We start from the raw sequence: 72089 nt of genomic DNA, 5'->3' as shown, positions 1-72089 counted from the left end.
GATTTAGAATGGTTGGGCCTTGATATAAATAAACTAGGAATATTACATGTGCATTCTAGAAGGGGCAGAAGGGCAAAAATGGAAAGTGGCTAGAAAGTCAGTTAGAGAGAGAGAGAGAGAGAGAGAGAGAGAGAAAGAGAGAGAGAGAGAGAGAGAGAGAGAGAGAGAGAGAGAGTAGAATAAAGAGGGAAGAGTAATTTCATTTTGGGGCTGTCGATTAGTATTGTTCAATGTTCTTGGCTCTTAGCATTTAGCTAGTGAGAGAGGGAGATTCCCTGGGATTGTTTGAGGTTCTTGCTTCATTCAATATAGTTTGTAATTCATTTCATTAGATTTAATGATATCATATTCTTCTTCTCTGATTCTTCCTGTTTCTTTTTAGTTTCATTATCTATTAATTTCTATTTCTCATCAACCATAAACCGGGTTGACCCGTGAACCGGTCATCACATCGGGTCAACTGAAAACCCGAGTTTTAAAACATTGCTTAATAGTCCCACCATGTTCTAGCTTTTTAGGGTTGGACAAAAAATTACAATTATTGTGATGACATGAGTTTCAGTTGGAGTATAGAATATGGCGTCTAACGGTTTTTGTGTGAAACTTGTAGCATTATGGGATCCAACCACTAGTGGTGGTGTCCCTCAAGTGAAAGGAGCAAAAGCTTTCTCTTTTGAGGAACTTGGCAAATGCACAAACAATTTCTCGGAAACCAACAACATAGGAATTGGTGGATATGGAATGGTAAGCATGTGCGACATGCGTGTGTGTATATATGTGTGTGTGCATGCATATATATACATATCTAAAGAGCAAAGAAGATTAAAAATGGGATTATTGTGTGTAGGTATATAGAGGAAGTCTACCAAATGGGCAGCTGATTGCCATTAAACGGGCTAAACAGGATTCAACACAGGGGGCACTAGAGTTCAAAACTGAGATTGAGCTTCTTTCGAGAGTTCATCACAAGAATCTTGTGAGTCTTGTAGGTTTTTGTTTCGATCAAGGTGAACAGATGTTGGTCTATGAGTATATCGTCAATGGCACAGTCAAGGATAGTCTTTCAGGTACTTTCTTCTCCATTCTAACAAGCATCGCTTTTCTGGTTTGCGTTAATTAGGCTGTTATTGTATTTGTATATAGTCTATGGACTACTACAGCTCTTATGTTAGGTATATACTGTTTTTCCGTCTTTATTAACGTAATGTAAATACACTATATATTAATAATATATCAAAATCGCTCTGTTACTTATTACTTCACATTTTTTAAGTCACCTGTGAGTTGATAGACTTCAATTCTTAATTATTGCTTCACGTTGCTTAGGCTTTGTTAAACCTGAACTTGTTTTTTATATGCCTTGTCAATTTGAAACAACTCTAATACCATGTTAGGATTGAATTGAAGTCGAGTTTGATATATATATATATATTATCATTAGTATCTTTACATACCCGAGAATGAGAAAGATCAAAAAACAATATTAATTGGTATAAGCACTCACACAACCGAAAAAAAATCCCTTCAAAATAAAAACCAAATGCCATGCATGAATGGATTTTTATTTTCATATAGGGATTTAATTATTTTATCTGTTAACGACGAGAAATATTTATCATTTTTTTATGTTCTAAATAATGGTATTACTCATAGCTAGCAATGGATATTAATCCTACCGTTCTCTTGAGAATTATCTTTCTTATTTTGAACATGCTTGTAATGTTAACAATCTAAATTGCAAAAGTGATTATCAATGGACATTAACCATGCAGGAAGATCTGGAATGAGGTTAGATTGGACGAGAAGACTTCGAATAGCACTAGGAGCAGCAAAAGGGTTACAATACATGCATGATCTTGCCGATCCTCCAATTATACATAGAGATGTTAAAACAAACAATATCTTATTAGATGAACGCCTTGTCGCAAAAGTTGCTGATTTTGGCCTTTCCAAATCACTGGGCGATGCTAATAGAACTCATGTTACCACTCAAGTCAAAGGCACAATGGTCAGTAATTTTGATATTTCTAACTTTTACTTATGGACCCTATGTGTGCACTCGACCCTATGCCATTAAGTAGTGGACTAGGTCTACCTATTTTACATCTCACATATTCTCTTGGGGAGTGTTGCTTGATCTTTACAAAAGAGATCTAGTAATCCATGCAATTACTTCGTAGTCTAAACGTCTATTTTTTTGTTTGATGCAGGGTTACATGGATCCTGAGTATTACATGACACAACAGTTGACAGAAAAGAGCGATGTTTATAGCTTTGGAATCGTGTTGTTGGAACTGATAACTGCAAGGAATCCAATCGAGAGAGGGAAGCACATCGTGAGAGAAGTGAGACAAGCCATGGACAAAAGCAAAGAGTTATACAATCTTAACGAGGTCCTTGACCCGACTATTGGTTTGAGTAGTCAACTCAAAGGTATGGAAAGATTTGTTGATTTGGCATTGAGTTGTGTGGGGGAAATAGGAAGTGAAAGACCAACAATGAGTGATATTGTGAAAGAAATCGAGGGGATTATGGAACTCATGGGTCTTAACCCGCATGCTGAGTCAGCAGCAAATTCAGCAGGCTATAATGATAGAAGTCGTGGAAGTGAGCATCCCTATACTAATGATAATCTTTTTGCTTATAGTGGTCACCATTTCTCAATCAAGTTTGACCCCAAGTAGAAATGATAACCGGTTTCAGCTATTTGATGATAAAACAATTTCTTTTGTCTAAATTAACATTGTTTTGTATAACTACACGGATTTTCGAATGAAGCGTGTGAGGATTTATCCATTTATTTAAATTTGGAGTAAATTACACGAATGGTCCCTATGGTTTAGTGTAATTTACGTGTTTGGTCCCTAACTTATTTTTTTAACTTGGAAGATCCCTACTGTTTGTTTTTGTTACGCTCTTGGTCCCTGTCTTACCTAAAAAGATTATTTTGCTTTTGATTTTTTTAATTTATTTAAATAAACACCCCCCAACCCCACCCCATTCACCATATCTTACCTCCCCGACCAATTTTTTCTATTTAAATAATAGTATTTTTAGGTAAGACAGGGATCAAACGCGTTATAAAAATGAACAGTAAGGACCAAACGCGTAACAAAAGCAAATAGTAGGAACCTTCCGAAATAAAAAAATAAGTTAGGGACCAAACGTGTAAATTACCCCAAATCATAGGGACCATTTGTGTAATTTACACTTAAATTTGTTTATATTGTTATGTATATCTCGACCTTATGGAATTTTAAGCTATTGATTTTTTTTTTCTTATTGTCGAACGCATTTGTTACACTTACACCTGATATGATTAGAAGTGGCCATGCGGGTTGACTCGTTCAGATTGTTTTTTTTAATTTATAAACAACTAGTTTTATAAAAATTGTTATTCAATTAATAAGTTTGACAGTTGGGTCGTACACATAGAGAGCGGGTTGGAGCCTGCTATAGCAATCAAGTTTTTTATAGTTTATTTTTTCTAACACTATCAAGATCTCTAAAAGCAAATTTTATTACAACCTGAGATTTTTAAGTTTCTATTTTATTTTATTCAAAAATTAATTTTTATTATTTTTTTAACAGCCAAGACTTATTTATTATTAATTTTTAATTATTAATAATGATGGTTCTTTATTTTGAAATTATGCCTCAAATACCAGCAAAATAGTATTTTTAGGTAAGACAGGGACCAAACGCGTAACAAAAACAAACAGTAGAAACCTTCCGAGTTAAAAAAGTAAATTAGGAATCAAACGTGCAAATTACCCCAAACCATAGGACCGTGTAATTTACTCTTACCTTTTATGGCCGGTCAATCTTCAACTGATTGGAGGGAATGAAAAGGCTGAGTAGGAGCTGACGTATATCAGCATTGCTGCCTTTACATGAAAATTTGAAATTTTGAATTTAACTGAGAGCACGAAGATTGGAACCCAGGCCTCCCAAGCTGGCATACTTCAACAACCAATCTAAAAGGATTCTTACGTTTTATTTCCTAACTTAATATACATAACGTCTAGTCTTGGAACAATTATTATTATTATTATTATTATTATTATTATTATTATTATTAATTTTGTTGTTGTTTTGTTATTATTATTATTATTACAATTTTTCGAGCGTATTTATATATTGAAAACCGTATTTTTTATTTTTGAAAACAAATAAATCACATAAAAACGTATTTTAATGTATTTATTAGGTAAATATGTATTTATTTTTTTATAAAAACATATTGATGTATTTTATATGTATGAGAAACATTTTTATACATCTAAATATGTATACCATCGTTATTTAGATGTAAAATGTTATTTATATGTATAAAAACATTTTTTAAACATATATAAACATATAGAGATATTTTTGAATGTATTTATATGGTATTTTCATATATGTATCTATATAATATGTTTTATAAGAAATAAATATATACACACATTCTAAATACGCTATTTATACATCATTATACATAATGTATACATATAACTATGCAAAAAAAACATCTTTATACATAATGTGTTTATATATATATATATATATATATATATATATATATATATATATATATATATATATATATATATATATATATATGAAAAAAAAACATATTTATACATAATATATACATATAAAAACAGATTAATATGCTTTTTAATTTGTAAAAAACATATTTATATGTTTATATATGTATTAAGATGTTATTTATACCTATAAAAACATTTTTATATGTATAAAAAAATTTATACATATAAAATGTAGATATTTTTAAACGTCTTTTATATGGTATTTTTATATTTTATATCTATAAATACCTATATATAGTTATTTATATTTAAAAAAGTAATCATACATATTAATATAGATATTTATATTGAAAATAATAAATGCATGTATTTAACTATCTATATTGAAAAAAAAAGAAAAAAAAAAAAAGAAAAACTTATGTTGATGATACAAAAAATATATGAATTTATATTGAAAATACCAAGAAAAAAATATATATTTATAGTGATAATTCAAAAAAAATACCTATTTATAATGAAAATACGAAATAATAATAATAATAATAATCAAAATCAAAATCAAAATATATTTAACTTGTTTCCGTCATATACATTATATTTATATCTTCAAGTAATAAAACAAAAGAACCAATGTAGCTCAGTTGTAACGTTCGAGTCATGTTCACTTCATTTCTCTTCTGTAGAGATTTTTTGTGAAGCCTTCCATATAAAAACACAGTCAGTAAATACATGGTTTACACGTCAGCAAAAATATCATAATCAGCGCGTACATGGTTGCCACCTTTAGAAGTAACCAGTTTAATAAAAAGAGCAAAACTAGAAAAATAAGGATTTGCCGTAAAAACGAACATAAAATTCAACTTTGGGCAAAATTGAAAAAAAAAACATGAAAACTTAAGAATTTTTATGACATTAACCCATTAAGTTATCAACATTATTGAGTACTTGATAGAATAATAATAATTCATAAAAAACACCACCATTAAAGATGATCTAATTTATGAAAATGATTATTTTATTTTCTTAATATTTATCAAAAACGTTTATGAGCTATTTATTATAAATGTTTTAAAGTAAGTTTTTTAATTAGTTAACCATAACAATAGTAAAAAATAATACTCAATCAAATAAATAATTTTTAAATTCGTTAATCATACAGTGGTTAAAAAATATCATTAAATCAAGAATTGTATTGCAAAATTTGATTACCATACATTCTTGTCTTATCATATTGTTCAAAAAACTTATAATTTTATATATCAACATAATGTAAGAATTATTATTTCGTAGTTAATGTGAATAACTATATAATATTAATATGTGCAGTGTGTAGGAATTCTCCTAGTGTCTACTATTACAAACATGCATGGGAAAATGACTCACAATTGGAGTAGGATTCAATAGTACATGATTTCATTAAGGCACGATTTCAACAAGTACCTCGATTTTAAGTCACGATGTTGGCACGGTAACCCGAATTTACTTGTAAACACGAGGATCAAATGAAACAGAAATACCCATATTTTTTTCCTAACCCTTGAGGACCCACTCGGAATGCCAATTTTGGGACGAAATTTCTTCTAACAAGAGGATGATGCGATAACTGTCAATTTTGGGTCAAACCAGGTCAAATTAACTTGTATTAGAATTTTAAAGTACCTCTCTTATTCAAAATTATTGAATAAACCCCAACTTGGGTTGGTAAAGCAAAAACTCGATAATTTAATCACATATTATTTGAGTATAAATAATCATCATAACTCCATGTGTAACAACCCAAAATTTCAATAAAAATTTTTACTTTTAAATAACAAAATCATTTCCAATGAACATGAATTACCGATCACAATTGTTTTCAAAATCCATAGCATCAAACGTTTAAGTTATAATATCAGAGTGTCCTAAATAAATCAATGGAAAGTGCATGTCGTGCCATCAAGTCGTGTCCTTGCCCTTAGGCTCTAAAGTATCTGAAACAACCAATAAACTGTAAGCTAACGCTTAGTGAGTTCCCCAGAACATATCACACACAATCCACATCATCATATAATCCATATTAGCTAGATAAGCTACATAAACCACATAAGTCATGCATACAAACATATAAGGATGCTATGGAAACCCTCCAAGGTCTTATTCCGGGATGTTGTAGGCTCCCCCTAGGGTCTTTGTAATGCTTCGTTTCTGGTATGTAATTTAATCAAATTTTTTCTTTCTTGAGGGGTACTCGACGAGTCTGTAGCCCGACTCGTCGAGTAGAAGACGGGTTGATCACGTGAGTTAAGTTGGCAACTCGGCGAGTCCATACGCTGTACTTGGCGAGTCCGCCTGTCTGGGTGAAGCCCTAATTTAAGGGTTTGCACCCTATTTAAACACACTTATACGCCCCGACCTCCCCTCCATCACTCTCAAAGCATCTCTTAACAAACCCTAGCCCCCTTTTTGAGTGTGTGAGTGATTGTTGCTTTGTGAAGGAATTATTGGAGCAAGTAGAAGAAGGAGAAGATTGAAGAGTTCAAGGAAGAGGAAGTAGATCCAGAGCACACTTAGTTGTGGTCATCTTTTTTGATAATAAATCCTCTATCTTGTTTATTGATCTAGTAGATCTTGGATGTCCCCAAAATGTTGTTTTAAACCCCAAAAACCCCAAATCCTTTATGATTAAGCCTTATGTTTGGGTCATACTTCAGATCTGGACCCTCATTGCGTTCTAGTAGTGTAAAGTTTGAGATTTGGTCGTGATTGAGGTCCCTCTTGAGCTTAGAACCCCATTAAAATCTTAGTTTTGGCATTTGAAACCTTTAAAGCCATGCATGCACATAAAGTTTGCAACTTTACATGATAAGCATACTCTAGAAGCATGGATTTGTGACTTAAAGCCGCTGCATGGCTCAAATCAGGCCTGTATGGAAAAGGGACTGAATGGACTCGGCAAGTCACAAGCTTGAATCGGCAAGTCATATGAAGATAGCCTTCGACTCGACGAGTTGGATGAGCAACTTGGCGAGTCCGATGAAGATTGCCTTAGACTCGACGAGTTGTTCTACAACTCGGCGAGTCGGATGAGTTTTTCCTAAGAAAAGTAGTGTTTGAGTGAAATGGCTTCATTCCTTCGTGGTTACACGTAAAGTCAGAAACTTTACGGGTTCAGATGGTCCCAAGGGCTCAGATCTACGAGTTAGAAGCCCTGGAATGGATTAGAATTCAATTGTATGGAATCTGCGATAGGACTCGGCGAGTTGTTCTTCGGACTCGACGAGTCGAGCTACGATTCCCCGTTTTTGTTGGATTAGTGTCTAAGTCCATAACTATTTTGATATATACTTGACCCGATGGTGCATGGTCCTTTTGGGTTGCCTTCACCAAAGCAACTTGATAGGATGAATTATGGAGAGAAATGTTTAAATATCATTTATTAATATATTGTGAGAATAATATATTAAAGGAGAAATCATATTGTTTAATTAATATTAGTCAATAAGTAATTGGTAATTAGTTTTGTGACTAAAAGAGATTAATTAAACTTAAGGGACTGGAATTATAATTATAAGATAATTGCAATTTGGGCCATGGATTGCCTTATATTATAAGGTGGACGAATTCTATGGGGAAGCCCATATGAAATCGTCTAAGGCCTTGAGGAAAGGACTCCATGGGTTGCTTAGGGCTTAAGCATCCAATTTAGGGTTTCCTTGTTAGATAACCCTAATAGCCTTACTATATAAAGACCCTTTATGACCCAAAAACGTGGCTAAGACTTCTCTAGGGTTTGTAGACAGTTTTGGACAACCTCCATCCTCTCTCCTCTTCATCCTCTTGCTTACGGTGTTTGTGAACCATTAGAGGAGTGACATTTGTGACTCTAAGATTTCTAAAGTCAATACAAGGAGGAATTGGATTGTTATTGCTACATAACAATCAAGGTATGATCTTAAACCTATTCTCATGTTAATATGATTATTTGAATGCTAGAATTAGGGTTTATAGTCTTGGATAACTTACATGTACAATAGAGAAACCTAGATCCAAGCATTAGGGTTTGTATGAGCACATAGGATGTTCTTAGGACCAAAACCCAACAGTGGTATCAGAGCCTTGATTGGTTTCTATTGTATTGATGCTTGATGTAACTGAAAACATTCAATTTCTGTGTTTCTGGAGGCTGGACTCGCTGAGTCCATAGATGAACTCGCCGAGTCCATGGTGACTGGACGAGTCCATTCCTGACTCGGCGAGTTGGCTCGTCAGAAGGAGGGAAAACCGGGATTTCTTGTTGTTTTTGCTTAAGGATAGTTGCCTTATCATATTAGATCAATATTAATCTAACAGTTTTCCCTTCGAGTTGTGAGTTTAGAGTGAATGAGTGAGTGGGAAAAGGGCTCGGTGAGTTAAATTCAGAGTTAGTAAAGGAGGGACTCGGCGAGTCTGCGCCCTGACTCGGCGAGTCCGGTCAACTGGAAGTTGACTTTGACCAGGGAATTGACTTTGACCAGGGAGTTGACTTTGACTAGGGGTAAAATTGTCATTTGACCCCGAGAGCATTTACCAGTAACTGATCTAGTGTTTTTGGAAAGTGTAGCCGGATAGTTCCGGAGCAACAGTCAGCCACTTTTAGAGTTAGCATCTCAGCAGCCAACACTATGAGGTGAGTTTTCCTTCCAGTAGGAACGGGTCTACAGCCACAATGTCAGCCTGTCTAGTTAGCAGTAGTTCCAGACTTTGGTCCGATGCAGTAATTCAGTGTGCTTGATGTCTTTGTGATTTAAGCATGTCTTTATGTTATGTGTTCCGAACTTTGGTCTGATGCAGTATGCAGTATATGTGTATATGCTAGTTGATATATTTATGTTATGCTATGTTATGCTCAGTCAGTTTCTGGACTTCGATCCGATGCAGCGGACAAGGTCCCAATCAGTTTCGGATTTCGAGCCGATGTAGTTAGTTTCGGACTTTGGTTCGACGCAGGGGACAAGGTCCCAGTCAGTTCTGGACTTCAGTCTGATACAGTTTTCGGACTTTGGTCCGATGCAGTAGTTCAGTGTGCTTGATGTCTTTGTGATTTAAGCATGTCTTTATGTTATGTGTTCCGGACTTTGGTCTGATGCAGTATGCAGTATATGTGTATATGCTAGTTGATATATTTATGCTATGCTATGTTATGCTCAGTTAGTTTCCGGACTTCGATCCGATGCAGCGGACAAGGTCCCAATCAGTTTCGGATTTCGATCCGATGTAGTTAGTTTCGGACTTTGGTTCGACGCAGGGGACAAGGTCCCAGTCAGTTCTGGACTTCAGTCTGATACAGTTTTCGGACTTCGGTTCGATGCAGAGGCCAAGGCCCTAGTTAGTTCCGGACTTCGGTCCGATGCAGTTTCCAGACTTCGATTCGATGCAGTGGGCAAGGCCAAATATGTGTTTTTATGATTGTATGGTATGTGGTAGTCTGGGGCAGCTCACTAAGCTTTGTTCTTACAGTTTCAGTTTTGGTTTCAGGTACTTTCACAAGCAAAGGGAAGGGCTCGAGTTGATGGCATTGCACACACCACATCTTCAGCTTTTGTCCTGGGAGTTTATTTCATACACTATGATATGTTGTTACAGTTCTTTTGTTATGACACCTCTATTATAACTTTTTAGGGTTTATGATGTACGATTTTATGATATATTATAGACCGTTGATAATCTTAGTATTATTTAAACGAAAAATTTTGGGTCGTATTTTGGGACGTTACAAGTTGGTATCAAAGCCTTGCTTTGAGGGATTCAGGCACACTTGTGGGTATGACTGAACTCAAACTAAGGGAATAGTAAAAGATTTTTGAAAGAAAAATGTTTTCAAAAGAATTTTTGAAAAAGAGACTTAAAAAGAAAAGGATTTGGAAAATGAGAAAAGGGTGTGGTGCATGCAATCAGTCAAGCTCAAGTAAGTACTCCCAGATTACCTACACAAGTCTACATTATGATTATCTGCGTCAGTTACAGTAGAACAGCATGCTAGAATAGGACTAAGGATTTAGGGAGATGCCTTATGTGCCTGCTATATGTGTTTCAGCCTTATGAGAATTGCATGCTAGTATGAGTAGACATCAGTAGGATAGCCTGATTAGGTTATGCCTGATATTGTGAGCCTAGCATTGTAAGCTAGTACAATTTCTTGTTATAAGAATAGAGTTGTTTGAATTGTTCCTATATCCGAATGTTGCTTGCTTTGTGCTTTGTGGGACTCCAAGTGATGGGAGTTATCCATTAGGTGAATACATCACATCACATGTGATCAGGGTTGGATAATCTCAGAGTGTTGGATTTGGCCCTACTGCACAGCTCTTGTTTGAGTCCAACCGTTGTAGGAACGAGTCTTCTACTTGAAGGATTATCTGAGCCTCGTCACATGTGGTGGTATTCAGATGATGACTAATTGGCATTATAAGGGGGCCTTCAGCAGCTGAGGGCTGGTTTTGGTTGAGTCAAAGATTTCCTTAGGGCAAGCCTAGGATGAGAGTAGTAGAGATCAGTAGCAGTAGTAGTGGCTTGGTGAAGTCGAGGCAGTTCTTGAGGAAGGTACGGATATATATGGAAGGTAGTAGGGGCCCATACTACTGGAAGCCAAGGATCCGTACTTGAATCAAGGAAGCCTGAGATGAGATGGAAAACCTGTAGTAGTAATGATCCCTCGAGATATATCAGTGTTTCTAACGTTTATCGTAATGTGTTTTCAGAATGGTGGTTTTAAGCCCTAGACCAACAGGTGGCAGTTTAGGTGTCGGGGAGGGATCAAGATCAAGCTCGGGGGCCGAGCAGTTGGATGAGCAGACTAGGGAGTTTTTCACTTCAGAGGTTACCCACATCATACTTGAGCAGACTCCTGTGATCTTTGGCTCGATCAAGGAGGGTATTTTAGAGTTAATGGATGAGAAGTTGAGCACGTTCCGTGCTGAGAAGGCAGCCATGATGGGGTCGCGCACACTCACCTTCAGGGAGTTCCGGGCTTGTGGAGCTCTAGACTACCATGTGGCGCAGGACCCCATTACGAGTACTAGGTGGTTGGAAGATGTTGCCAATGCGTTCGGCACCAGCAGATGTCCCGAGGGGGGCAAGGTCACATTAGCATCCTACCTTCTAAAGGACAGGGCATGAGATTGGTGGGAGGAGATTGGGCATGTCATCGGGGATGATGCAGCACTTGATGCTATGACTTGGGCTGCTTTTACTACCAGGTTCAGAGCCGAGTTTGCACCGATCATTGAGGTGCAACAGTTGGCTAGGGAGTTTCAGGATCTTACTCAAACTATAGAGATGGTGGCGGAGATTACCACCAAGCTCAGGGAGAGGGCTCTTCTCGTTCCTCAGTATGCAGCTGATGAGGAAATGAAGAAGGCCCGATATCATGAGATGTTGCGAAGTGATATTTGCCAGTTTGTGAGACGGTCCAGCTGTAAAACGCTGGATGACGTGATTGCTAGGGCTCGTGAGAAAGAAAGAGAGAGAGAGAGAGAGAGAGAGAGAGAGAGAGAGAGAGATTGACCTTGAGATGGAGAGAAAGAGGAAGCCGGAGGTGGCTTTGGGTACAGGGAGTTCGGGCAAGAAGCCCAAGGTATCAGATCACAGATCTAGAGGACAGTAGAGCCACCATCGGTGTGGCAAGTGTGGGAGATTGCATGATGGGGGCATGCAAGGCAGGGAGTCCTGATTGCTACAAGTGCGGCTGGACTGGGCATATGATCATAGATTGTACAGCTACTCCCACCAATACCACAACATCTGATCTGATTTTCTTCCATTGCAATAAGAGGGGACACAAAAAGTCCCAGTGTTTGAGTTTAACAACAGTAGCAGGGAAGGTGGTAGCACTTACCCCTACAACATTAAGGGTTACAGACGACCGTCAGGGCCGAAGCGAGTGACTCCTGATGTGGTGATGGGTATGTATTTTCCTTTCATCTCTTTATTATTGTTGATTGTTGATTGTTCTTATAGTTATGTGTTTCTATATATAGGGTCGTTCTTAGTGAACGACATATAAGCTACAGTCTTGTTTGATTCGGGGGCTACCTGATCGTTTGTTTCACTTGCACTTAGCAAGAGGTTTAGCAGAGCTCCGGGGTAGCTGGATTGTCCACTTGAGGTTGAGATAGCCGATGATAGGACCATCAGGGTCGCAAGAGTGCATAAGGCGTGTTCGCTTCAATTATTCGATGAGCAGTTTTCAGTAGACCTGGTTCCTATTCCTCTGCGAGGGAATAAGGTTATAGTGGGTATGGATTGGCTGAGACCCAATGGGGTGATGATTGATTGTGAGCTACAGCTAGTGAGGTTCCGCACCCCAAGTAGGGGATACTTAGTGATTCAGGGCGAGAGGCCACAACGCGGACCGATTCTTTGCTCAGCAGCGAGAGCGGGGCGCTACTTTCATCAGGGTTGCGTAGGGTTCGTCGCCTACGTTCTAGATGCCCGGGAGAAGGGAAAGGCAACAGTCGACGATGTACCGGTAGTGCGAGACTACCCGGACGTATTCCCGGAGGATTTTCCTAGGATACCTACGCAGAGACATGTTGAGTTCAAGATTGACCTAGTCCCTGTTGTGACTCCGATAGCCAAGGCACCGTATCGGTTGGCTCCTCCAGAGATGCAGGAGTTATCCACGCAGCTGTAGGAGCTGCTAAACAAGGGTTTCATTAGACCGAGTAGTTCACCATGGGGTGCCTCGATCCTGTTTGTGAAGAAGAAGGATGGGTCGCACCATATGTGCATAGATTACCGGGAGTTGAATAAGGTAACGGTGAAGAACCGTTACCCACTCCCGATGATAGATGACTTGTTCGATCATCTTCAGGGAGCATCTTGGTTTTCCAAGATCGATCTACGCTCCAGTTATCATCAGATGCGGGTCAGGGATGAAGATGTTCAGAAGATGGCTTTTAGGACCCGTTATGGTTATTATGAGTTTGGGGTGATGCCTTTTGGGCTTACCAATGCTCCAGCCGTGTTTATGGATCTCATGAACCACATATGCAGACCGATGCTGGATCGGTCTGTGATAGTATTCATTGATGACATCTTGGTTTACTCCAAGACTCAGGAGCAATATGAGGAGCATCTGAGAGAGGTTCTAGAGACACTAAGGAGGGAGAGACTTTTTGCGAAGTTCTCAAAGTGTGAGTTCTAGTTGCGTGAGGTGCAATTCCTTGGTCACCTCGTCAACTAGAAGGGTATTCTAGTGGATCCGGCCAAGATCGAGGCTGTGATGCAGTGGGAGGTCCCGAGGTCTCCATCTAAGATTCGGAGCTTCCTAGGTTTGGTAGGGTACTACAAGAGATTTATCTAGGATTTCTCCAAGATAGCAGTACCACTCACCCGACTGACCAAGAAGTCGGTGGTGTTTCGTTGGGGGCCTGAGCAGCAGGCGGCGTTTGAGCCCCTCAGACAGCGATTATGCGAGGCACTGATTCTTACCCTGCCAGAGGAAGTGGATGATTTTGTAGTCTACTGTGATTCCTCGATCACAGGTTTGGGAGCAGTGTTGATGCAGTGGGGGCATGTGATAGCTTACGCCCTAGACAGTTGAAGACTCACGAGGCTAACTATCTGATGCATGATTTGGAGTTGGGGGCAGTGGTGTTCGCCCTCCATATTTGGAGACACTACCTCTATGGGGTCCTTTATACCATCTACACGGATCGCAAGAGTCTGAGATACCTCATGGACCAGCCAAACCTTAACATGAGGCAGCGTCGGTGGTTAGATGTGGTGAAGGATTACGATTGTGAGATCCTTTATCACCTGGGGAAGGCCAACATAGTGGCCGATGCCTTGAGCCACAAGACGACAGTGGCCCCGATCAGGGATATATGCTTGAGGATGACAATGATTACTCCGCTATTGGAGCGGATCTGGGAGGCATAGGTTGGGGCCTCAAGGAGGAGAGGTAGAAGTGTGAGAGGATCGTGGGTCGAGTAGCTTCTTTTGATTATGATAGCCGGGGATTGTTGACCCTTCATAAGAGAATTTGGGTACCGTACTGGGGTGGAGTACGGCAAGTGTTGATGGACAAGGCCCATAAGTCTCGATTTTCCATCCACCCAAAGGCGACGAAGATGTACAGGGATCTTCGACCCGACTATTGGTGGCCCTGCATGAAGCGGGATGCCGCATGGTATGTAGAGAAATCCCTGACCTGCAGGAAGGTCAAGGCAGAGCACCAGAGACCCCATGGCAAGATGCAGCCGTTAGACATTCCCGTATGGAAATGGGAGGCATATACCCATGGATTTTATCACTAAGCTTCCTAGGACCGCGCGGGGAGTGGATTCGATTTGGGTCATAGTGGATCGGCTGACCAAGAGCGCACACTTTATACCGATACAGGAGAGCATATCGGCTGAGAAGCAATCCGAAATCTATGTGCGTGAGGTAGTAGCATGGAACGGAGTGCCTCTTTCGGTAGTGTCAGACCGAGACGTCCGTTTTACTTCCAGATTTTGGAAGTGGTTTCACAAAGAGATGGGGACTCATCTTCATTTTAGCACCGCTTTCCACCCTCACACGGACATGCGGAGCGAGAGGACGATTCAGACTCTCGAGGACATGCTCCGGGCATGTGTTTTAGACTTTGGTGGTAGTTGGGATACATATCTTCCACTAGCGGAATTTTCGTATAACAACAGTTACCACTCTAGCATTGACTGTCCTCCTTTCGAGATGTTATCCGGAAGGAAGTGCAGGACCCCGATTTGTTGGGGCGAGGTCGGACAGTGAGTCATCGGGATCACCGAGGTGGTGCTCAAGACCACATAGCTGGTTCAACAGGTTCGTAGCAGACTGCAGACTGCGTAGAGTAGGCAGAAGAGTTACACCGACAGGAGGCGTTCGGACCTAGAGTTTCAGGTGGGCGACATGGTCCTTCTAAAGGTATCACCCTGGAAGGGTGTTATTAGGTTTCGGAAGAGGGGCAAGTTGGGCCCCAGGTTCATTGGTCCTTTTAGGGTTATGGCACGGGTGGGTCGGGTGGCTTATTGGTTGGATCTTCCGGCAGAGCTTAGCCAGATCCATAACACTTTCCATGTTTCTCAGTTGAGAAAGTGTTTAGTGGATGAGGTGGCAGTTGTACCCTTGGAGGACATTCAGGTTGATAGCAACCTGAGCTATATTGAGAGACCAGTTTCAATCGTAGATCGAAAAACGAAGACCTTGAGGAACAAGGTGGTTTAGTTGGTGAAGGTGTAGTGGCAGCACTGAAGGGGTTCAGAGTGGACGTGGGAGTCCGAGGGGGAGATGAGGGAGCATTATCCATAGCTATTTTCAGATTCAGCCGCAACAGCATACTTCGAGGATGAAGTCTAAGATAAGTGGGGGAGAGTTGTAACGCACGGTTTTCGGTATGTGATTTAATTAAAGTTTTTCTTTCTTGCGGGGTACTCTATGAGTCTGTAGCCCGACTCATCGAGTAGAAGAGGGGTTGATCACGCGAGTTAAGCTGGCAACTCGGCAAGTCCATACGCTGGACTCGACGAGTTCGCCTGTCTGGGTGAAGCTCTAATTTAAGGGTTTGCACCCTATTTAAACACACTTATATGCCCCAACCTCGCCTCCATCACTCTCAGAGCATCTCTTAACAAACCTTAGCCCCTTTTTGAGTGTGTGAGTGATTGTTGCTTTGTGGAGGAATTGTTGGAGCAAGTAGAAGAAGGAGAAGATTGAAGAGTTCAAGGAAGAAGAAGTAGATCCAGAGCACACTCAGTTGTGGTCATCTTTTCTGATAATAAATCCTCCATCTTGTTTATTGATCTAGTAGATCTTGGTTGTCCCCAAATTGTTGCTTTAAACCCCAAAAACCCCAAATCCTTTATGATTAAGCCTTATGTTTGGGTCATACTTCAGATCTGGACCCTTATTGCCTTCTAGTAGTGTAAAGTTTGAGATTTGGTCGTGATTGAGGTCCCTTTTGAGCTTAAAACCCCATTAAGAGCTTAGTTTTGGCATTTGAAACCTTTAAAGCCATGCATGCACATAAATCTTGCAACTTTACGTGATAAGCATGCCCTAGAAGCATGGATTTGTGACTTAAAGCCGTTGCATGGCCCAAATCAGGCCTGTATGGAAAAGGGACTGAATGGAATCGGCGAGTCACAAGCTTGAATCGGCGATTCATATGAAGACAGCCTTCGACTCGACGAGTTGGATGAGCAACTCGGCGAGTCCGATGAAGATTGACTTAGACTCGACGAGTTGTTCTATAACTCAGCGAGTCGGATGAGTTTTTCCCTAGAAAAGTAGTGTTTGAGTGAAATGCGTTCATTCCTTCATAGTTACACGTAAAGTCAGCAGCTTTATGTGTTCAGATGGTCCTAAGGGCTCAGATCGACGAGTTAGAAGCCCTGGAATGGATTAGAATTCGATTGTATGGAATCTGCGGTAAGACTTAGCGAGTTGTTCTTCGGACTCGACAAGTCAAGTCGCGAGTCCTCGTTTTCCCTTCAAGTTGTGAGTTGAAAGTAAATCAGTGAGTGGGAAAGGGGCTCGGTGAGTTAAATTCAGAGTTAGTAAAGGAGGGACTCGGCGAGTTTGCACCCTGACTCGACGAGTCCAGTCAACTGGAAGTTGACTTTGACTAGGGAGTTGGATTTGACTAAGGGTAAAATAGTCATTTTACCTCGAGAGAATTTACCAGTAACGGATCTAGTGTTTTTGGAAATTGTAGCCGGACAATTCCGGAGCAGCAGTCAGCCACTTTTAGAGTTAGCATCTCAGCAGCCAGCACTACGAGGTGAGTTTTCCTTCCAGTAGGAACGGGTCTACGGCCACAATGCCGACCCGTCTAGTTAGTAGTAGTTCCGGAATTTGGTCCGATGCAGTAGTTCAGTGTGCTTGATGTCTTTGTGTTATGTGTTCCGGACTTTGATCTGATGCAGTATGCAATATATGTGTATATGCTAGTTAATATGTTTATGCTATGCTATGTTATGCTCAGTCAGTTTTCGGACTTCGGTCTGATGCAGGGGACAAGGTCCCAGTCAGTTCTGGATTTCAGTCTAATGCAGTTAGTTCTGGACTTCGGTCTGATGCAGTTTCCGGACTTCGGTCCGATGCAAAATGCAAGGCCCTGGTTAGTTCCGGACTTCGGTCCAATGCAGTGGGCAAGGCCCAATATGTGTTTTTATGATTGTATGGTATGTGGTAGTATGGGGGAGCTCCCTAAGCTTTGTGCTTACAGTTTCAATTTTGGTTTCAGGTACTTCCACAAGTAAAGGGAAGGGCTCGGGTTGATGGCATTGCACACACCACAACTTCAACTTTTGTCCTGGGAGTTTATTTCTTATACTATGATATGTTGTTACAGTTCTTTTGTTATAACACCTCTATTATAACTTTTTGGGATTTATGACATACGATTTTATGATATATTATAGATCGTTGATAACCTTAGTATTATTTAAACGAAAAATTTTGGGTTGTATTTTGGGTCGTTACAGTCTTATACCTACATGTCATAGGTTCCCCCATGGTATTTAACTAGAATGTCATGGGATCCCCCCCCCCCCCCCCAATAGTCTGATATCCCGTTGTCACAGGCTCCTCTCGGGGTCTTCCATGTAAATGACACATAGTCAATAAAAATACCAAATATCATAGAACATAACTATCATACTACATAACACATATATAAACATATAAGGATGTCGTGGACTCCTTCCAAGGTCTTACTCCAGGATGTCGTGGGCTCCCCCCAGGGTCTTATACATATATGCCATGGGCTCCCCCACATGGTCTTAATTACATGCCATGGGCTCCCCCATGGTCTTTACATGGTATGCCAGGGGCTCCCCCATGGTCTAATATCCAACTACCATGGGATCCCCCGGGGTCTTCACATACCTAGTCAATAAAATACTAGCACGCTCATATATTCATGCATACTAACATATCGGTAGTGAATCCACAATAAACACTACAACTAACTGAATGGGCCGACCTTGGTGTCTTAGACCCATTGGTATTGTGATGAGACTCACCTGTCAAGAAATGCTGCATTGATAAGTGTAACATCTCGTTTATTAAATAAATAAGTAGATAAAGATTTATAAATGAATATAAGTCCTAAGTCAATAATATTTAGCGGAGTATTGGTTTTGGGGAGCCAACTATTACAATTGTAGAAGTCATGTGTTAAAAGTGTATGTTTCAGATTGGTTTTGTAAATATTTATGAAGGTATGGATTACTTGGTAAATTATTAAGACTTAATTTGAAGAGATTTTACAGGCTAAGGGGCTGAATGGTAACATATGGACTTCATTTGAGAATAAATTGTAGAGGAGGGGTTGTTTGGTAACTGTTGGTCTTATTATGAAAAGAACTATAGGAGCAGGGGTATAATTGTCACACCCTAAAACCAAGAACGACGGAAACATTCCGGGGTGGAGGACGTCATGTGAAATATCATAACAGTGTAAAGTAGTAAACAAGCAACAACATCATCCTTTGCACTAAAAGTAAAGTTTTCATACATGTGTGTTCTTTCATAATGTACAACAATAAAATGAATAATCAAAATAAGATGAGTCTTGTCTGTGCTCCGTCTTCTCAAAACCTAGCCATCGTACCTGTCTAACTGGTGACCTGAGAATACAAGTTATTTTGAAAGTAAGTATCAGCCTAAAGTTGGTGAATTCATAAGTATTTAAATGTCATTGTCTTGTTTTGGAAAGTTGTTATGTATGCTATGTAAATCTTTGAATGAAACAGTTGATATAAGTATGAAAACCCTAGAAAATCCCTTATTTCCTACTAGTATGAAATGTAGTCTTATACCAAGACCCGAATGTTTTGTAAGTGAAAATGATAGTTTTCCTTTCTTTTGACTATTACTAAAAGTACTTAGTCTAACTCATTGTTTATGCGAATGTATCACAAAATAACGTAATAGGAAAATGTACTAATGTAATTGTTATCCTTTTGTATTAGGATTAACACGACATAGCGAAAAGCGAAATGTATAACCTTTGAACATCCGTAGATTATTCAATTCTCCTCTGTAGCTACAACAGGTGGGAGGAAGGGTTAGTCGCGTAAAGGTACTCCTAATATAATTATTAACCGTAGGCATCCGTAGATGTTCATCAACCTCTGTAGCAAACAGTAGGCCCAAGGAATGGTTAGTCCCGTAAAGGTACCCTAATATAAGTAATAATCGTAGGCATCCATAGATGTTCATCAACCGCTGGTGCTAACAGCTGGGATTCGGAATGGTTAGTCCCATCTAGATATCCCGTTGAACCGGGATAGGTAGGACAATTTACACAGAAGGTACTAATAAATCATCCTAGTGAATCGAGGTACAAGTATCCATTTAAATGTATATAGGAAGATGTATCTACGTAAAGGTACTCATGTAATGTATTCATGTAAGGTGCTCATGTAATGTATTCATGTAAGGTACTCATGTAATGTATTCATGTAAGGTACTCATGTAATGTATTCATGTAAGGTACTCATGTAATGTATTCATGTAAGGTACTTATGTAATGTATTCATGTAAGGTACTCAAGTAATGTATTCATGTAAGGTACTTATGTAATGTTTAGTGTACACTCATAAATGAACTGACTCTGATGTAATTCCTTATAATAGGAATAATGTTATGTGTCTCCTAACTATGACTATAATAGTTAATCGGAAGGTAATTGATTGTCCAAATAGGCTTATACACCCTTGCTACACAAGAGTGTGGGAAACTGAATGAAGGATGAAAACTATAACATCAATACATATAAAAGAACATAAGTGTATAGATATAGTTTTGTTCAGGAAGGTAAAAATGGTTTTGTAAGACATCTAAGAGTTTTGAACAATAATTAACAGTGACTTGATGCATTTTAATAAACATTTCAAACGTAATACTTTTGCTATCAAGGTATTTTTAAGATATAAAACCATTTCATGCATTACATTTTGTAGTATGTGAAATCTGCTGAATGAAAACACAATTATAAATACATATGATTGATTTAATAACATGTTGTTTTCTACCTGTATTCCTCCCCCCCCCCATTAAAGCATTTAAAATCATTTAAAACATTAATTAAGGGGTATGAACTCACTTGTTGTGGGTGATACGGATGAACTGAAGAGGTAGGACTCGTAGGTGTCAAGTGAAGACTTTAGACACACACAATGGTCCTAATTACATATGAAGACATATGTATATAAACCATTAGTGATTATAACACTAATTAAACATGTATAAACATCCTAATGCGAGGAAAACACTTTGGTCAAGTGCTAGGAGGCTAGTGGGTTGCAACAAAGGAGTGCAAGACCTTATACATAAGTTTATGGTCTAAAGACCATGTGTGTTGGAGTTTACGGCCCAGGAGAGTAAACTCCTAGCCGTAAACTCTCCATTGGGGCTCTAAATGAAGCTCAAAGCTATTACAACTTAAGTAGTGAAGTGCTTCTAGGCTTAAACAAGTGTTAGGGCTTCCTTTTAACTCCTTTGAGGAGTTCACGGCCCATGGACCAAATCCCATGGAGATTACGGCCGTAATCTCCCTTGGGAGGGTGTTTGTGGTGTTTTCAAGTCCCTAATTTAACTAGGAACTAAACTATGCTAGTGTACAAGGCTTTAGAAGAGTTTATAGCACCATTTGGCACTATTGTTTGGAGTTCACAGCCCTGGAACTTCTTCGGCCATGAACACCTTACTCTTGGTGTTCTAATGGTGCTTGCTAGTCCTAAACTCATTAGGGTACATGTCTAAATTCAAGCCTAAGCCTTAGGAAGTGTTTGTGGCATCAAAACACCCCTAACTTGAGTTTACGGCCCATGAACCATTTGGTCATGTGTTTGCGGCTGTAAACACTCATGGGTGTTGGTAGTTTGATTTTTTTGAGTCCTAGACACATCAAGGTAAAGTGCTATGTTTGTCTCTTGGCTTAATGAAGGCATTTAGGGCATTTTGGCAACCTAAAATGGAGTTCACTGCCCAAGAACTTCCTTGGCCGTGAACTCACTTTCAACCCTAGATTCTTAATGTTTTGGATATCTAAACCAGTTATGAGTAGTCTCAAGGTTCATTTCCAAGGTTTGGAGGGTCATTGGGAACACTTTGGCCCTTATAAAAGAGTTTACTCTCCAAGTGTTCTTGGGCGGTAAACTCTCAAATCTTGGGGTTTTGATCCGATTTTGATGTTATTAATCACAATCTAAGCTATATAATACAACTAGATGGAAGTACTCACGATTTGGGATGAAAAACCGAAGATCCGTGAGAGAGAATTCGGCTTTTCTCTAGTTGGAAATGTAACTAATGAATAAATATGGTTCAGAATCCTATATATAGTCCTGGGGTTTTTGGCAGAAAATATTTTATTCACGAAATGAACTCTAATATCATAGAGTTTTGGAATAACAGTGTTGCACAAAACCCTAGTGCATCCACTATCCTGATATCTCTTTAGGTGTAAATCCTGAAAACTGTCCAACTTATACCCAAAAGTCTGGAACTTCACTGTAACTGTTGTAACTTCTATTAACTTGATATGGTTTGTTCAGAATGGAAATTTCGGGTTGTCTCATCATCCCCCCGTTAGAGGGAATTTCGTCCCAAAATTAGAATCTATGTAAGGAAGTAGGTAAAAGTTATCGAGTGGTGAGGTGGAAACTTCCTAATCAATTAGTTCTTGCGCTCCTAAGTGAAATCGGGTCCTCGGTTGGTATCCCAACGAACCTTCACTAACTGGCGACGGCGTTGCTTCGTCCGTTTGACCTCTCGGTCGAGGGTCACTACGGTTCTAATACGAAGGCGAGGATCTCGTTAATATCGATCTCATCGAGTGGAATTACGAGAGACCTAACGGAAAGGTACGGTTTAAAGATCGAGACGTGAAGAGTAAAATGTACGTTACTGAGTTCGCGGAGTAGGTCTAGCCTGTGAGATACAAGACCGATTTTGGTGAGAATCTCGGAGGTCCTAACTATATTATATTTAGCTTTCCACGCTTTACGAAGCGTATTAAGCCGTTCCCAGAGTGAGACTTCCTAAAGAATTTGGTCTCTCACTTTGAATTCCAAAGGTTCTTTCTCTCGCTTAACTTCCCAATCAAGGGCCACCCCTTACTGGGTCAATGTCGAAAGGGTTTCAGTAATTTGCGAGTAGTTCTGAATGGACTACGATAGTAGGTCTGTGCGACCTAGAATTTGGCGAATTTTTGCCGGCGTCTCTGGTGTTGACAATTTCTCAACGGTTTTGACAAATTGAAAGAGTACTCTAAAATTCCCACATCACTAACAGTGTGTCTTAAAAATCTGACTCTTCAATTTCAAAACTCGTGTTTAGATAACTTCGCGAAAATTCCTCTGAAGGTAATGTTTCTATGGGTTCTTTCTTACTACGAGGGTAGATAAGTAAGTCATTACAAGGAGAATGACGAACCGATCCCAATAAGAAAGACGTACCCTACTCATTTAGCTCATGAATACTATGGGCGTATTGGTCCTATCCTAGGGGTATCACTATGGACTCGAAGTGTCCGCATCGAGTTCGGAGGGTAGTCTTCAGGACATCCTTCCCTAACACTCGAACTGGTGATATTCGAATCTAGGGGTGAGCAAAAACCGCACCGCAATTAAATTTAACCGCAAAAACCGCATAAACCGCAACCGATAAACCGCAACCGCAATTAAAACTGATGATGAGGTTTTCTGTTTTTCAAAAACCGCAAATTTGCGGTGCGGTGCGGTTATTAGTTTTCAAAAACCGCAAAAAAACCGCACCGCACCGCATATGTTATATACAATTTTTTTAATTATTTATTAATATATTAAATACTAAAAATAACATAAGTTTCATGGATGAAAGATGGATAAAATACTAGAAGACCAAAATATTGGTGTTTTGTTATGTTTAACTTTGAAAAATGGTGAAATTCGACAATTTTAAGATATTTTTTGTAAATTACTATTGATTTGACGTTTTTAAGATATTAGTTGTTTGTAATTTAAGTTAATTGTCTTATACTTTATGGTTTTTTTTATTATTACAAGTAATATGTTTGAACTTTTAAAACCGTTTGAGCTCTAAATTGTGGTTAAAAACCACACAAAATAACCGCACCAAATCCATGCGGTTAATAACCGCAACACGGAAAAAACAAAACCGCACCGCAAAAATAACCGCCTAACCGCACCACAAAAATAACCGCACTATGCGGTTTTCAAAATGGATTAACCGCATTTGCGGTTAGTGGTGAGGTTTTAGCTAATAACCGCACCGAACCGCACCGCGCTCACCCCTATTCGAATCTCAGGTCCATTTTTGAAAGTAATTCTTTCCCTGCGTTTGCTAAATCAGCTCATCTATGCAAGGCAGAGATAACGATTTCTAAAGGAAATCATAACGGAGTCCCGATCGTCGAGGTACTTATGAGGAAATCCTTTGACTTCTGGAAGAATAAGACCGGAGCTCTCAAGGGTGAGAAGCCTGGTCTTCCAATCCTATTGTTGAGTAGTTCGTTGTGCTGTCCGGGCTATTCTTGTATCTTTGTAGGTGTTTAGACTGTGAAGCGATCTGGTTATAAGAGTCATACTGGGTTCTAAGTTTTTTCACATGCCAATGCAATTACTCGAAGTCTTGAGCAGTCACCGTCCTGAAGTTCATATTAAAATTCATACATGGTTCAACGATCACAATCTCGTGTATATGATCCGTATATATTTAAGATTGAAAAGGTAGTCGAATAACTGATTCTTCCTTAAGCTCACATCCCATCGAGTTTGGGAAAATGACCTTGTAAAAAGGTATTACATCATATCCAGAGAAGATAGTTCTTGACAACATAAAGACCTAACCAAAAGTACTTACAGCACTAGATAGTTTCATAGAAAATGCCACATCGGGCATAGACAGAAAAATTATTCCTTTATAACAAGGAAAATAGACTACAAAGTCCTCTACTCCCTCTGGCAAGGTAAGGATCGGAGCCTCGCACAATTTCTGTCTGAGAGTCTCGAACGCCGCCTGCTGCTCAGGCCCCCAACGAAATACCACCGACTTCTTGGTTAGTCGGGTAAGCGGCACTGCTATCTTGGAGAAGTCCTGAATAAATCTCCGATAATACCCTGCCAACCCTAGGAAGCTCCGAATCTCAGATGGAGACTTCGGGACCTCCCACTGCATCACGGCCTCTATCTTGGCTGGATCTACCAAAATACCCTTCTGGTTGACGAGATGACCAAGAAACTGCACCTCACGCAACCAGAACTCACACTTGGAGAACTTTGCGAAAAGTCTCTCCCTCCTCAAAGCCTCCAACACCTCCCGCAGGTGCTCCTTGTGCTGCCCCTGTGTCTTGGAATATACCAAGATATCATCTATGAATACTATCACTGACCGATCCAGCATCGGCCTGCACACGCGGTTCATGAGATCCATGAACGCGGATGGGGCATTGGTAAGCCCAAATGGCATCACCACAAACTCATAATGACCATACCGGGTCCTGAAAGCAATCTTCTATACATCCTCATCTCTAACCCGCATCTGATGATAACCGGAGCGTAGATCGATCTTGGAGAACCAAGACGCTCCCTGAAGCTGATCAAACAAATCATCTATCCTCGGAAGTGGGTAACGGTTCTTCACCGTTACCTTATTCAACTCCCGATAATCAATGCACATACGATGCGACCCATCCTTCTTCCTCACAAACAGGATCGGCGCTCCCCAAGGCGAACTGCTCGGCCGAATGAAACCCTTGTCTAACAGCTCCTGCAGCTGTGTAGACAACTCCTGCATCTCAGGGGGAGCTAGTCGATACGGTGCTTTGGCTATCGGAGCCGCACCAGGAATTAGGTCGATCCTGAACTCAACCTGCCTCTCAGGAGGTATCCCCGGCAAATCCTCAGGAAACACATCCGGGTAGTCTCGAACAATAGGAACATCATCAACTGTCGTCTTGCCCTTCTCCCGGGCATCCAAGACGTAAGCTACAAAACCGGCGCAACCCTGCTGAACAAAGCGCCTCGCCCTTGCGGCGGAACAAAAGATCGGTCATCGTTGTGGCCTCTCGCCCTGAATCACTAACTCTCCCCCACTGGGAGTGCGAACCCTTACTAGCTGAAGCTCACAATCAATCACCGCCCTATTGGGGCTTAGCCAATCCATGCCCACAATAACTTTATTCACTCGCAGGGGAATAGGTACCAGGTCCACTGAAAACTGCTCATCAAATATCTGAAGGGAACACCCTCTATGTACTCTGCCGACCCTCACGGTCCTATCATCTGCTATCTCAACCTCTAATGGACAATCCAACTCCCCAGGAGCTCTACTAAATCTCTTGCTAAGCGCAAGCGATACGAATGATCAGGTAGCCCCCGAATCGAACAATACCAAAGCAGAAATGCCGTTCACCGAGAACGACCCTAAATAAAACATACCATCAAGTAATATTGAAATGATAATAATAATTAAAAGATGAAGGAAAGATACATACCCATCACCACATCAGGAGTCGCTCGCGCCTCCTCTGTTGTCATCTGAAACGCCCTACTCTTCGCCACTGGCGCATCAGCTTGGCCCTGCCGGCCATCTGTAATCCTCAAGGTGGCAGGGGCAGGTGCAACCACCTTCCCTGCTGCAGCTAAACTTGGACACTGGGACTTTTTATGTCCCCTCTGATTGCACTGAAAGCAAATCAGATCTGATGCTGCAACAGCAGTAGCAGGGGCCGTACAATCCCTGCTCAAATGCCCAGTTCGACCGCACTTGTAGCAGCCGGAACTCCCTGCCTTGCACGTTCCCTCGTGCAATCTCCCACACTTGCCACACCGACCATGGCTCTGCTGACTCCTAGACCTGTGATCTGAAACCTTGGGCTTTTTGCCCAAACTGCCTGAACCCGAAACCGCTTCCGGTTTCCTCTTCTTCTCCATCTCGAGATCAATCTCCCTCTCCCGAGCTCTAGCAATCATGTCATCCAACATTTTACAACTGGACCGGCTCACAAACATGCGGATATCACTCCACAACATCTCATGATAACGGGCCTTCTTCATCTCCTCATCGGCTGCATACTGAGAAACAAGAAGAGCCCTCTCCCTGAACTTGGCGGTGATCTCCGCCACTGTCTCTGTAGTCTGGGTAAGGTCTTGAAACTCCCTAGCTAACTGATGCACCTCAATGACCGGTGCAAACTCCGCCCTGAACCTGGTAGAGAAATCAGTCCAGGTCATGGCGTCCAATGCTGCATCATCCCCAATGGCATGTCCGACCTCCTCCCACTAATCTCGTGCCCTGTCCTTCAGAAGACAGGACGCCAATCTGACTTTGTCCCCCTCGGGACACCTGCTAGTGCGAAAAGCATTGGCCACATCCGCCAACCATCTGGTACTCGCTATGGGGTCCCACGCCCCATGATAGTCTGGAGCTCCGCATGCCCTGAACTCCCTGAACGTAAGTGTGCGCGACCCCATCATGGCTGCCATCTCGGCACGGAAAATACCCAATCTCTCATCCATCAGCTCTAAAATACCCTCCTTGATCGAATCGAAGATCACAGGAGTCTGCTCTAGTATGATGCGGGTAACCTCAGAAGAAAGGAACTCTCTAGTCTGCTCATCCATCTGCCCGACCTCCGGGCCTGATCCTGATCCTGATCCCCCTCCGGCATCTGAGCTGCCGACTGCTGGTCTCGGACGCAAAACTACCATTCTTAAACATATCATAACAACATCAGAACACTGAAATATCTCGAGGGATCATGATACTACTACTAGCTTCCTGGTCTTGTCTTGGCCTTCCTTGATTCGAGTACGGATCCTCTGCTTTCAGTAGTACGGGCCCATACTACCTTCCACATCTATCCGTACTTTCCTCAAGAACTGCCTTGACTCCACCAAGTCACTTCTACTACTGCTGCTCTCTGCTACTCTCATCCTAGGCTTGCCCTAGGGAAACCTCAGGCTCAACACAACTGGTCCTCAGCTGCTGAAGGTTTCCTCATAATGCCAATTAGCCACCACCTAAACACCATCACATGTGATGAGGATCAGATAATCTTTCAAGTAAAAGACCCGTCCCTATAACGGTTGGACTCAAACAAGAGCTGCGCAATAGGGCCAGTTCCAGCACTCTGGGATTATTCAACCCTGATCACATGTGGTGTGACGTGTTCACCTAATGGCTAACTCCCATCACTCAGAACCCCACAAAGCACGAAGCAAGCAGCATTCGGATAAGGGAAACAGACTCAGGCAATACTATTCTCATAACAAGAAACTGTACTAGCATAGGATGCTAAGCTCATACTATCAGGCATAACCTGAACAGGCTATCCTACTGCTGTCTACTCAATACTAGCATGCAATACTCATAAAGCTGTAACACATAAAGCAGGCACATAAGGCATTCTCCTAGATCCTTAGTCCTATACTAGCATGCTGTTCTACTGAAACTGAAACTGAACAAATAACTTGTATGGGTAATTTGGGAGTACTTACTTGAGCTCGGCTGATCGCATGCACACACCTCTATCTCGTTAAAAATTTCTTTCTTTCTAGGTGCTTTCAAAATTCTTTTTAGAAGTTTCTTTTAAAAAATAAAAATATTTTTATTTCCCCTTAGTTTGAGTTCAGATACACCCGGAAGTGTATCCGAATCCCTCAAACCAGGGCTCTGATACCAACTTGAAACGACCCAAAAATACGACCCAAAAATTTCGTTTTTCAATATACCCAAAACCATAATCTGAGTGTCATATCATAAAACCATACGTGATATATCCCAAACATAATAAAACACTGTGCGGAAAACTGTATCATACTATGTCAAATCAAAACAAACTGAATCAATTCCCAGGATAAAAGCTAAAGCTGTGGTGTGTGCGATGCTATCACCCCGAGCTCTTCCCTTTGCTTGCGGAAGTACCTGAAACCAAAACTGAAACTGTAAGCACGAAGCTTAGTGAGCTCCCCCAAGCTACCACATACCATACAATATATAAATAAGCACATACTGGGCCTTGCCCACTGCATCAGATCGAAGTCTGGAACTAGCTACATCGGACCGAAGTCCGGAACCGATTGGGACCTTGTCCCCTGCATCGGACCCAAGTCCGGAACTAACTGCATCGGACCGAAGTCCGGAACTGATTGGGACCTTGTCCCCTGCATCGGACCGAAGTCCGGGACTAACTGCATCGGACCGAAGTCCGGAACTAACTGCATCGGACCGAAGTCCGGAACTGACTGGGCATAGCATAGCATAGCAAAACATATTTCAAATAGCATAACACACATGATCATAAACTCATATACTGCATACTACATCACGCCGTAGCCCATAACACTTAACACATAAATCCTGTCTGAGCCACGAAGGCATCAAACAAACTAACAACTGCATCGGACCAAAGTCCGGAAACTACTGCTACTAAACGGGCCGACATTGTGGCCTTAGACCCGTTCCTACTGGAAGAAAACTCACCTCGTAAACTGGCTGCTGAGTGTATGACTCTGGAATCTAACTGCTGCTGCTCCGGTATCTCCCTAGCTACAAGTCCATAAACACACTCAATCAAATACTAAACATTGCACTTGGGTAAAATGACTCTTTTACCCTTGGTCACAGTCAAATCTCATTTGACCTGACTCGCCGAGTTGGGCCGCCAACTCGCCGAGTCTCTACTCTCACACCTCAACCCTACTCGCTGCTACTCGTCGAGTATGGCATCGACTCGACGAGTACCCTCTCGATCCAAGAACTTAGACAATCTTCATCCGACTCGCCGAGTCATATGAACAACTCGACGAGTTGTTCTTGAACTTAAGAAGATTGCCTTGGACTCGCCGAGTTGTATGAACAACTCGCCGAGTCCCTCCATTACTGAGTCTACCCTCAACTCGCTGAGTCCACCCTACTACTCACTGATCCCACACGACAGTCACCGCTCAAAAGGAAGGAATCGGGGACTTGCGACTCGACTCGCCGAGTCGTTCTTCCGACTCGCAGAGTCACCGCCATGCAACTATTCTACACTCGTTTCTGCTCGAATCCAAAACATACAAATGATAGATCTGAGTCCAATAAGCTGGTTTACCACGTAAAGTTTCCATCTTTACGCTCACAAACACAAGAACAAGGGAATAAAGGCTAAAAGATGCATAAAAGGGGTAGATCTAGGGTTAATATGCAAAATAGCTCCAAAAAGGCAGTAGATCTGGGCTCTACAAATCCTAAATACACAGATCTAAAGATATCTCGGCATGATAAGGCTTCCATATCAGCATAAGGCTTGAGACAGGCATCAACTAGATCTAAAAAGGGCTTTTAAGCATAAAAAGGGAAAGAAACTAGAAGAATACCTCAAAGAGCTCTTGCTTTCCCTTGAATCTCGGCTCTACACTCCTTCTCCTTGCTCCTTTCTTCTTCTCCTTCTTCAAACCTTCACAAATGCACACAAAATCACTTACAAACACTCAAGGATGAACTAGGGTTTTTCCCACAACTTCTAAGGGTGAAGGAGGCGAGAATGAGGGCCATAAGGTGGCTTAAATAGTGGGCAACCCGGGGATTTAGGGTTTCACCCAGACGGACAGACTCGCCGAGTCTCCAGCTAACACGTGCTCGAAACCCCGACCCTACTCGGCGAGTCAGGCTATGAACTCGCCGAGTCCCTCTTGCAAAACTTCAAAACAAATACCAAAGAATTAACATACCGGAAATGGGTCGTTACAGCATTTCTACTAGCTTTATTTGATTCATGTTCCCCATGCCATGCTAGTTAGGATATGAACCTTGGAAAAAGAATTATTTGCATGTATCTTAGACAAACATATATCCAAGGTTTATTAGGGTTGCATGTACACTTAGGAAGTGTTAGAATGCTCAAAACCCATCATTTAGTACATTATTGACTGAAGGGGCTTATTTGTTTCTAATATAATATATGTTATTATGCGTATTATCTATGTGACTTATGTTGTTATAGTATTATGTGTATATGTTGATCTTATGTACTTATACTGAGATATGTGATATCATGCATTATGTCTTGTGATTTATGCTTTATATTATCATGTGCATTGTTGAGATAGGACTAGAGGGTCCACTCGAGTTATGGGACCGGAGGGTTCCAATGAGACACATCGACCGAAGGGTATTATTCGAGATATAGCCATGAGAGGCTAATGAGATGTGTGTGGTATTTTGGGGACTCACTAAGCTTCGTGCTTACTGTGTTATGTGTTATGTGTTTCAGGTACTTCTATAGATTTCGGGAAGGTGAAGGGTTGGTTGTACACATCTGTCGGCGTATATGGATTTGAGGATATTGAGATACGCGAATGTTGTTTTGAAATTGAAATTACAATTTATGTGATGATGTGGATCTATGAGTAACATTTTCGGAATTAAAAATGAAAATTTTATTTGAAAATTTTAGAGTGTTACAATAAGATAAGTCTCAACTCGCTGCTCCAACTCAACTGCCTACAACTATCATGTGACTAACTTTGTCAAAATCTCAAAATACCAAAAATACCCTCAAAGTCAAACTTGGTCAACCATGGTCAAAGTCCAGGTCAATAGTCACGGTTAACAGGCCATGTTGACCCTAACTCGTCGAGTGCGTCTAGCAACTCATTGAGTTCCTTTAGTGTTCAGAAAACCAGGAAAAACTCTAGCCAACTCGTCGAGTTCACTCAATATCCAGAAAGCGGGGTAACCCGACCCAACTCGTCAAGTTGCCAGGGCAACTTGTCGAGTTTTCCTAGTCTTAACCTATTCAGCCTTTTTCGGTCGAATCTAAAGCTCCAAACTACAGATCCAGTCCCCTAGGGTGTAGTTACCATGTAAAGTTACCAACTTTATGTGCATGCAAGGCCTCAAGAGGCTAAAACACCCAAACTAAGCTTAGGAAGAGGTTTAATGTAACACCCCATTTTGAAAAGTACTTCGGTTGTGGTTTCTGAAGCCCAGGGTATAAGCGATTTGGTCTTTTATGGGTCTCGGGTTTTATTCAAAAGATTTTAAGGCTTGGGTGGGTAGTTAGGAGCGTAGGGCTTCTCGCTACCTTTTCGTGGATATAAAGTTCGTCGGAAACAGACATAGATTGAAGGAGTTGTAGCACTTTGAAGTTATTGGCAATATTGGTCCTTAATGAAGAAAGATGACAAGAAAGGACCATGCATGCAAGGTGGTAGATGTGAGTTTACGCCTAATGTAAGTTGGGTTACGCTCAGCGTATAAGGGAGAATGGTCGCGGATGGGGAGGGGCGTACGCCCAATGTACACTCAGAGTTCCCAAACCCTAATTTTAGGGTTGAGCCCTATATAAAGAACCTTATGTCTCGAAGGCCAGCCTCCATTTCCACCCTAAAGGAGCTACTACAAAACCCTAATCCGTATTTGAGTGTTCTTGGAGCTTAGAAGGTCACTAAAGAAGCATCTTGTTGTTGTGGATCCATTTTCCAAACAAGAAAGGAGCAAGGAAAGGTGGTGGTTCAAAGGAGAGGTTGTAGATCTGGGATTGTTGCTTCATTTCTAACCATTTCAAGGTATAAAGATCTAAACTTGGTGATTATCTCCTTAGATCTCTTAGATTGAGTTTTTGGACCATTTTGGTCCAAAGGTTGAAGCTTTGTAGTTCAATCCGATTTCTAGAACTTGGAGTTGCTACTCTCAGTTCTAAATGAGTCCCTAAGGCAGAAAGTTGCCATCTTAGATGTCCTAATGGGTTCATGCATGCGTTAAGACCATTTGCATGGAAGTTAGTTATCATATTTCAAGTTTGGGCTCTATTGGTGGGTTGCAAGCCACCAAGTGAAGGACTTTATGGTTTAAGATGTTGAAAAGGACATGGATCTGTGTTTGTAGCTTCTGGAGTAGCGTATTAAGCACTTAATGGGAAAATGACTTATCAAGGGAGTACGTTGAGCGTACATGCTGGTACGCCCAACGTACGCAGCATTTGGCTAGTACGCGTAGCGTACATAGGAGTACGCCCAACCAAGGTTCTAAATGGCGTAAGGTGTGGCGTGGCGACAAGGCCAAGCCTCAAGCTTAGCAAGCCATGCGAGCCATGGAGTTGCTACTATGAAGACGACTGAACAAGATCCTATATTAACGGAAACCCTAGAAACTTTGTACACAGAATAGATGCATATAGAATACACACTCTCCTGCTCTGATACCAATTGTTAGGATGTAAATCCTTGAAAAGATCGTTTAGATTCAAACAGATTAAAGCAAATAATACAACGATGATTCATAATATGTTTGAATGATTAAAAGTCACGCCTCAGAAGAACTCGGCAAAGAATTGCTACTGTAGAGGCGTGATTAGGGTTACAAGATAATATCCGAGTTAACTAAAATACGATGGGTGCATGCATCTTAAATACTCAAACCCTAGAATAAAATACTAGAGGACAAACCCAACCCGTTTACAAGATAGATTCAAACAAAAGGCCCAAAGACGCAACATAATTCTTCCAACACAAACCATCCATGTTTCATGATATTTCTATTATGATAAATGTGATGTATACATGTATCATATTTACATAATATGATACTAGAATATGAAGGAAACACGATATGTGTATGACGAAAATGAAGTCATCCTAGAGACACAGCCACTAGAATACGCTTGTCAAGAATGGCTACAAAGAATGAGGATAATCAACAGCGCAATAATCGATATCGATATTCCCCGCCATTTGACTGATCATTTTTAGACGATAGACAATCTTGATCTAAATATGTCATCGGAAGACGAATTGGAAAACCAAATTTAGGAGGAAGACCCATTTTTTTTTATGAAGTGTGGTTTTTTTAAATGTATTAGGTTGTGTTTCTAGGTATTAAGTGGTGTGTATCGATGTTAAGTCATGTTTGTCATAGTTTGAATTATTACATCGTGTTTCTAGGTATTTTAAGTTTTAATTTATTGTAACTTTTTTAATTTAATCTAAAATGCTTGTGTTTTAAAAAATATAATTTATATTCTATTAATTGTTTGTGGTTTACAAAAATAAAATTTGTTCAATATTGTGCATAAAAAATATTTGTGTATTAAAATAAAATCATTAAATTAAATTAGAAAAGGAAAAAAAAATAGAATACTACAAATTTGGCATTTTCTACCAAATGCTCTAAATTGAAAAAAAATGAAACGGACAGTCAAAGACATAGCAAGGTGTTATGAGTCTTACCGTGCAGCGATAACGTTGCACGGATTTGGAGTAGGATGAAAAACGGCATGATTGTGAGGTCTACCATGATTGTGAGGTCCGGTGGATTGCTGTTTATTTCGCCAACAGAATTAGAGCAGTCCTGCCACTCAAACTCAAACTCAAACACGGTTGCAGTGTTACAGAAATAGTTTATGGTCGAAGCAGATGACATCCCTCACCTACTCCACTATTTCCAAAACAATTACGAAAACTCCATTGTCGCCAATCGGAATCTTCTTCCAAGTGATGTCCACACCAAAAACAAAATCGAACCGATTGAAAAAGTCTCGTTGAGCATTAGTTTGTCTCTATCGGCTGTCGGTTTTCGGTTGGAAATATCGTCGAACAGTTAGGCTTCTTAACAAATGCTGGACAATGACCAGGTCTACGACTGTACGTCGATATCCTCAATTCTTATTTCTTTATTCCGATTACAAACGAGTGTTACATAACATCGAATATGCGGAGAGAGAAAAGGCGAGGCTCTATGGGTGTGCCAAATGTAGCCGTTTGTTATCTAAATTTCTTCGTGTAGTCCGGAAGAAGATACTGTTCATTTTACAGAAATGGGTTCAAGAATTCCGGTATGGATGCTGATTGCTTTCAGTCAAGTTATTGTAATCACAGCAGTGACGAACCAAAATGATGGTAAGTTTTTTCTGACAATCTGTGTGGAGTTTTTTCCTATTATGACATGTTAATTCATGATATTGTTTTTACAACATGACTTCAAGATTGTTCATTATATGATTCTCAGAGTTATTAACTTCAATTAAACAAGCTGAATATATATAATTTCCACTTGAAAAATCTTGTTTATACTTGTAGTTGCTGTGCTAAATGCTATAAAGTCTAGCTGGCAGAATCTACCACCTGATTGGAGTGGTTCTGATCCTTGTGGAAGTAATTGGGAAGGAATTAAATGTACAAACTCACGAGTAATCTCCTTGTAAGTTGTAGATGTTTCAATCTTAATACAAAATTCTTGAAAAATCAAAACCCTGCTTTTCTTATGTTTGAATCCTTCCATTACAGAGTGTTAGCAGGCATGGGGGTGAAAACTAACACCATTGGAGACATTCCATCACTTTCCCAATTGGAATATTTGTATGTTTTCCATTCTTCTATACTTCTTTTCTTTGTCTTCTCTTTCTATTGTTGTTATTTCAGATTTTCATATACTTAACTATTGTTAATGGTGGATGATTTCTCAATTTGATACTTGCATATAGAGATCTTTCGAACAACAAAGGGATTAAAGCACCTCTTCCACCAACAATTCAGAATTTGAAGAACTTGACAACACTGTAAGATATCCATTTTGTGTATTTATCTTATCTTGTATTCTTGTCCTGAACTCCTGATTGTTTAAAGCCTTATCTGATTTTTCTTGTTTGACAAAGTACTCTTTACATGTAGAATCCTGGTTGGTTGCAATTTCTTTGGTCCAATTCCTGATTCCATAGGATCCCTCGAGCAGTTAGTCTTTTTGTAAGTATTCCAAAATTCTTGAGTATTTTGTATAATTTGTTATGAGACTAAGTACCATGCCATATAATTAAAAAACTAAATGCAAGAAATAGCAACAACTTTTAATTATTTGTGTATTATAGCATCCTACTATCATTTCCTAGAAATTCCTTTGTATATGGATGATATTACTATTTCGGGTAGATTTTTCAAAGTATCATATTCTAATAGTAAGAAATGAAAATAGTTAGTTTTAATAAAGAAATCAATGAAATTCCATTGCTACTTTTTTGCATTTAACCTATAGCTAAATGCTATGCATTTTGTTGCATATTTGAAAATAAGTTGTATTCCATGAGGAACAAACAATCTTTTTCCTATATAGTACTTCTGAATCTACCCCTTTTGTTTCAGAGGTCTGAATAATAACAGCTTCACTGGAAATATCCCAAGATCCATTGGCAATTTAGCCAATCTTTTATGGTTGGATCTAACTGATAACCAGCTTCGTGGAGCCATTCCTGTCTCAAATGAAACAGACCCTGGTCTTGATTTTCTAGTCAAAGCAAGGCACTTGTATGTTTCCTTTCTTTCATATATATATATATATATATATATATATACACACACACACACATGCACACACGTAGGGGATGGTTCGAATGAAGAGACTAAATAAAGTGAAGATGTGAGGATACTGCTTTTATGTTATTATTTTGCTATGAATTTTATATATGTTTAGTTTTGTAATAAATTCTAATGTGAATATTATCGTATGATTATTCGTATATTGATTTGTAGTAAGCTTAAAAGTGAATATTAATGTATGATTATTCATATATTCATAGCAGAATAATAACATAAAAGTAGTGTCTTCAAATCTTCACTTTATTCAGTGACTTCATTTGAACCTATTCCTATACTCACACACACACATGCATTTGTCACTTTATCAACTTTTAAAGTGACTTTCTTATTGGTGTTATGTTTTTGGCCATTGTGAAGTCATTTTGCAAACAATCAGTTATCAGGTGTTATTCCATTTAGACTTTTCAGCTCAAGTATGAGTCTAATACATGTGTAAGTATCATTTTTCATATGTATAATTTTATAATGATGTGGCATTTGTAACACTAAAAGCATATATACATTTTTGAACAGGCTATTCAACAATAATCAGTTATCTGGAAAAATCCCATCTTCGATGGGACTTGTGGATACTCTTGAGGCAATGTAAGTATTAATGATTACTAGACACAAGGGTAAAATGGTCATTTACTCAATTCAGAATATGAATATTTGCAATTTATTTATGTATTCGTCACTCTTTTCCTCCTTTATTTCAGACGCTTGGACTCGAATTCATTGGATGGGAATATGCATAGAAACATCACAAACCTCAAAAGAGTTGGGGAGTTGTAAGTGATAAGAGAAGTCAATAAATCTTTTCATTTCCTTTTTTTTATTTAAATAATGTTTATTCAGTGGTTGACATTAATCAAAGATCTATTTCTATTTATTTTCAGGTACTTATCAAACAACAACCTAAGTGGACCTTTTCCAAACCTCATAGGAATGGAATCCCTCTTTTATGTGTAAGTTTGAAGAATAACTCATTTATAGAAACTATACATTTTCTACTTTTTAACATAGCATAACATAACATGTCTTTTATTATGATGAATTTTTTAGGGACATGAGCAATAACAGTTTTGATGCTTCAGATATCCCTACATGGTTCTCACTTCCATCATTGACAACAATGTAATCTTCTTCCACTCGTGTTATGCAAAGTCGATAATTTGCATAAAATTTCTCTTTTAATGACATTAAATATGGAGGAATTTATTTTGAAGCATTCTTAATGTGTTCTTCTGACAGATTGATGGACAAGACACAACTTCAAGGGGAAATCCCATCTGATGTCTTCCAACCTCAGTTGCAAAAATTGTGAGTGTTAGCTGAATGCTTTATTCTCAACTTAATCTCTATACTTTATGATAAGCTATTAATATTTGTAGTTTCAGTAGTGAAATGTGGAACTGAGATTATTCTTTTCTTCTCTGTTTTTTGGCTGTTAATGACAGGGGGCTAAGTAACAATGGTCTTAATGGAACCTTGGATGTTGGCAACAGCTATAGAAGTGATTTGATTGTTGATCTAACAAATAATTCCATTGAAGACTTTACTCAGAAATCTGAATATAATATGAACTTAATGTGAGCTCTTATGCCTTTTTGTACTTTCATTTATTTCTTTATTACTTGCTTCCTACTTTCATTTCTTTTTATTTTAAGATTAAATTCTAAAAACTCTACCTGAGTGTTACAATGTCAATAAAGAAACTGCAATCTTTATTGCTATAAAAAGAAAGTGCATTGCTATTCACAATCTTACACAAATAGTTTTCTAATTTTTTTTTGCAGTCTTGCCAATAATCCACTATGTGAAGGTGGAACAACAGGAAGATATTGTTCAGCTAGAAACCCTAATTTACCAAATGGTTTTCCATCCAATAATAATTGTCCACCTGTCCGTTGCCCTTCGGATAAAATTCTAAGTCCAAATTGTGCATGCACACATCCATACACAGGAACCATATATTTTCTGTCTTATTCTTTTTCAAACTTGGATAACTCCACATACTATACGCTTCTTCATGATGCTTTGATATCAGCTTTTAGGTCAAGTCAACTTCCTGTGGAGTCAATTTCTGTTTCAAATGCACGTGTTAATGAGTTTTCATACCTTCAATATACATTGCATGTATTTCCCTCTGGTCAAGATTTTTTTACTCGGTCAACTATCTCCTCTATTGGGACTGTGATCAACAGACAAAACCTCTTTTCTCTCCCACAGTTTGGACCCTTGTTCTTTCTTGATGATAGCTATTGTTGTTTTCCAGGTAATTTTATATAATATATTTTATTTATAATAGGGTGAAATACAGACACCATGTTATTGATTGAGCCACTTAATCATATTCTGAACTAGGGTTAATCTCATAAAAGACCTTATATTTTTGTGTTTTATACGGATTAAACCTCAACTTTATTTTTTTCCTGAAAAGACCTTGCATTTTGTGTATTTTTTTTTTCGAAAAAACCCTCAAGCTTCTAAATAAACCCTCAACTTCTTTATTTTTTCTAGAAAAAAACCCTCACATTTTACAATTTTTTTTGGCAAAAAAGACTAAAAGGGTCGGATCGGAAAAAATGAAAAAGTACAAGGTCAGGCAAAAAATTTGAGGTTTAATCCGGAAAAAACACAAAATATAAGGTTTATGTTTTAGATGAACCCTTTTTTTCCCGGAAAAACCTGTAAAATGTCAGGTTTTTTTTCGGAAAAAACAAAAAAAGTTGAGGGTTTTTTCGGAAACAGATAGAAGGTTGAGGGTTTTTTTCGGAAAACAAAAAGATAAAGTTGAGGGTTATTTTCGGAAAAAATGAAAAAATACAAGGTTTTTTTCAGGGAAAAAAATAAAGTTGAGGTTTAATCCAGGAAAAACAGAAAATATAAGGTCTTTTATTAGATTAACCCTCTGTACTATTTATACCATTATGCTTTTTCTGATCGTTTGAAAAAAGGAATAATAGAGTTAAGCACAACGTACTTTCACCATTTTCTTGATTTAGCTATTGAACTAATTTTTATATGATTGTTATAATAATAATAATTCAGAGGTTAAATCGTTAAAAAAAGTATTTCAGTGGCTAAATTATAAATTGGTAAGTCTTAATATGTTGTGCTCTTCTAGATATCGAAACCGGGTAACCGGAAATACGGTGTTTTTTAAAGGGTTGAATGCAAATAATAGAGATGCATTTTCATATATTTGTGTATTATAGCATCTAATTTTCATTTCTTTCGATTAAAACATTGTATTCTAAATTTCTTTTTGTTATTAAGGTATTGTACTTTGGCAAAAAAATTTCCCCTAATCGTTTATTTCTTATTTGTTTCAAAACTTATTTGTATTTAGATGACACAGCGATAATTAGGTATGTTTTTCAAAGTACAATTCTGTAATAGGAAGAAATGAAAATAGGATGCTATAATAAAAAAAAATCTGAATTTAATATTTTTTAGATGATCCAAAAAATGTATAATGATTTCATTGCCACTGAAGATAGTTAGGTGGCTACAACCATAAGATTGTGAAAGTACAAGTGCTTTTTTGTATTTTTCGCTTTTAAATATATACAAAAGAAACTCATATATTTATGACTAAACCTTGAAAGGTGTACATGGGCAAATAACAGGAAACAAGTCATCGAATCATGGCATCATCATTGGGGCAGCAGTTGGTGGTTGTGTGATCCTATTACTAATAGCCTTGGCTATAACCTATGCCATCTATCAGAAAAGAAACGCAACAAGAGCAAAACACAGCAACCCTTTTGGTAAGCCAGGGTATTCTCGTCTTTTTACAACAACCTCACATGCTTACTTACTTACTTCCATAATTACACAGCATCTTGGGCGTTGGATAATGGAAGTATTGTGGGTGGTGTTCCTCAACTGAAAGGAGCAAGATGGTGTTCATTTGAAGAACTCAAAAGATGCACAAACAATTTTTCAGAAGAAAACTTAATTGGATCTGGTGGATATGGACAGGTATCTTTTTATTATATTTCATTATTTCTTCATTCTTTATTTAATTTATTTTTTAATGCCGACTCACAGGTGTATAAAGGGACTCTTGACACTGGTCATGTAGTAGCAATCAAAAGAGCTCAACAAGGGTCATTACAAGGTGCTCATGAATTCAAAACAGAAATTGAGCTTCTTTCAAGGATTCATCATAAAAATGTTGTAGCCCTAGTGGGATTCTGTTATGAACAAGGCGAACAAATGCTGATCTATGAGTACATTTCAAATGGTACTCTTAAAGATAATCTTACAGGTAAAATTTACATACACATGTTTTTATAGAGAAAACTTGCATAAAAGTCCTTACATATTGGCCCTCAAATTTTGGACCAACTTTGTAATAAAATTTATAAACTGGGCCAAAAGTGTAAATTTCGGACCAAATTTGTAAAAAAATTTCAAATCTGGGCCAAAAGTGTAATTTTTGAAAGTGGGATGACCTGTTAACCGGGTAAATAGGTCAAAATTAATACAATTACCGGTTTTTGGGACTTAATTGAATAAAAAAAATATATAAGGACTTAATCGATTATGAGACCAATATGTATGCAGTTTGGCTAAACTTGTAAAATTTTTGAAATTTTGAATAAAGGAAAAGCGGGAATGAGGTTGGATTGGGTGAAGAGGCTTAGAGCAGCTCTTGATTCTGCAAAAGGGCTGACATACATGCATGAGCTTGCTAATCCTCCAATCATTCACAGAGACATCAAATCAACTAACATTCTTCTTGATGATAATTTAATTGCTAAAGTTGCTGATTTTGGATTATCAAAACTGTTGGGAGATGATTCAAAGGGTTATGTATCTACTCAAGTCAAGGGGACATTGGTATGTGTTGAGAGATGATTCAAAGGGTCTCTTTTTGTTTTTGTTTTTGTTTTTGTTTTTGTTGTGTGTCTAAAATATACCAATTGTCAAGTTGTACCCTTGAAGTTAACAGTATTTGCATTTTGATCCTTTCTGAATGTAGGGTTACATGGATCCCGAATACTACATGACCCAACAGTTGACCGAAAAGAGTGATGTTTACAGTTTTGGAGTTGTACTTTTGGAGCTTTTAACCGCAAGATCACCAATACATAAGGGTAAATTCATCGTGAAGGAGGTAAATGAAGCAATTGGAAAGTCGGGGGACCAAAACGGTCTATACAAGATTCTTGATCCTTCTCTTGGTTCTTCACAAAACCTTGGAGGTTTGACTGAATTTCTAAACCTGGCAATGAGTTGTGTCCGAGATTCAGGAGTTGAAAGGCCTAAAATGGCAGAGGTGGTGAGAGAGATTGAAAGAATTATAGATTTGGCTGTTTTAAGCCTTGATGCTGAGTCAGCTTGTAATTTTTCTAGTCAAAATAAAGGAGAAGTTGGGGATCTTTATCATCCGTTTGGTGATTCAGTCTCTGATGTGAGTAGTTTGACTCTACCTTTTGAAACAGAACTGCGTAGGTGAATTGTGGGAAGAGGATAAAACAAGAATATTTGTTGGTATATATGGAAACATATGGAAGAACACTTATTGATATGTAGATTTAGAATGATTCAAATTGTATGATGTTTATGATATGCTGTTTTTACTATACTCTGTTGAAACAAAATAAGTATAAAAGATACCCAAAATACTCCTACCACATAAGATGCTCTTTATTTTGAGGGTTTTCCCATAATACCACTGTCTAAATTACTTGACTAATATCAGAGGTATAGCAATTGGGTCTTGATTTGAATAAAAAGTGCACCATTGTATCCAAGAAACACAGATGATATAGTTAGTGCAACAGCAACTTTCTTTGCAATTAAAGAAAGTCTTATGGGAAAAACTTGTTTAAGTTAACAAATATTTAGCTTGATAGCAAATAAGTTATCTGAATTATTAGCTCCCAATACAAAACATAACCATAAAGTTCATGTACTTTGAATCTTAATTCACATTTTTACAATCTTGTTTCCAAATGTTTTCACCTGCGTAGTTCTGTTTCAAATGGTACATACAAACTACTCGAATCAGAGACTGAATCACTATATGGATGATAAAGGTCCTCAATTTTTCCTGTATTTTGGGTTGAGAAAGTAGATGGTGATTCAGCATCAACGTTTAAAACAGCCAAATTTATAATAGCCTCAATCTCTCTCACCACATCTCCCATTTTAGGCCTATCAACTCCTAAATCTTGGACACATCTCAATGCCAGATTCACAAATTTGGTCAGACCTCCAACTGTTTTGGATGAACCAAGATATGGATCAAGAATCTTGTGGAGTTCATTTGGATTCTTGTCAATCGCCTCATTAACCTCCCTCACAATATATTTACCCTTGTGTATTGGTGGTCTTGCAGTTAAAAGCTCCAAAAGTACAACTCCAAAACTGTAAACATCACTCTTTTCGGTCAACTTTTGGGTCATGAAGTATTCGGGATCCATGTAACCCTGCATTCAGAAAGGATCAAAACGTAAATACTGTTAACATCAAGGGTAAAAGTAGACAATCAACATTAGGCATACACAAATCGACTTTAACACCTACCAGTGTCCCCTTCACTTGAGTAGATACATAATCCTTTGAATCTCCCAACAATTTGGACAAACCAAAATCAGCAACCTTAGCAATAAGATGATCATCAATCAGAATGTTATTTGATTTGATGTCCCTGTGTATGATTGGAGGATTTGCAAGCTCATGCAAATATGTCAGACCTTTGGCAGAATCAAGAGTTATTGTAAGCCTCTTCATCCAATTCAGCCTCATTCCTGACTTCCCTGAATGTACAATTTCAATAATCTTTCATTTTTTTTAATCTAATATTATCCCTTTGGATGAAAGGAAAAAGCCAAGAAAGATGTAAATCTACCTGAAAGGTTATCCTTTAGAGTACCATTTGAAATGTACTCATACACCAACATTTGTTCACCTTGCTCATAACAGAACCCCACAAGGGCTACCACATTCTTATGATGAATCCTTGAAAGAAGCTCAATTTCTGTTTTAAATTCTTGAGCACCCTGCAATGACCCTTGTTTAGCTCTTTTGATCGCGACTTCATGACCAGTGCTAAGAGTCCCTCTATAAACCTGCAAGTCAACATCTTACCCGTTTTAGGAATTTGTCACTTACCAAACAATAACACAATAGTTTACATATATCAATAATCACACATGCATATTGGTCAATAGAGTTGAATGTAACATGAATATGGAAAGCCTGATCATATATATACCAAAGAAGTAGTAGTGATTTTAAGTGAAAGAGATACAACATGAAGATACCTTCCCATAGCCCCCAGATCCAATTACGTTTTCTTCTGAAAAATTATCGGTGCATCTTTTGAGTTCTTCAAATGAACAAAGTCTTGCTCCTTTCAGTTCAGGAACACCACCAGCATCACTACCATTATCCATCACCCAAGATGCTGCATTATCAAAAACATATGTATGTAAGCATATGAAGACGTAAAAAGACGAGAATACCCTTGTCCTATGCTCCAATTCGTCTTACCAAAAGGATCGCTCTGTCTCACTCGTGTTGCCCGTCTTTTCTGATAGATAGCATAACTTATAGCCAGGCATACAATCACAAAACTGCCAACTGATACCCCAATGATAGCACCATGATTCGATGACTTGTCTCCTGTGGATAATCAAAATCAGAAATCGTGTTTCCCGTATTTATAGTTGCATACACCTTTCAAGATTTAGTGACAAAATAAAAAAGTCTCTTTTTCTTATATGATTGAAATGAATAATCACCTTCAAAATAATTAACATCAAGAAAGAAGAAGGGACCAAAGCGTGGGAGAACTATGAGGTTTGGTTGTTGGCGATTGATCACTGTTCCTATCGAAGAGACTTCTAAAAGATTAAAACGATCGTGACCAGAAGGAAAGATATGCAATGTATAGTGAAGGTATTCGCCAACAAATACATTGGAAATAAATATTGATTCTACTGGAAGTTGTTTGCTCCTAAAGGCTGACATCAAAGAATCATTGAGAAGTGTATAGTAGGTGGTGTTATCTAAGTTTGAGAAAGAATGGAGTAAAAAAGTTATGGTTCCTATGTACGGATGTGCGCATGTACAGTTGGGACTTAGCAATTTATCTGAACCGCATCCCACAGGATCACAGCCATTTGATCGTGAACGGCTTTGTATATTCGTCTTTCCAGTTGCACAATATGTTCCTGTTGCTCCTCCTTCACAAACTGGATTACTTGCAAGACTGGAAAGTAGTAGAAAAGTATTTCAATAAGAATTTAATAGATGGTAATTGGAAATATTCGAGGTTAATAATGAGCTCACTTTAAGGTCATATTGTATACGGATTTTTGATTGAAGTCAAGAATGGAATTGTTTGTCAGATCAACATTCAATTCACTGCTATAGGTGTTGCCCACATCTAGTATTCCGTTAAGACCGTTGTTGCTTAGCAACCTGTGAATATAAATAAGTTCATGTTCTATTGTTTGGAATGATAAATGATACAATTAAATATGCATATTAACTTGAGTAACAAGCATGCAGTAATACTCACAATTTCTCCAACTGAGGTTGGAAGAGAGTTGATGGGATTTCTCCTTGAAGTTGAGTTTTCTCCATCAATCTGTCAGTAGAAGATTAAACATGCTTAATAATAAAGTCCTCCATATTTTTTAGAGAAAGATCTCTCTCTCTCTCTCTCTCTCTCTCTCTCTCTCTCACACACACACACACAGATTGAGAAACTACTTAGGACTAATCTTTCTGGTGGAAGACATGAAATGAGTGAAAGAAAGATTACAATGTTGTCAAAGATGGAAGTTCTGAGAACCATGTAGGAATATCTGATGCATCAAAACTATTATTGCTCATGTCCCTGAGAATGGCATATGTCATGTTAGCAACTAGAAGATGATGATTCATGAAGTTTAAACTTTAAATTAACTTACACATAAAAGAGGGAGACCATTCCTGTGAGATTTGGAACAGGTCCACTCAGTTTGTTGTTCGACAAGTATCTAAAAATAAATAAATCTCAACCACCAAATAAAAGCTATTATTACACACAACAAAAACATCGATCGACTTCTCTTATCACTTACAGCTTACTAACACTTTTAAGATTCGTAATGTTTTGAGGCACTATCCCATCCAAGGAATTTGAGTCCAGGCGTCTGTGAAATAAAGGAGGGAAAAATTAGCAAATAAATTGAATATGTTCAGATCTACGTATAATTAATTAATGATGCTTACACTGCCTGAAGAGTACTCACAAGTCCTATCGAGGAAGGAATATTTCCAGTTAACCGATTATTGTTGAATATCCTGTTTGAAAAAGTGTATATATATATATATATATATATATATATATATATATATATATATATATATATATATATATATGTCAACCAATTAAACTTGAGATCTTTCGTTAGGTAATATGATACTTACACATGTAGTAGGGTCATATCTGAACTGAACAGTTCAGATCGAATGTCACCAGATAACTGATTATCTGCTAAATGGCTGCATAATTGGCATAAGATTAAGATAGCACGAGTGAGAAAAATCACTCTAAAAGTTTAATAAACTGACAAATGTACATAAGATACAAAACTTACAAGTGTTTTGCATTCTTTAACCTATCAAGACCAGGGGCTGGTCCATTAGACACAGGAATGGGTCCCTCAAGCTTGTTACCACTTACATCCAACCATGAAAGACTGCGTAAATTACCAATGGATGGTGGGATGATTCCAGTGAAGCTGTTATTATTCAGACCTCTGCAACACAAGGGATACAACATGAACAAGAATTTGGAATACTTACAAAAATATTTGGTTTTAATTAAATTAAAAATGGCATGGTAGTTAATCTATTGTCAAGCGTTACAACATGAACAAGAATTTGGAATGCTTACAAAAATATTAGTTTCTCGAGGGATCCTATTGTATCAGGAATTGGACCAAAAAAACTGCAACCAACCAGTATTCTACATGCAAGGTTTTGAACAATCAGACAAAAATAAGATGAATTAGGTTGATGCATTTGAGAAGTAAAATTCATTTCTTACAATGTGGTCAAGTTCTTCAAATTCTGAATTGATGGTGGAAGAGGAGCTTTAATTCCTTTGTTGTTGGAAAGATCTCTATAGGCAAAAATTAAATTGAGAAATGTCAAGTTCTAGATATAATTAATAAGGTTAACACTATATTTTTGGAAAAAGTTATATCAAGTGTCTTCAATTTCTTAACAAACCAATTTTATTGTATAAATTTTACACTTTTAACCCAAATTTTAAACTTGGTTACAATTTTACTCCAAACTTTCAAAACTTTTTTTTTACTATTCTCCCCAAAATTGGTTTTTCTTTACAACGTAACTTTTTTTAAGATTTTTTTACAAATTGTTTTTGAACTTTTAATAAAAAAAAAATACACCCTTTTGTACAACCTGTTTAAACCTCTTTTACAATTATTTTACATTCTTTTATACAACTTCTTCATAGCGGTTTTTAGAACATTTTAAAGCTTTTTAAAGACGTTTTTAAAATTGTGTTACAGCCAACACAAGAAATAAATCGAAACTCAGACTCAACCAACACAAGAAAATAAATGGTTTGTAAAATGATATTTATGTGTGGTATAGCAGGTAAAAAAAGGTTGTTTCAATCTTAATTATTCAATAAATCGGTTTACTATAAACTTAAAAACACTGAAAATAGTTTGTTTTTTCCGAAAAGAGTGTTGATCTTAATCAATAATACGAATATCTTAGAAACAATAAGAGGAAGATAAAACAATGAAAAGAAGTATATATAGGAATATATGAAATGGAAAAGGAAAACATATATACAAATATATCAACTGGGAAAGTGATGGAATGTCTCCAATGTCGTCACTTTTCACCCCCATGCCTGCCAACACTCTGTAATGGAAGAGTTCAAACATAAAAGGAAATAAATTAAGGTTTACATTTTTCCAAAATTCTGTAATAAGATTGAAACATCTACAACTTACAAATGGGTTACACGTGAGTTTGTGCAGTTAATTCCGTCCCATTTACTTCCACATGGATCTGAACCCCTCCAGTTAGGTGGTACGTTCTGCCAGCTAGACTTAATAGCATTTAGCGCACCAACTACAAAAATAATCGAAATTTTTAAGGTATATGTCAACAAAATAAAACACAAAATACGTTTAAGGTAACATCTAGAGTTATGATGTACAACATACATGAGGGTTTGTTTTAATTGGGAAAAGAAAGGTTATGTTATGAATAGAGAGGATCTTTTGTTATGATTGTTGGAGTTACCTCAAATATTATAACTCCATTCACCTATAAAGCAAATACTAAGCTATCTTCGAGAGTTCTGATTTAAAAATGTGACAACATTAAGGTAGGGCTATTATATAGAGTTTAATTTAGTTAATAATTCTGAAAAACATAAAACGGATCAATCTAGAAGTTATAGTGTAGAACAATTGATAGTGATCTCATTTCTGAAATGAGGGAGCATATCAACAGACCATGACTCAAAAGTGCAAGACAAACTTAACCATATATATAAAAGTCATAAAAACTCTACACACAGATTATCACAAAACTTACCATCATTTCCATCTGTCACAGCTGTGATTACCAAAATTTGACTGCAAACAATCAGCATCCATAACGAAATTCTTGAACCCATTTATCTAAATAAAAACTATATATCTTCTTCCAGGCTACAATAAGATATTTAGACAGTATAAATGGTCACATTTGGCACACCCACCAGGCCTCACCCTTTCTTCTTCTCATGTTATATAAACTTGTGTGATAACATAGAATAAAGAAACAAGAATTGGTCATAGACTCATAGCCACGTAGACCTGTCATGATGCAGCATGCCAGCATCTGATACGAATCCCAACTGTTCGATGAATTTTCCATCGGAAAGTGACAGTTGATAATGAAAATGATATACAATGCTTTTCAGTTGGGTAGACTTTGTTTTCGATGTTGATATCACTTGGAAAAAGAATTCTATTGGTGACACTTGAGTTTTTGTAATGGATTTGGTAAATAGTAGGTGATGAATGTCAACTGTTATTATATGTGAAATTTACTAGATTACCCTTCATGTTCAACTACTATATTTGATGGTTTCAATGCGGTAAATTACATAAATAGTCCTTTTATTACATTGGCAATTGATTTGCTTAGAGTTTGTAAGAATAGACAAAAAAGATGATGTCGACTCCTAAGTGTTTTTTTTTTTTTTTTTTTAATAATAAAGTAATTTAGTATGGTATAAATACTTGGTCAAGTCTCAACGGGTTGGACATTCTATACCTACCTTATATAATTTTATGTGAGTTTTGTACAAAGATGGTAGTATTTTAAAAAAAGTATTTACCAATGTGTTGTAGTTCTAAATTTAATTATCAAAACATAGTAGTATAGTTTTTAACGAACTTGAAATAACTCTTAATCTTGGGATTTTCAAACATGTGTTCCAAGTGGACAAATAAAAAATATTAATTATATGGAATATTACCAAACCATGACTACGGATAAAAATATTAATAATGAGTTGTCAATTGAAATAAAAAAGAAAGGGTATTGATAAATGAAGGATGAGAGAAAGAACGAAAAAGAATATTGTTGTTTCAGAATTCCAATATATAAGGTCTATGAGCCATCTCAGAAAAAATTTGTGTAATTGTAACACCAATGTTCCATGTATGTTCAATTGTGACTTAATTCTTTAAAAAGTTTGCAAATATGGTCCCTACGTTGAGCATACGAGATAGGTATGTCAAGCGTGTAAGTAAGGATCATGAATCCCTTGCGTATGCTAGGCATATTGCTTCAGAGGGCAAACCCTATTTTTTGGGTTTGGACCTTATTTATAGGGGTTTTCCTCGGTTCAAATCTAATGGATTTTGATGGAACCGGTCCAATTCAATCATCCGTTGGATTTTGGATTTTATCAATTGATCTAATCCAATTTAATATAAAAAATGGATCCAATCCGATTCAATTGGATGTTGGATTGGATCGATTTTATCCGTTGGATATTATTGATTGGTTTAATCCATTTGTTATCCATCATCCACCTAATTTTAATTATTTTCTATTGAATAACCAAATATAACTATGATAACTAAAAATAAAATTGCACATAATTATGCTAAATAAGACTAGCAAAGTAACATTAACTTTAAGTTTTCAACTTAATTTTTTTTATTGAATATGTAATAATAGTAATCGGATTGGATAATAATATTGGATTAAATTGGATATCGAATTGGATTGGATCATTTCGGTTATCCATTGGATTTTCAGGATGATCCAATAATCGATCCAATCTAATTGGATTGTCAAATTTTGCATCCAATGCAATCCAATTATAATTGAATATCCAATCTAATTGGTCATTTTTTAATTGGATCAGTCGGTTCCAATTGGATCGGTTAATTTCTGTACACCCCTACATATTGAAGGATCATTATGGCCTTACACCCTTTCTTAACTCCAGCCTCCATCTCTTAGCCTCCATTTCGAAACCTTAATTGTGTGTATGTGTGTTTTTTTAATCCTTAAAAGGTTATTTTGGGTTTTCTTGGTGGTGAAGACTCTTGGAGCTATGGTGCTTCACTCAAGCCTTTGGATCTAGCAATTACTCTCCCTTATGCACCTTCTGGAGGTATAAAGCTCCAACCTTGATGCATATTTCTTTTGATCTAGCTTTATTGTAAGATTTGTTCATTAATGGTCCCATAGTTGTTAGGTTCGAATTTAGTTATGAGGTGTCGAAGTCATTTGTAGCTTGTTAAGATTCAAACTCTGCATGTTAGATTTGAATGTATGTATTTTATAAGGGTAGTTTAGTTATCGAAGCTTTCAAGTTTACGCCCTTACGTATTTTTTGTCCACTTCACTTGTTCTTATAAATAGGGATTAGTACTAGGGTAAGAGTAACGAGAATAGAACTTTTATGCACTTTACTCCCCTATTCTTGTACTCGTACTGAAGTGAGAATAAGGCCAAACAGATCTTATTTACATTATGTCTTCTCGATTAAATCTGTACTCTGTGCTTTGTTTGTCCAATCGATTATTTTATGATATTTTTCATAAAGATTCATCCATCGGATTCCAATTTTTGAAGCTTTTCATTATTCTAGTACATACAATAATGGCGAACTTCAATATAAACATGATGTCTGGATTTTCTCATCTTCTTGGATCTTCGACCAAAATTCCAATGCTAATCCCTGAATACTATGAACAATGGCCCGATAGGATGGAAGATTATCTTAATGGGATAGACGAAGATCTATAGCGATGTATCAATAGTGGAAACTTTCGTCCATCAATACTTGCAAAAGTTGGAAGTGCTGGTTCATCTGTTGATGTTGCTACTCAAGCTAAAAACCAGAAAGAAAATGACAAACGATGTTTGCATGAATGACGTGGTGCTCTTCCATCAGTAGTTTACAGCTATGTTCGTGGATGCAAAAAGGCTAAAGAATGTAACATCGTAAATTTCAAGACAAAATTTTCATTTAAAATAATCATTTTATTCTTAGAAACACTTGTTTAAAATCTCATTCATAGTCGATTTACAAAACATGACTCCATTTTCACTTGCATAGAAAACCAGGATCCTCCAAAATATGACTCTTTCTCTGGTGTGTACAATCAAGCCGGTGCCGTCCCGTGATACTGAAAGAAACCTGAAAAAAACATCACACAAAACACTGTAAGCACAAAGCTTAGTGAGTTCCCCAAAATACCACACATAACACATATTAGCCACTCGAGGCTATAACTCTATGGGTCCGTGCACCCAAACTCTGTGAACCCTCAGGCTCTAACTCTGGGAACCTTCCGGTTCCAACTCTATAAACATGCACAGCATAAATCACATAGAAATAATGCAGTACAACACATCACGTACATATAGAATACAAATACTATGAACACATAACTCTGGTTACCTACTCAAGGTAAAGTATAGTGAGAAGACTCACCTGGCAAGCAGAAAGCAGATATCCCCACACTGGAATCTCAAACTCGCCACCGCCTAACACGTAAAGCAAATATTCTCATGAATATAACTCTCGAGACTAGAATAAATCCTCTCATAACACCCTCTCATGGGTAAAAGACTAGTTTACCTCTCTCTTGGCCCAAAGGCCACATCGCTGACCAAACCCTAAAAGTCAACGACCAACCCTTGGTCGAAATCAAAGTCCTCAGTCTAAGTCAACCCCTGACTGACCCTACTCGTCGAGTCAACTCTGTGACTCGTTGAGTTCCCATAATCAGAACTTCATTCAATCTGCGACCTAACTCGCCGAGTCACCCCAAGACTCGCCGAGTCCAACAACTCTGAGTCCACTCGCACTCGACTCACCGAGTCATCCCTCAACTCACCGATTCTCGACTCTACCAGAGAATATTTGGGACTCTTCGACAAGACTCGCCGAGTCCAAATGGACTCGTCGAGTCCAAGGCTATCTTCAACCTACTCGCCGAGTTGTTCTTCCAACTCGTCGAGTTCCAAGCCATCTGCAAGCAACTCGTCGAGTCTACCCATGTAACTCGCCGAGTACCACCGTTCTGAATCCATTCAGAAGCACTCCAGGCCATGCAATTGATCCAAAACATAGATCTAGCCTCCTACAACCCCTCCATCACGTAAAGTGGCAAACTTTACGTGAATCCAAAGAGATCTAAGCCGTTTGCACATTGGGCTAGGATTTGGGACAAGATGACTCCATCAACCACTCACAAACAGGGACTTTCATGCACTCTAGACCTTCTCCCTTCCAGACCTGAGGTAGCAACCTCAGATCTAACCTCTAAACTCCAATACATCCAAAGATATGATCTCCAACATCCCCAAAATGATGCATCTAAGAAATAGCAGCTCAAAAAAACGAGATATTACCTCAAAGGAATGCCCTAATTGAAATGAGACTCGAATTCAAACAAAGCCCCTTGCTCCAAGCCTTCAATCTCCCAAAATTCCTTCACAAATACATTCTCCAAGCTCCACTCCATCCAACAATGGTGCTTCTTCGTGATTTAGGGGTTTCTGGGGCTCAAGGGGTGATAAAGAGGCTGGGAGGGAAACATAATGATCTTTATATAAGGCTCAACCCCGAGAATTAGGGTTTTCTCCACTCAGCGCCTACTCGCCGAGTCCATTACCCTGACTCGCCGAGTCGGCCACTTAACACGCGACCAAGTCGCGACTCTACTCGCCGAGTCCACACATGGACTCGCCGAGTCACTCTTTCCCAATTTACTCTTTTATCCCTTCAACTCTACTCTTGATATTTCGGGATGTTACAATTCTCCCCCACTTAAATTAGGCTTCGCCCTCGAAGCCTACAGCAACTCAACTCCAGAAATACTCCCACAACGTGCCACCTGGCCTTAATCGGACCGGATCTCACAAGACATACCCATCGAAACTCGAACACACTTTCCCGTTCCTTACGGTGTCCTGACCACTGTCTCGAACCGGGCACCGGATGTACCCTCTGATAACCACACTCAACGATCCGAGAATTACCCATGAAGAATCACTGACCCAAATCTCAACAATCACTTGACCCATAAGGGTTAGAAGCCATGAACCATCGGATCCTCGATCCAAATCCTATCCTATCCAATCCGTGACGACAGAAAGGCCCACTCTTCAATCCCAGAGCAACTCTCATGAGTCCTCTTCTTGCAATCAAGCCCCAAGCCGCACCAACCTTTGCATTCTTGGGTTAGGAGAACCCGTCGCACTGATGACATCTCTAACATCCCCAGGAGACACCACCACTACGCACACGACCCTTGATCAGAATCAAGCTGGGAGTCCCAGACTCCATCCCTACATCCATCCTGAGACTCTTGGCTCTACACCCGCGGAATCCCTTCCGCATCCTCAGCAGACACCCCATCATAATGTCATTCCATACCACTGCCACAGATACAATGTTCGACCATCATACTCCAAATCATCCATTCTCACTACAACTTCCACTTCCGCGAATCGACACTCTCCTCAGCAAATGAGGGTCCGACACTTCCTCCCATACAACAACACGAAGGGTGGCATACCGATGCACTAATGATGGCTGTTGAAATAGGATAACTCAACCAAGGATAAATACGTGCCGCAACACCCTCCAAAATCTAATACACATGCCCGAAGCATGTCTTTGAGCGTCTGAATCGTTCATTCCCTATGAGGTGTCCTCACACATCATCATGATAGGCTCTAGCTCATCTCATATCCCTCTTCGAGACTGGTCACCAGGTCAGCTTTTGACTCCACAACTGAGCCTCCAAAGGTCACCCAAATCATGATCCAAATATCCCACTAACTTCCTCCCCGTGACCACTATCCCGGCCTCGTGACATGTAAGTCACGAAATTCTCTTTTCCTTATGCAAGAAAATACAATCCAACCGAGGATCGTCTCCACTCTGATCTCTGGTTTTAGCTGCGCATATCCCTTGCGCATCTCACCACATTCTCCGACAGAGACGGGGACCCCAGTCTCGCCCCCGGTCTAACATCCAGGCTCCAAAAACTCAATACTAGGGCTACTCAAGCCCAAAACTCTTCCACATCATACACTGATCGGAGAACATTCCATCATCACACTCTCTTGCCATCTAGTGAGCACTACGGCTCCCCGCGGTATCACAGCACCCTCTGACTAGTGAGTACTACGGCTCCCCGCAGTATCACAACACCCTCTGACTAGTGAGTACTACGGATCCCCGCAGTATCACAACACTCTCTGACTAGTGAGTACTACGGCTCCCCGCAGTATCACAACACCCTCTGACTCCACTAGTTCGTGCTCCACAGACTATCATAGGCGGCTACCCATACTCGTCTCGAATATTCATCACAGACTCTGGAGGCAATCGTCATAACAGATGTCCACCCTTACGAAGATCCACTCTCCCAAGTAATCTCCCTGGATGCCCATACTCGAAGGCTCTCACTAGATCCATAGATACCTGATATACCACAAGTCGTCTCAACTCAAGATTCACGAATAACTTCAAAATAAAGATATCAATACCCGGATACCTCGGAACACCCCCACCGAACGTCACAAGATCCCACCACAACCACAGATCTCCTGCCCCAAGCACCATATAGATGCAATAATATATTCCCTCTGAACCCCATAACTAGATCTTCATTTTTCTCAAGTTGCAACTTCGGTGTATTCAATTTCTCAATTGCAATACGAAGAAACGCTAACACTACGAAATACGCTGATAATTCTCCGAAACCCTTTTTCCCGCCGCTCAAAATCCAAACAAGGATACGCATACTGACCCGGGAGTTGGCTGCCCAATCATTCTTTATCTACTTGCCCCAACACTGACCAATACCAGATTCCTGACTAAAAAAAACACCTGTCGTGGAGACATTCATCCTTCTCAACCAAGTACTTCCCGCATTAACTCACTCTGACCCCTTTCCTCGATCACCGACATCTCTGGTCTCATGATTTCTTACCGCATATCTCTATACTCCACTTATAACTGCTCTTGACAAATCTCTGCTTTCTTACATACGGCACCCGGTTCTCCCCTACTTAGGGTTCGAACCATCACCAAATAGCACGTAACTAACCCATAACTATATTCTCCAGCAAAATCGCACCGGCCCCCGGAAGGTGCTACACAACGCCCAATAATCCCCCCTTAAGGAAATGAATCGACCTCATATACTATGAACCTCTGGTGAACTTCTCAAGAACTTCTCGTCACGTCTGCCTCTAGTCGTTCCAAATCTCGTACCAATTTAGTACCAAACAGCTCAACTGCTCGATAACATTCCTGGCTCATAGACTGAACCATAAAATTATCGTACCCCTCACCTCAACTCATCAAACAACACTCCAACACCGTGTTCATCCCAAGAACAGGTACTCACTCCCAGATTCAACACCCCATGGATAGAAAACTCTCTGCACCGCTGAACTCGATTGAACTCCCCACTGATACCACTACAATACCTCCTACTATGCTCAAATAGGTGTAGTGTGGTCCTCACACATCTTAGTCCCAACTGACTATCTGCTCATGATAAATCACTGCCTCGCGGAACACCTGCTACCTGATACTCTGGTGGGAAATCATCATCAATGACGACCTGCAGGGTTTACCCCTAAACCCAAAACCAAAACATCATGCTTCTCATATTTCACACGAGCATAATCAGTACCTCCCAGATCATAGGAGGTGACATCTCCTTTATCGACTGATTGCCCAACACAGATCGAAATTCTCCCTTCTCACTGACTCCTTACTAAAATACTCTGAGGGACTCTCGATCTCCCTCTCACGGGACGCCTCAACGAACTTACTCATGACCGAATAACCGGAGAACCACAAACATACTTCACTACGACCCATGGTACTCATTTCATGACATCTCTTCTCAATATGCCCCGGTGTATGGTACCCTAACCATAACATCACTCCCCAATCCGCTCCGATGTATGGTACCCGGACCATAACATCACTCCTCAATTCGTTCCGATGTATGGTACTCGGACCATAACATCACTCCTCCATCCGCTCCGATGTATGGAACCCGAACCATAACATCACTCCTCAATCTGCTCTGATGTATGGTACCCGAACCATAACATCACTTCCTCAATCTGCTCTGATGTATGGTACCCGAACCATAACATCATTCCTCGATCGGCTCTGATGTATGGTACTCGAACCATAACATCACTTCCTCAATCTGCTCTGATGTATGGTACCCGAACCATAACATCACTCCTCAATCGGCTCTGATGTATGGTACCCGAACCATAACATCACTCCTCAATCGGCTCTGATGTATGGTACGCGAACCATAACATCACTCCCCAATCCGCTCTGATGTATGGTACCCGGACCATAACATCACTCCTCAATTCGTTCCGATGTATGGTACTCGGACCATAACATCACTCCTCCATCCGCTCCGATGTATGGAACCCGGACCATAACATCACTCCTCAATCAGCTCTGATGTATGGTACCCGAACCATAACATCACTTCCTCAATCTGCTCTGATGTATGGTACCCGAACCATAACATCACTCCTCGATCGGCTCTGATGTATGGTACTCGAACCATAACATCACTTCCTCAATCTGCTCTGATGTATGGTACCCGAACCATAACATCACTCCTCAATCGGCTCCTTAGAACCTTCAGAATGCTCCCTGTATCAAGTATGGGTCCTCTGCTTTCAGTAGTACGGGCCCATACTACCTGCCACATCTACCCATACTTTCCACACGGACCATCCCAGAGCTTTTAAATAGCTGCTCGACCTGCTCTTTCACCAATCCCATCGCGCGTGCTCGCTCCCCAGCGAAATTCTCTATTCTACAAGCGCACTCACCTGGATCGGGTTACTCCCTAAGCTCTTTCGTTGTCCTCCCACTTCTTTGCTATTAGCTGCTGAAGAGCTCCTAATGATGTCAGCCATCTACCTCCTGAATATCGTCATATTCACTTGGTAGCTGACTCCCATCATCGAGAGTTCCACAAAGCACAAAGCAAGCAGCATTCGAGCATCGAAGAATACATAGGACTCCCTCTCTATGATAACTCCACCTTCTCGGCTCATCCTCGAAAGTACCACCAAACTCTGTAACTCTACCCCTCATGGGTTCTAACTGGATACTCTCACTCATCACATACTCAAAAGCATAACACATATAACAACGAGTCCTAGACTAAGGCATCACAAATCAGGCCACTCTAGTCCTAACATATGAAATACCTAGACTGTCTCTAGCATGCAATATTATCTCATAAGGTGCATCATAAATATCTCATAACACAAAAAAATAAGGGTATTTTGGGAAATCACCGTTCGGGCTCAGGCTGATTGTACACACTGCTCTTTCTTGCTTCCTCTTTGAACCCTTATTCATTTTTAGAAAATTATTTCCTTAAAACTTTTCTTACTTCCTCAGTTTGAGTCCAGATTTACCCGAAGGCGCATCCGAATCCCTCAAACCAAGGCTCTGATACCAACTTGTAACATCGTAAATTTCAAGACAAAATTTTCATTTAAAATAATCATTTTATTCTTAGAAACACTTGTTTAAAATCTCATTCATAGTCGATTTACAAAACATGACTCCATTTTCACTTGCATAGAAAACCAGGATCCTCCAAAATATGACTCTTTCTCTGGTGTGTACCATCAAGCCGGTGTCGTCCCGTGATACTGAAAGAAACCTGAAAAAAACATCACACAAAACACTGTAAGCACAAAGCTTAGTGAGTTCCCCAAAATACCACACATAACACATATTAGCCACTCGAGGCTATAACTCTATGGGTCCGTGCACCCAAACTCTGTGAACCCTCAGGCTCTAACTCTGGGAACCTTCCGGTTCCAACTCTATAAACATGCACAGCATAAATCACATAGAAATAATGCAGTACAACACATCACGTACATATAGAATACAAATACTCTGAACACATAACTCTGGTTACCTACTCAAGGTAAAGTATAGTGAGAAGACTCACCTGGCAAGCAGAAAGCAGATATCCCCACACTGGAATCTCAAACTCGCCACCGCCTAACACGTAAAGCAAATATTCTCATGAATATAACTCTCGAGACTAGAATAAATCCTCTCATAACACCCTCTTATGGGTAAAAGACTAGTTTACCTCTCTCTTGGCCTAAAGGCCACATCGCTGACCAAACCCTAAAAGTCAACGACCAACCCTTGGTCGAAATCAAAGTCCTCAGTCTAAGTCAACCCCTGACTGACCCTACTCGTCGAGTCAACTCTGTGACTCGTTGAGTTCCCATAATCAGAACTTCATTCAATCTGCGACCTAACTCGCCGAGTCACCCCAAGACTCGCCGAGTCCAACAACTCTGAGTCCACTCGCACTCGACTCACCGAGTCATCCCTCAACTCACCGATTCTCGACTCTACCAGAGAATATTTGGGACTCTTCGACAAGACTCGCCGAGTCCAAATGGACTCGTCGAGTCCAAGGCTATCTTCAACCTACTCGCCGAGTTGTTCTTCCAACTCGTCGAGTTCCAAGCCATCTGCAAGCAACTCGTCGAGTCTACCCATGTAACTCGCCGAGTACCACCGTTCTGAATCCATTCAGAAGCACTCCAGGCCATGCAATTGATCCAAAACATAGATCTAGCCTCCTACAACCCCTCCATCACGTAAAGTGGCAAACTTTACGTGAATCCAAAGAGATCTAAGCCGTTTGCACATTGGGCTAGGATTTGGGACAAGATGACTCCATCAACCACTCACAAACAGGGACTTTCATGCACTCTAGACCTTCTCCCTTCCAGACCTGAGGTAGCAACCTCAGATCTAACCTCTAAACTCCAATACATCCAAAGATATGATCTCCAACATCCCCAAAATGATGCATCTAAGAAATAGCAGCTCAAAAAAACGAGATATTACCTCAAAGGAATGCCCTAATTGAAATGAGACTCGAATTCAAACAAAGCCCCTTGCTCCAAGCCTTCAATCTCCCAAAATTCCTTCACAAATACATTCTCCAAGCTCCACTCCATCCAACAATGGTGCTTCTTCGTGATTTAGGGGTTTCTGGGGCTCAAGGGGTGATAAAGAGGCTGGGAGGGAAACATAATGATCTTTATATAAGGCTCAACCCCGAGAATTAGGGTTTTCTCCACTCAGCGCCTACTCGCCGAGTCCATTACCCTGACTCGCCGAGTCGGCCACTTAACACGCGACCAAGTCGCGACTCTACTCGCCGAGTCCGCACATGGACTCGCCGAGTCACTCTTTCCCAATTTACTCTTTTATCCCTTCAACTCTACTCTTGATATTTCGGGATGTTACAAAGAAATTTTGGATATTTTGAAAGATAAGTATCAAGGGAGTGAGAAGACGAAGAAAAGCTTGGTTAAGCAGTGTCTGCTTGAATTAGGAGAAATCAAACAAAAGGAAGGTCAAAATGTTGAGCTCTACCATGATCGTCTTAATGAATTAATCTTCAAATGCAATTGATATGGAGTCAATTGTTCTAATTTCGAATTCAACTTGACCTTTCTGATGTGACTTCAAAAAGAGTGGCGAAATATCAGTCTTATGATCAAGACTTAACAAAGCTTTGGAAACTACTCTCTGGATGATCTCTACGATATTATAAAAGCTCATGAAAGTGAGATCACTGAAATAGCTGAAGAAATGAAAATGAGTTTAGGAGGTCCTCTTGCTTTAGTTTCAAGGTATCATGGAAAGAAACTGAGGTTGAGTCTGCTGAGAATGAAGCTTCTGATAATAAAGGTTTTATCATGAACTTGGATGACGAAGTTGTGGCGTATTATTCGAATAATAAAGTCAAGAAGTATTACAAAAATCCATTCAATCTGAAGTTTAAAGGGAGTGATTCCAAAGGAAACTCATATGGGAAGAATATAAGAGAGGAAACGAAGGCCGAGAAGAAAGAAAACAAGTCTGAGGTTGAGAAGCCAGAAAAGAAATTGAAGGGTGACTCTGGTTTCGATTGTCACTACTGCAATGGTGCGAACCATATGGAAATCGATTTTATGTTAAGGAATAAAGAAGAGAAGAAAGTAAGGGTGAAGGATGAAGCCTATTATGTTGAAAGGCTAGACGAAGTGAGGTCTATGATGAAAGGGATGTGTTTGGTTGCAAGAAGAAGTGGCGAAGGGATGGTACTTATCAGATTTGGTCATCTGGATCAGATGATGAGGAAATGCGAGACCCCACTCATGGAGCCCTGTATGAAAAGTATGAAGAGGGAAGTGAGGATGAGAAGAAGGTGACAGGAAAGCGTTTCGTTTATATTGGTGCTGACAAGTCTCCAATGATTTTGAAGGTACGTTCTCTTCTCGAATCCTTTGATATTCCTTTCAGTTCATATAATGCTATTCTATCTGACTTCGATGATACTCTATCTTACATTAATGACATGCTTATTTTTGTTAGTAGTGATGCCGAGAAATCAAAATCTTTACTGCTAGAATAACAGAAGAGGTTGGAGTCAAAGAGCAGTAAAATATACAACATAGAATTGAAATTAAAGAATGTTACGTGTGATAGGGGTAATTTGAGGATAGATAATTGTATTTTGCTAAAACAACGCAACATTTCTTCTAACTCGGCCAAAAGACTATCTGCTAAATTGACTGATTTAAATCATTCATCGGACATAAGTAAAGAACAACATAGGAAACTTTTTCTCTTTTTAACATTCGAAAGGGAAAAGATAGATTCAACTTCCTATGACTGCGAGAAAAAGATTTCTGATTTTGACAAGGTCCCAAATGACACATATGCATATTGTAAAGCCCGCATATTCGGGCTAGTCAATTTAGAGACAATGAGCGTTAAAAATGACATTTTGATAGCAGATTATTTAGCATAAATAATCTTCAACAAAGTTATAGAATATGTAACAGGGATTTCATAAATATAAAGAACACTGAAATCCGACTTATAACGAAGAAGTTATGACCCGTCGAAGTTTTGCAACAAAACCGACATGACGTTGTGTATCCTTAAAAGTGAGTTTGCAATAAATTACTTTTTAGCCTTAGCAATCTAAATGAAAGCCTTAGTATATGTTAAACCAAGAACTTACATAAAAAGAACATCTAAATCATGCTTCGTTTGAGGAAGTTATGATTTTTCTAAGATTTGACATAGTAGTTTGCAGTCCAAAACTCGAATATTAGATCATCATTTTTTAGCCAAAATGATCTAAATGAGAATTAAAGATCTCATTAATAGGAGTTACACGATCAAAAGACAGTCGAAAACGGAGTCCGCATGTAGAAGTTATGAATTTTACACGGTCGTTAACAATGTAATCTTCTCAGACTGTTAAACTTAAAATTGGTCGTGAATTAGCCGATGAGATCAAAAGGAAAGTTTTAGATCTTGTTAATACCTATGCGTGGATATAAAGAACATCAAAAACAGAGTTGGTATGCGAACATTATGATTTTTTTTAAATAGGCTGTTTTACATGCGCCCGACGCCACGTGTCAGCACCAGGCTTCGCCTTGGTGCCTACGCAAGGCTCAAGATGTGAGAGGCATGTCGCACGACGTGAAAGTCCTGCAGAAAGCTTATAAGTAGAAGCACAAATCTCTCGTTTTCATCACACTAACCATTCTTTCTCTCCCAATACCAGCAAACACTTTCTTCCATTCCTTAGCACTTCCCAAGTGTTGGAGGCGAGTTGCGGAGCGCCAAAAAGCTCCGAGAAGAAGAGCTTTTAGCGTAGAAGTTCTGCCCCCATAGAGCCCGGTTCCCAGCCAAACCTCCTAGTAAGTGAGTTATGATTACCCTACTTTAAGTATAACTTATGTTTAAGTTTAATATTGTTAGTATGAACTTATAAACTATATATATATATATATATATATATATATATATATATATATATATATATATATATATATATATATATATATATATATATATATATTACAAAATATAATATACAAAGTGTTATTATAATCTCTTTTAACTACTCGTGGTACGGGAAATCTGGTTTGAAGGGCCGCATAGGGTTGTTGGATTTCAGTCGTGCTTAAATGACAAAATGGTCCGGTCTTCCGGTGTTTCATGTCTGACTCCTATCTTTACTTAGTGGTTGAAAAGTATTTTTTAAAACCTATATAACAATATCGCTCATAAATAGTCACAATAAATATTAGACTAAAATATAGTCGTAATGATATTAGGTATCGTCGAAGGAAAATAGAATTGTTCGAAGCGAAGCCCTGCCCGAGTTTGGAATCATCACTTTAAGTTATGATTTTTCTAAATATTTGGTATAGCAGTAGATAGCTAAAAATTCGAAATAAAGATCGAGCGATATTTAGCTGACACAACCTAAATGAGAATCGAAGGTCTCGTCAATAGCAGTACAACGGTAAAAAGACAGACGAAAACGGACGTCGGATGAAGAAGTTATGAAATTTTAACGGACTTTTCATGTCCCGACCTGTTAAAAATATAGTTAAAAATATAATATAATACAATATTAAAAATAAAGTCAAACCTAGCTGACGGGGTCTAATTGAAAGTTTTAGAGCATAATCTCACCTACGCGTGGATATAAAGAACGTAAAAAACGGAGCTCGTCTGCGAAAGATATGGATTTTGAAGTTCGGAGCACAAACTTCGAGAATTTGAATGCATTCACGACATGAACTCAGTGAACGACACGTTTCGAGCCTAGAAGACACACGAAAATCCTAGGGTATGACCAGGATCAAAGTCATGACGTGAACATATATGGTTCACGACGAGAGAGTCGTTTTTTCAGCCTATAAATAGAAATCGAGCCCTCCAGGTATATGTTACAAATTCTCAATCTCATTAACTCTCTAGCCTCTCTCAAGCCCCTCTAACACCCCCCCCCCCCCCCCCCCCCGAAGTCCCGATATCATCCCGACACCCGAAGCAAGTCCTGACGCTCCAAAGTTCTTGAGAAAATCATATTTTCTAGTTGAAACTCTGCCCGCATAAAGTATGGATTTTAACTAAAATCATCGGTTTCGTCAAAGAAAGTTATATATATAAATGCAGTGCTGCCAGAATCGTCATATCAATATTCGGTTAATTCACAGTGAGTTCAATATATAAGAACAATTGTATGTTATGTGTTATATGTGCTATGTGGTTTTATGTGTTATCATCTCGTGTTATTATTTTCACTATTTTGATAGCAAAGTTATACCTTTTGGCCACGAAGTGTATGACATAAGCATCACTTGGGTAAAGGTATGTAGCCTCTGGCCGTGTAGAGCATGTCTTGTAAGAGAATGACTTCTACTCCTATGACATTGGCAGAAGGTTAGATAGGGTTAAACGCCTAAAATCTTCCAAAATGATTAAATCAGAAAGTGTACGTCTTTTGTGCAATTTGGGAAAAAGTGTTATTTATGTACATCAAGTATTGAAATAGTTATGTCTCATTGATTGTATATCATTTGAATGAGATCATCGATTGATATGGAAAGCTTGTCGCATGATTCATATATGCCTTTGTTGTTCCTTGTTCCTCTTTGCTTCTGCCATATTGAAGTATATATATGGCATAACGTTATATTGTATCTATTATTGAACTTACTAAGCGTCACCACTTACCTGCTCATTTTTTTTAACAATTATAGGAAATAAGCAACCAATATAGTTATATATTGATAGAAGATTTTGAATAGTTTGAAATTATTGTATTTTGTACTCATGGATGTATATGAATAATAGATTCTTGGGTAGTTATGTAATATACAACACTTTGTAATAGTGGGTTTGTATCCAGTCGTTTGTAAACAAAAATTATCAATGTAAATTATTATCTGTGAATATGCATGTAGCATGTTTTGGAGTAATAATGTTTCAATTATGAAAGCGAGGGTCTTTCAATCATGGTATCAGAGCAATAGTTTAAGTGAACTAAATACCATGAATTCATATTTAGACTTAAACTGTTGGAAGTTCAATATATGAACAGATTCATAGTAAATATATGGATATAAACCATAGGAAATACTTAAGTGGGGTATTGGGTAGTGATAAACCCTAGTATTCTAAGATATTAATTTACTTCAAAATTTTCAGAGAATTAGTTTAAGTGAACTGGGAATTTTGAGAATTTCTAGACTTTAACATGGATTGTTAAGTGATGATGATACGATATGTATCGGGTATACTTTAGGTTGAATACCTAATGGACATATGCACTAGAATATTAAGAGGAGATATGCCTTATATTCTATTAAGTGCTAAATGATAAATGAATATAGCATGCCTTAGGTTGCTTACCTATATTACTATTACTTGAGAAAGTTTAAGGTCTATTACCAACCTTGGTTTAGAAGAGAAAATTTTATGTTCGGAATTCTAAGAATTTTCGTATTAGAATTTATATGAAACTTTCAAAGTGATAGAGAGACTTATGATAGTTAACATCGATAATTTTATAGATAAACGATCGAGGTATATCGTAAAAGAATATTTATCAAGTGATATCGTAAATAGTGTATTAATACCAATAGAGTGGTATTGTAAATTCAAAGTATAAATTTGATGAACGAATAACACCTTTAGAAGAATGATGTGCATTTGAAACACATTTGGATGAGATAAATGTGTTGGTGCAATACATGTAGTTGTTCCACCGCTGTCTAGATTGAAGCAGTGATTGTTTATAGAGTCGGAAGAATCGAAGATGGTGATCAATACTTCAGCAGTATTGCAATTGATGTTATACAAGATTTAGAAGAATTAAATGAAGATCAAAGGAAAGGATGATGAAGTTTTCAGACTCAATAGGACAAGACTTTGTCTAAACATTGTGATGTAGTATGTAGTTCAAGTAGTAACCCGATACATGATGTTCAGACTTAGTATTTAATAATAATGAGTGATGATTGACTTCTATCACATCCTTATGGAAGTTCCATTGTGTGTTAATCCGACTTTAACATACATGATTAGGATGGTGAATTAAGTCATTTAGTGGTAAAAGGCTAAGTAACTTACTTGTCTATGTAAGGTAGAATGCTTAGTTGAAGAAGCAATACACTCATAGTATTGTATGAGAAAAGATGTTGTGGATAGGAATGACAAAGAACCAAGTTGAAGCTAGTAGAGCTTGCTAAGATGCAGCTATAATGTAGATTTCCTAGGATAGACTCCTATGAAGTAGGCTTAAAAGATACACCTATAAGAAGAAGACTTACTCATATAAGGAATGACGATGTCATGAAAGGATAATGAAATGAACAAATATACATGGTGACTTGCATCAGTTAGAAGAAGATGCAGGAAGTTGGAAACCACTTATCTCCACACTGCTAGAGTAAATTTTTGGTGTAGTATGTTTTGCAGAGTAGACACTACCCGAGAAAACAATTTATATGAAGAATTGGAAGTAAAATTTCTATCAACCTATGAAAAAGTATTAGAATATGTTAGATGAAGCATATATGTGAGAAGAGTTCTAGAAGACGAATCTAGGAAATCTAAATATGTTTGATAGAAATGTGAAATCCCTAGTTGAGTTTAGGAGAAATTGTTGTATGTACTTGTTTGAACACATTCATGTGTGATAAGTTGCTTTGTGATTTTGTTTGGTAACTTGGAAAAACTGCAAGATAATACTTAAGATGAGTATAAGTAGGTGTGAATGGTAGTAGAGGCCTATACTACCGGAAGCATAGGAGTGACAACCCGAAGTTTTTCCATCGCTGCAACCCATTTCGTCCGTAAAACTCGTTTTAATCGAATTATTCCGATTTTGTTTTTGGATTAGGTCAATTAAGTTAAGACTTTTATTTGACCTTGTAAGTATCCAAACATGTTGGAAACATGTTAAAACACCCCAAACTAGTAATTAGAAAATTTTTAGTTTCGACCATATCGGGTAACGACAACTTAATCGGGTGCGACCAAAAGCCTGGGTTAACATCAGTATCGGGTAGAATTCCACTGTGTATCAAATTCAAACCATATTTAAAGTGAATTAAGACTCATTTGGAGCCTTTTCACTCTCTCTCTAACCTCTCTCCTCAACTCAAGAACTTGTTCCAAAAATCATCCATTTCAAGCCTCAAAACACCAAGGTGATCATCCTAGCTTCTTGTACATCATTCTTAGCCTTTAATTTCGAGTTCAATGCATGAATTAGGACCTCAAACATGTGTTTACAGCCCTAGAACACTCTTGGGCCGTGAACACATATAAGTGGTGTTTTTGAGCCTCAAAACCCTTCAAAATCACCATCAGAGCTTAGATATGGCTTAAGGACTTATTGGATTGGAATTAGGACACCTTAAACTCAACATTTGAGGAGTAAACATGAGTTTACTGCCCAAGAACAAGCTTGGGCTGTAAACACCATTTCATGGAGAGTAAACTCCTTTTTGGGTGTTAAAATGCAATTTACACACCTCATAAGCCCTGAAATAAAATCTAGAAGCAAGCATGAACAACTTAGAGGCCTAAAACATAAAGACATCACCCATCTAAGGAGTTCACGGCCATGAGGGGATTCATGGGCCGTAAACTCCTAAAAGCATGTCAAATGATGCCTTTAACTCAACCTTTGGCTTGTAAAATTGAGTAGAATCACTTGGAATAAATCAATGACCTTCAAAACAATTAAGAATGATGTGGGTGAGAGTTTATGGCCATAAACACTTAGTTTACTGCCGTAAACTCATAAATTGGTCCATATGGTTGAGTTAATTCCTTGATAATACCCTAGAACCAAACCTAGCCACACCTCTCATTTGATTTAAGGCCATTTAGCACATAAGAACACCCAAACATGAGTTTACAGCCGTAAACTCATGGGGATGTGGTGTTTAGGGCCGTGAACACTCCCTAGAGTTTACTCTTGAAGAGTAAACTCCATGTCCTAGCCATTCATGTCCATAAACGTCACCCGGGTCACTCCAAACACTTAATTTGAAGTGTTTTCGCGTCATGGAGTGTATAACTGTATCTGATTAGTGTTTTAAAATCCAATTAGATACATTTTTGTATCATTTAACATTACATAGGAACCTCACACGTATTCAAGCCTCGATCCGACTTTTTCAATGTTTTTCACTGTTTTTCAGGGGGGGGGGGGGTATACAAGCAAAAGTACAAGTAATACTTGTACTCAAAACTTGTTTTATAAGTATTGTGTTTCATACTACATATGTTTTTAATACTATTAATCATATCAGTTAACCATTTGAACTTGTAGACTTCATTATCTTATTATTTGTGAAAAACGTTATACATCGTTGTACCTTATATTTTCACAAATGGTTTTCCACATTATAATAGTTAAAATCATGATCTTTGATCATTGAACTAGAAACTTAGTATATCATTTTGTCCTTGGTTACACTCCACAGAGATACGCGAGTGGAGGATTGTCTTTTAAGATTTGTTATTCCTATAAATTTGAGACACGTCCTCGGAGAATACTCCACAGAGATACGCGAGTGGAGGACTGCCCCTGTAACCAGAATCTCCGATCAGAGGAGAGCGTGACTTGATTGTATAGATCTATACGGGACTGACTATCCCGCACCTGGCTGCTAGCTATAGCCGAACCGAAAGGTTCAAGGGTGACAAAAGTCATAGTGATATTGGCCTTCCTTTGCCATATTTAGTCTTTAGTATGGTTATAGAACTCACAATTTGGATAACAGAGATTTACTTTATAGTAATAATGGGTTAAGTAACTAGTTTACTTGGTATATATATTAGTTTTATAAACGTGTTAAAACTAATACATTTTCAATATACATCTTTCACATTAGGAAAATATAGGATTTTCCTAGGGTAATCACAATTCATAACCAAAACAGTGTAACATAACAGAACAACTAAACTTTACTTTCAATATACATTTTTACATTACATTTTGGGTTGGTAAACAAACACACTTTACAGGGTTAATCAGGTTTTCAGTATACATCTTTCACATTAGGAAAATATGGGATTTTCCTTGGGTTGTAACATTTTCAGAAATCAAAAGGAATCTTGTACATTTTCATAAAAACAAACCGCTTATGAACTCACCAGCTTTATGTTGATTTTTAAAATGCTTGTATTCTCAGGTTCTACTTAGCCAGGTACCCCGCGCCCTTTTGCAGAAGACGGAGCGAATAGAAGTCACGTCTTTCTTTTGTTTAACCTATGTATCTATGAAACTTGTACTACTTTACTTTTCAACTGATGTAATGAAATCTATGTAATGTAATGTAATGTTTTGTGTTTTACTTCACTTACTATGTACATTGGTTATGATATTCACATGAAGTCACCTCCACCCCGAGACGTTTCCACATTCGGTTTTGGGGTGTGACAATAGGACTCACACTTTGATCACGAAAGTAACAAGGTTACCAAGAAGCTAGTAATTGATTTTGTTTTGTTCATGTATATTGTTACCATTGTTTCGGTAACGATTAGGTGGATGATTGTTTTTCCAACCCTAGTGGTCATATCAAATCAATTCCGATTAATATAAATATACAAAGTGATTTGATTGGTTTAGAGAACCATATCTCGTGTAGTGAAGAAATTTCACTCAGAAGATAGAAGAAGGATATGGTCAAGGTAGTCGATAGAAATATAACGATATTCATTAAAGGATTGAACAACCATTAGCTAGAGATGTTACCTGTTATGAAGACAATGAAGAATTTAGTTATCCATGGAAGGATTACGATATGAAATCCCTGAATTCGTAATTAATCGAAATATTCTATCATTTGATAAAACTGTTGAGTATACTTGAAAGCGTGATCATGCCTTAGAAATATGTGGTGCCACTCTTTCTGTTCTGAAACATCCACATGTTGATTAAACTATCTCTACTTCCTTTATTCCATTAGCTCGATCTTATTCTAATACAAGAGTATGATTTGTCATGTGTCTTTTGTGTTATAAAATCAAAGGTCATTAGAATATGCCTATTCAAGTTGTTGTTGTAGTAAAAGAGTAAAGACCGTATTTTGGGTTTAGTCTATAAACCATGAAGGAGCAGGAGTCTGCAATAAGAATTGAGTTTTTAACTCGGAGATTAGGACCAAACGCCTAATAGAGAATGAAGAGCGAGTGTAAGTTTGAGCACCTCTATTAACTTGACAATCGTTTGGCAAACCAAAAGTTAAAGATCGTACATTTTAGAGTAGGCACACGAAAACCCGAATATTGTGACTAGTACATTTCTTGTTAATTCTAGACCGACTCAAATCTTATTTGATTCTGGTATCTCAGATTCCTTTGTGTCTCACGAATTAACGTATTCTTTTCAAATTGTTTGTTACGCCTTCGTCCAATCGTTTCATGCAGATACCATCGGAAGGGTATCATTACTTGTTGATAAAGTCTATAAAGATAGTATCATAGAAATTAAAGGTTATTATTTTCTTTCTAAACCTAATTCTTATCTCCTTTCCCAACTTTGATATTATTATCGGCATGGATTGGTTGTCAAAGAACCACGCAGAACTCTTGTGCTACGAAAAGATGGTATGCATTTCTATCGAAGGGGAGGATTCTATTTATATCTACGGTAAAAATAATAATTTCTTTCTTAAAAACTTTTAAATTTATATCAAAGGGATATTCTACTTAACCGGCTTATACAATTGATATCTCAAGAGAGGGGAAGAAAACTGTAAATAATGTTTCCATTATTAATGAATACCCTGATGTTTTTCTCGACGAATTGCCTGGACTACTCTGGATAGTTCCAATGGAGAAATACACACAAGAATACTTGAACTAAATAATGTTTCCATTATTAATGAATATCCTGATGATACTCCCTTCACTTTTGGGTGAGTATGCAGTGAGAATTAGAATCTCGAGTTGTTCTCAGCATAACTTATCAACCCCAAACAGATGGTCAGGCAAAGAGAACAATCCAAATAGTAGAATATATGCTACGTGCATGTGTCTTGGAGTTTGGTGGTAACTGGGATAAGTACTCACTCTTTTCAAATTTTCGTATAATAACAGTTGCCACACTTCAATAAAAATGCCGTCATATGAAGCACTATATGGGCACAAATGCCACACTCCATTATGTTGGCGTGATATATGCTTGAAAATCATTGGAGGCCCTGAATTAATTCAATATACCACTGATAAGATTCAACTAGTATAAGAAAGAATGAAAGCTACCCAGGATCGACAAAAGTCCTATGCAGAAAGGAGGAGATGACCCATAGAATTCCTAGTGGATGATGCTGAAGGTATCCACGTGGAAAGGCATAATGCAATTTGGGAAGAAAAGGAGATTGAGTCCTAGATTTGTTGGACTTTTCAAAATCATCTAGAGAATTGGTCAACAAGCATATTGCTTAGAATTGCCTGAAGATTTGGCAGGTATACATGATATATTTCATGTAAGATATCTACATAAATGCTTGAGCGTATATGATGGAACGGTTCCATTATCTAAGGTGAAACTGAATAATAAGTTAAGATATGTAGATGAGATCGTAAATGAAAGAACGACTAATCTACATAATAAAGAAGTGAAGTTGGTGCTTGTCAAGTGGAAACACCATTGATGCCCAAATTATACTTGGCAAAATAAGAATGAGATAAGAGCGAAAAATTCCCATTTGTTTTAATCGCTGTAAATTTGAGGACGAAATCCTCAAAAGGAGGAGGTATTTGTAACATACACGTTCAGTTATCATGTTTTGTTAGTTTAAATAAATAATATTATGAAATATTATATGAATTTGAGTGTTGAGTTCGAACAGATAGTTTTTACAAGAAATAAAGTAAAACTATGTTTAGAATCACTCGGAAAATATTGGAAGTCTTATAAGATTCCAATCAAAAGTCAAATATTGAAATTTAATGAAAATATAAAATTTGAAATAAGTAAAATTTTATTATTGAAAATTGTAAATAATATCGTTAGAAAAATTTAGGCGAAAACCTCATCGAATCCGAGTTATAACGAAGAAGTTATGACCAATCGAAGTTTTTCTTTTTACGAAAGTTCTCAGTTTATTGAATACTACGACTTTCATTTAGATTACTAAGGCTAAAAATTAGTTTATCAAAAACTCACTTTTTAAGTTATGCGGCGTCGTGTTGGTTCTGTCTCGAAACTTCGATTGGTCATAACTTCGTATGAGGAAGTTATGATTTTTCTAAAGATTCGGTATAGAAGTAGATAGCTAAAAACTCAAAATAAAGATCGAGCGATATTTAGCCGACACAACCTAAACGAGAATTGAAGGTCTCGTCAATAGTAGTACCGCGGTAGAAAGACAGACGAAAACGAACGTCAGATGAAGAAGTTATGGAATTTTAACGGACTTTTCATGTCCCGGTCCGTTAAAAATATAATATAATATAACATTAAAAATAAATTCTAAATTAGCTGATCGAGTCGAAATGAAAGTTTTAGAGCATAATCTCACCTACGCGTGGATATAAAGAACATAAAAAACGAAGCTCATATGCGAAAGATATGGATTTTTGAAGTTCGGTGCACAAACTTCGAGAATTTGACTTCATTCACAACGTGAAATCATTGAACGATGCCTTTCAAGACTATAAGACACATGAAAATCCTCGGGGATGACTAGGATCAAAGTCACGACGTGAACATACATGGTTCACGACGTGAGAGTCGATTTTTCAGCCTATAAATAGAAATCGAGCCCTCCGGGTTTATGTTACAAATTCTCACTCTCTAGCCTCTCTCAAGCCCCTCTAACGACCCCCGAAGTCCTGGTATCATCCCCAAAAACTGAAGCAAGTCCCGAGGCTCCAAAGTTCCCGAGAATATCATATTTTCTAGTCGAAACTCTGCCCGCGTAAAGTCCGTATTTTAACTAAAATCCTCGGTTTCATCAAAGAAAGTTATATATAGAAATGAAGTGTTGCCCGCATCGTCATATCATTATTCGGTTAATTCACGGTGAGTTCAATATATAGGAACAATTGTATGTTATGTGTTATATGTGCTATGTGGTTTTATGTGTTACCATCTCGTGTTATTATTTCCGCTATTTTGATAGCAAAGTTGTACCTTTGGCCACGAAGTGTATGACATAAGCATCATTTAGGTAAAGGTATGTAGCCTCTGGCCATGTAGAGAATGTCTCGTAAGAGAATGACTTCTACCCCCATGGCATTGGCAGAAGGTTAGATAGGGTTGAAAGCCTAAAATCTTTTAAAATGATTAAATCAGAAGGTGTATGTCTTCTGTGTCATTTGGGCCGAAGTGTTATTGATGTATATCAAGTATTGAAATAGTTATGTGTCATTGATTGTATATCCTTTGAATCAGATCATCGGTTGATATGAAAAGCTTGTCGCATGATTCACATATGCCTTTGTTGTTCCTTGTTCCTCTTTGCCTCTGCCATAATGAAGTATATATATGGAGAAACATTATATTGTATCTATTATTGTACTCACTAAGCGTCACCGCTTACCCTCTCAATTTATAACAATTGCAGGAAATAAGCAACCAGTATAGTTATATACTGATTGAAGATTTTGAATAGTTTAAAATTATTATATTTTGTACTCATGTATGTATATTAATAATAGATTCCTAGGTAGTTATGTAATATATAGCACTTTGTAATAGTCGGTTTGTATCCAGTTGTTTGTAAACAAAAATTATCAATG

At 38.4% G+C, this 72089-nt stretch overlaps 3 protein-coding genes across 5 annotated transcripts in view; 2 read left to right on the top strand and 1 right to left on the bottom strand.

Moving 5' to 3' along the window:
* Positions 1-2759, top strand: part of LOC145017554 (leucine-rich repeat receptor protein kinase HPCA1-like) — a 10168-nt gene extending 7409 nt beyond the window's left edge. The window contains exons 16-19 of the mRNA XM_078975566.1: positions 611-744; positions 848-1067; positions 1773-2008; positions 2211-2759. Coding sequence (XP_078831692.1) covers positions 611-744; positions 848-1067; positions 1773-2008; positions 2211-2684 — 1064 coding nt within the window. The 3' untranslated portion in view covers positions 2685-2759. The remainder of the gene's footprint in view (positions 1-610; positions 745-847; positions 1068-1772; positions 2009-2210) is intronic.
* Positions 2760-33727: 30968 nt separating this feature from the next.
* LOC145015211 (leucine-rich repeat receptor protein kinase HPCA1-like) lies at positions 33728-41444 on the top strand. 2 transcript variants are annotated; one of them, XM_078973658.1, is made up of 19 exons: positions 33728-34411; positions 34592-34712; positions 34799-34870; positions 34996-35070; positions 35183-35254; positions 35648-35809; positions 36239-36313; positions 36395-36466; positions 36580-36651; positions 36760-36828; positions 36926-36997; positions 37115-37183; positions 37321-37452; positions 37660-38138; positions 39496-39636; positions 39708-39850; positions 39920-40139; positions 40479-40714; positions 40857-41444. In XM_078973658.1, the coding sequence occupies exons 1-19, from the start codon at positions 34330-34332 to the stop codon at positions 41331-41333; spliced, it is 2841 nt and encodes a 946-aa protein (XP_078829784.1). In that variant the 5' UTR covers positions 33728-34329; the 3' UTR covers positions 41334-41444. The 2 variants fall into 2 exon arrangements, with proteins under 2 accessions (XP_078829784.1, XP_078829783.1); XM_078973657.1 differs by having other exon boundaries at positions 39475-39636.
* Positions 41445-41773: 329 nt separating this feature from the next.
* On the bottom strand, positions 41774-47669 carry LOC145015212 (leucine-rich repeat receptor protein kinase HPCA1-like). 2 transcript variants are annotated; one of them, XM_078973659.1, is made up of 19 exons: positions 47465-47664; positions 46873-46993; positions 46709-46780; positions 45927-46001; positions 45774-45845; positions 45475-45636; positions 45305-45379; positions 45107-45178; positions 44956-45027; positions 44803-44871; positions 44655-44729; positions 44409-44477; positions 44177-44308; positions 43627-44096; positions 43376-43507; positions 43147-43289; positions 42732-42951; positions 42407-42639; positions 41774-42309 (listed from the first exon to the last, which is right to left on the bottom strand). In XM_078973659.1, the coding sequence occupies exons 1-19, from the start codon at positions 47544-47546 to the stop codon at positions 41839-41841; spliced, it is 2817 nt and encodes a 938-aa protein (XP_078829785.1). In that variant the 5' UTR covers positions 47547-47664; the 3' UTR covers positions 41774-41838. The 2 variants fall into 2 exon arrangements, with proteins under 2 accessions (XP_078829785.1, XP_078829786.1); XM_078973660.1 differs by lacking the exon at positions 41774-42309 and having other exon boundaries at positions 42586-42661; positions 47465-47669.
* Positions 47670-72089: the final 24420 nt, after the last annotated feature.

This window comes from Lactuca saligna, chromosome 9, assembly GCF_052625555.1.
Source record: "Lactuca saligna cultivar CGN05327 chromosome 9, ASM5262555v1, whole genome shotgun sequence".
Taxonomy (NCBI): Eukaryota; Viridiplantae; Streptophyta; class Magnoliopsida; order Asterales; family Asteraceae; genus Lactuca; species Lactuca saligna.
This window is presented reverse-complemented; position numbering and strand designations above follow the sequence as displayed.

Coding starts and splice junctions, on each gene's coding strand:
- LOC145015212 (XM_078973659.1), bottom strand. CDS start 47,546: ATGGGTTCAAGAATTTCGTTATGGATGCTGATTGTTTGCAGTCAAATT. Junction 46,781..46,872: donor AACTCACGTGTAACCCATTT/GTAAGTTGTAGA, acceptor CTTCCATTACAG/AGTGTTGGCAGGCATGGGGG. Junction 42,952..43,146: donor GATCTGGGGGCTATGGGAAG/GTATCTTCATGT, acceptor GTTGACTTGCAG/GTTTATAGAGGGACTCTTAG.
- LOC145015211 (XM_078973657.1), top strand. CDS start 34,330: ATGGGTTCAAGAATTCCGGTATGGATGCTGATTGCTTTCAGTCAAGTT. Junction 35,810..36,238: donor CTAGTCAAAGCAAGGCACTT/GTATGTTTCCTT, acceptor GCCATTGTGAAG/TCATTTTGCAAACAATCAGT. Junction 37,453..37,659: donor GAATATAATATGAACTTAAT/GTGAGCTCTTAT, acceptor TTTTTTTTGCAG/TCTTGCCAATAATCCACTAT.